Raw genomic sequence first — 60,948 nt, forward strand, 5'->3', positions numbered from 1 at the left:
TTTTTATCTCCCCATAATCAACTTCATAATAGATTTTCTTATTCTTAAAATACTAGATAATCAAATTTTATACTACTAACTCTTGTTTGGATCAAACTGCTTAAAGAAATAATAGAACTAACAAATTCTAATGAACTCATAACATTTGATAGAAGATTATATTATTGTTTTTACCGATGTAATAATGTATATTTTGATATAGTATCATTATCTCTTATCATAATTGTCATACAGTGAAATATATATATATATACATATATATGCCATCTCACAAATGCATAACAGAATGCACAATATTTGAGTATCAAAACTACAAAAGACCTTAAAGAAAACTAAAGAATTGGGGGAAAGGGCTGGACGAGACAGCATAATGGGTATACAAAAGACTTTTTGCCTGAAATTCTGAGGTCCTAGGTTCAACCCTTGGCACCACCATAAGTCAGAGCTGAAAAGATATAGTCATTATGCCTAAAACTTTCTCTATTTCTATCATTAAGTAAATAAATAAAACATGGCAAAAATAAAGTGAAATAAAAAATATACACACTCCTTGAGAATCCAACTAAAAAAACTTGCACAGATGAAAGAGGTAACTAACCACTGAGCAAGGTAAGCTCACAGTCAGATCTTTAGGCAGAACAAATAAAGGCCTCCAGGTTTCTTCTAAGGAAAAAAAAAGTGTATCACAGTGTAGGCTTTCTCCTTACTAAGTCTGTTCAAAACCAGCTAATAGTTATATGCAGATAATCACCAATTTCTCCATTTCCCCAACAATAGATAATAGAGAATTAAATAACTGAATTATGTTTTTCACTAATTTATGAGAAAACAGAGATTTCAGAACATCCACTCCATGGTGGGTGTACTGTGTCAGGGACGTAATTCTTGAACTAATAAATAAGCTAAACCACCTTCCCAGCCACTAACATACAATAGTAACAGAACAAGGTTAATAAATGGGTTGGCAGCACTTTATATATGCTTCAAACGTTCAGCTCAAAGATTCTAGATATAACCATTTTATTTTATTTTTACATTTTTTTATTACCATCATGGTCATCATAGTGATACTATGAATCCATCTGTCTCTGAAACCACTTTCTTTCTCCTTTTCCTCTTTCATAATATTTTTCCATTTTTTTCCTTTTTACCTTACCTTCTCTTTTTTTTCTTCTATTTTATCAGCTAAGACAGAGGGAAATTTGGAGGAGGGGGGAGACAAAGAGGGAGAGAAAAAAATAAATATTTTTATATCTGCTTCACTGCTCATGAAGCATCCATCTACCTAGCAAGTGAGGAGTGGGGACTCAAACCTGGGTCCTTGAGTAAGGTAATATGTTTGCTCACCCCATGCACCACCACCAGACCCCAGGTGTATTTTATTAGTCTCACAGTTTAACTCCTCAGGGGAAGCAACATAAACTTTCTGAGATCCTCAATATATCTCTCCAGAAAAAAGGAACAAGTACAATCACTTCATACCAGTAATTGAAATAGGAACTTCACAGAGATTGATCAACGTGACACAACTATATTATCATTGTTAGGATTTTGTTACTTTAAAGTCTAAACTTTAACCAGCTTTTCATGCTTTGGTACCTTTATGTTGAGGACATACAGATATCTGCATGTGAGAAGGTATTTTTGTCACTGACATTCTCAGTAGTCATTATTTATTTTAAATAGGAATCAAGAGCATTGACCTACTTAAAAACAGATTCCACTCTGAACATTGTTGTAGTTATAAAGTGATTTCTTAATAACACTGGGGGTACAGACATGAATAATCGAACAGAAATTTAAATGATTACTGTCGATTTAGATTCAACTTGCCCATCATCATAAATGACTAAAAAATGACTAAATGTTAGTGACATTTTTTTTCTGTATACAGTCCTACATATACTACCTTAAAAATCCACAGATCAATCTAGTTCCAATCAATTCTGGTATACAGTGATTAGTATTTGATTAGTCACTATCTTGAAATTGTAGTCTTGTTCTGATTTACTCCAATCAAAATAGGTTTTTGTAGTTCATATCTACTATACTTTTGTTAGCAAACTTTATCAACTGGCTGCTTTACATTAATGATGTGGTTTGTTTGAAGATAATATTTGACACCAAAGTTTTCTCATGGTGTTCTTCATCTCTGCATTTCTCAGTGTGTAGATTAAGGGGTTGAACATAGGTGCAACAATGGTATAAAATATTGCAAATATTTTATCCTCAGGGAAAGTGGTAGGAGGTCTAAGGTAGATAAAGATTACAGGTCCAAAAAATAAGAAGACCACCGTGATATGAGACCAACAGGTAGAGAGAGCTTTACGTCTCCCCTTAGCTGACTGATTCCTTAAAGTGAATAATATAATCCCATAGGACAGAAATAAGACAACAAAGGTAACCAAGGACATCATACCCGAAAAGGCTATCACAAGGAAGCCCGTGAGGTAGGTATCAGTACAGGCAACTTTCAACAAAGGGAAGATATCACAGAAATAGTGATCAATTTCATTCAGTCCACAGAAGGGCAAAATGACTGCCATAGAAAAGAGAGGGAAAGCATGGATAGCCGCACCGATCCAGGCTGCAATGACTAGGAGGTTGCATCTTGTCCTGTTCATGATGAGCATGTAGTGAAGAGGTTTGCAGATGGCCACATAGCGATCATAGGCCATGGCGGTCAGGATGAAGGTCTCAACACCTCCAAAGAAGTGCATGGCGAAGACTTGTAACATGCAGCCACTGTAGGATATGGTCTTTATTTCCACCAGCAGGTCAGCAATAAGTTTGGGTGTCACAGTGGAGGTATAGCAAATATCCATGGAGGACAAGTGGATCAGGAAATAGTACATGGGTTGATGAAAAAGGTTGCTGCATAGGATGGAAATTAGAATGAGAAGATTTCCTACTAACAGGGCAACATAACAAAATAAGAAGAGGACAAAGCAAAAGATTTGTATGTTCTGGTCAAAAGAAAGTCCTAGGAGAATAAATTCCGAAAGGTTTCCCTGTCTTTCCATTTTGGTTTAGAAAATGGCGACTATTGTGTACAAAGGAATTAAGAACCTGAAAGAGATGAAGCATAAATTCCATGAAAGAAATGAACAGTAAGATTATGATTCTATGTAATTTACTAACATAAATTGGGTAAGCTTTTGGTGAATTACAACGGATTTATTCAATTACAGTACTTTTTGTTATATCTTTTAGTTTGAAAATCTAAACAGGGCAGGGGAGATAACATAAAGATTATATAAAGCAGATTCTCATGTCTTAGGCTCCAAGATCCCAGGTTCAGTCCCCACTAAAGCCTGAGCTGAACGGTGCTCTGGTAAAAATAAATAAAATGAATTTTAAAAATCTAAATAAATAGAATAAATTTATATTTTACTGTCAGCCTAATTATTTTTAAAATATTGTATTATTCTTATGGATATTACCTAGATAACAAAGAAGTGATCTAATATAATTTTTTGTGTATCATTCAATTCTTGTACTTTATGTTTCACCTACTTTCTTTCCTTTTGGATGATTGATCAAATAGCCTATATTAATGAAAAATAAAGACTGAATTGAATTATGTGTATTCAATTCTAGTTTGAACCACATAGCTTTAATTTATAGAGCTATTTGATTAAATATTGTTATACAGTCATGTTAAATCTAGGGAATTACTTAAATAAAAAAAGAAGAGAATGAGTGAAAACTATATGTCAAGAGAAACAATATCAATAAGTGACTGCAATGGCAAACGCTAGAAGAAGAAGTGACTGCAGTTGTATTCATTGATTGAGTATATATAGTCCATATGATTAAACGAAAATGTATATTACTGTTTCTGTTGACAACAGGCAAATAAGTGACTAGTTTTCTAACTTGTAATTGTCCACATGTCATCATGTTTACTATAAGTTTTAGGTTTCACATCAGTCATAAGGAGTTAATGTCAATGAAAGGAAATGATGTACAAAGTAAATTGAAGAGAATTTGTGATCTTAGTACTCAATGATTTTTCTAACAATAACAAGTAAAATATGTATTTTGCATCTTCTATATTTAATGTTTAAGTTCACAACAAAAATTAGTTAATAAAAGAGAAAACACTTAAGCACTTCCAGCAGCTATTTTGACCCATGATGAATAATTTTTGTCTGACCCTGGTAAGCTTGGAAAGATTAGTAGTTCTACTTATTTTAGATTTAAAAGTATAGTCCTATCTGGAGCCCAGAAAATTTTTTATTATTATTTATTTTTATTTTTTATTTATTTTTGTTTTTTTTAATTTTTTAAAAATATTTATTTATTTTCCCTTTTGTTGCCCTTGTTGTTTAACATTGTTGTGGTTATTGATGTCATCATTGTTGTTGGCTAGGACAGAGAGAAATGGAGAGAGGAGGGGAAGACAGAGAGGGGGAGAGAAAGATAGACACCTGCAGACCTGCTTCACCGCCTGTGAAGCGACTCCCCTGCAGGTGGGGAGCCGGGGTTCCAACAGAAATCCTTATGCCGGTTCTTGGTTTTGCGCCAGATGCGCTTAACCCGCTGCAATACCGCCCGACTCCTGCCCAGAAACTTTAAAAAATATATTTATTCCCTTTCGTTGCCCTTGCTGTTTTATTGTTATTGATGTCATCATCGTTGGATAGGACCGAGAGAAATGGAGAAAGGAGGGGAAGACAGAGGTGGAGAAAAAGGTAGAACTTTCAGACTTGCTTCACCACTTGTGAAGTGACTCTCCTGCAGATGGGGAGCCAGGGGCTGGAACCAGGATCCTTACTCTGGTCCCTGAGCTTTGTACCATGTGCACTTAACCCACTGCTACTGCCTGACTCCCAAGACTTATTTTAAAAACAAAATGGTTTGTTACAAAAATTATTTAGAATTTGTTAAGTCTAGTGGCTCACAAATTTAAAACTATGTTATTTAGGGTTTTTTTTAGAAATTTTAGATGTCAACTAGTTGGTGACTGTGGTATTTAAAATGTTGCATATTTCACAACATTGATTCTATTTTATATTTTATATTCTATTTCATAATTATATTATGATTCAATCATATTCAAATACAAATATTTCATTTGTTCATGCTTTGCTTCCATTAACATTAAACATAAACTGTGAACTGAGAGAGAAATTGAGAGGGGAAGAAGAGTTAGAGGAGAGAGACAGAGAGACACCTGCAGCTCTCCACCACTCATGAAGCTTTCTCCCTGCAGGTGGAGACAAGGGGCTTGAAACTATGTTCTTGTGTACTATATGTTTGCACTTAACCACCTGGCCCCTACACTAAAAACTATTTTAAATAACAAAGCAATTATTATTATCAGTCACAGTGTCCTGAAGGGTAGCAAGAAAACAGCTATTTTAATCCTCACACTAACAGAAAAGATTATTAAAGATGATGGTTACTAGACATAACATTTCTCTAGTATTTATATATGCAGATATTGAATAATCTGACCATGTATTCTAGAATTATCTGATTCTAAAAAAGTGGACTAAATTTCCTTCAGTTTTACAAAAATTTATCAAGGCTTTGGTTTCTTTTCTGTTTAAAAAATATTTTTTAATTTATTTATTAATGAGAGGAATAGGAGGAAAGAGAGAGAGAGAGAACACCAAACAACACTCTGGAACATGTGCTGACTGGGGTCTAGCTCATGTTTGAAAGTCTAGTGCTTTATCCATTACATCACCTCCTAGGCCACCTTTTGTCAAATTTCTAGATCAGTACTGATGTTTGGTCTACAAGATCTTAAACCACATCCTGTATTATAACAGAGCATGTTAGAAGATTAATATTCTTAAGAGACGGCCAGAGAAATAGTGCAATATTATACAAAATACTCATGCTGAATGGTGTGCTGTTTTTTTCTCACTCTCACTTAATAAAATAAATGAAGGATGGGGGTAGATAGCATAATGGCTATGCAAAGAGAGTTTTCATGTCTAAGGCTCCGAAGCCCCAGGTTCAATCCCCCGCACCACCATAAGCCAGAGCTGAGCAGTGCTCTGGTGTTTCTCTCTGTGCCTTTCTCTCTCTGCAACTCTCTCAAAAATAAAAATACAAAAAAAATAAAATAAATAAATTATTGAAATATATCCTTAGTAGAAGTAAACGGGATAGAAAGGAGAATTATAGTCTTAGAACAATGTAGTGATATACAGGGACCCTATGTAAATTAAAATCACAAAGAATAAGGAATTGAGTAACTATTTCACATGTTAAGACAAGGGAGACCTGTTAAGGTGTAGAAAAATAATGTATGAAATTTAAACTGGCTGTTTAATCTCAGTAAGTCTCCTTTCTCCTCTTACATACAACTACTGTGATACGTAATTCAGAAGATTAATAGGGAAAGCATGGTATAAGATGAAATATCCTGTAATAACAATTATTTTCCTTTTGAGTGAATTCTTTAATCACTACATAAATAGCCATGAACATATATTCAACCCGGTCCAATGCAACAGTAAACCTTATAACAAATCAGATCAGATAAACATCAATTTCAGCCTGCTGCTAGTGAAAATCTGCTGGCTTAATGTTAGATGGTTATGCAAAGGTGCTTCGGAACTCAGTATTTGATGTTTTTGGGCTACTGAAACATAATCATTTTTTATTTTTTGATAGTAATGAATAAAAAATGTATTAGCAGGTCAGGTTATACTGTCAAGTTAAGAATATTAATGTGTATTTAAATAAATGTCTTTATCTTATCACCCAAATTTCTCTTAGTCTCAGAAAATATGCCCTGCTCTATAAACTTACCTTAGTGAACTCAGATGAAATCAGTCTGTGTAAGACGACCGGTGTTTTTAAATACTGGAAATTCTTCATTTGTGTAGGAGTTCAAGCTTTCTGAAAATCAATAAATACATATCAGTTTGGGATAGGACAGTACTCCTAATTTGACAACTCTATGAAACTTTTATTAAACTCTATTAATTGTAATTAGAATTTCACTTTAAAGTGATTCACAAAAAACAATGTATGCTAAAGCTTATTTATACTAGTCAAATTATCATAAGCTGTAAGAAAACATAGAGGCAAGATTGAAAATATATAGGTTAAATACAGTGGGGGGAGTGGTGTCACACACATATCACCATGCTCAACAACCTGAGTTCAAGTCCCCTGCTCCCCATCTGTAGGGGGAAACAGTCCAGTGGTGATGATACAGGGTTACAGGAGTCTATCTTTCTCTCTACCTCCCCTCCCATCTTAATTTCTCTCTGTCCTGTCAAGTAAAATAGAAGAAAGGAAAAAAGAAAGAAAGAAAGAAAGAAAGAAAGAAAGAAAGAAAGAAAGAAAGAGAGAATAAATAGCCACTGGAAGCAGTGGTCTGGTATCTAGTAGTGCTGCTGGCATAAACCTCAGCAATAACCCTGGCAGCAATTAAAAATAAATAAATAAATAAATAAGAGAAAAAAATACAATGACCATTAGTATGCTATATAACCCGAGAGCCATGCTAAACCAAGGAGACACAGGCACTTCACTAACCATCAAGCTTTGAATGCTCAATTCAGTTTTCAACCGCATCAGGAAAACTCCATCTTCATAGACTGAGTCTGCATGTTTGCCTCCAGTACCTAACAGAAACTACATGCACCAAATCAGAAGATTACAAAGCAATAATTCTAGCATATCCAAATCATCTCACTGAAAAGCATTTTGGAAATTTCAACCTGCAATATCCTTCTGCAGGTTTAGGAGGAAAAGAGACATTAAACATCATTAAATTTGTCAGCTATGCAAGGGAAACTGTCACTGGGAAGCAAGGTAGAATTTTGAAAGCCTATTTAACATCTCAATACACATTCCACCTCAGTCATTTAGATCAAAGGGTCTTCTAACTATGTAAAAGCTAACACAAGTATTTAGGTCCTTGTATAAAAGTACTTAGCCTATGCCTGAAGGAAAATTGATTCAGAGTATAAACTTAAGTAGAAACACCAAAGTTAATAGGTCTTTGTGTAAATACCTCTGGGGGTAAGTTTAGCTTCAACATTCAAACATCCAGCTGTTGCTAAACTATTGCCCAGGTAATGTGCTTCTTGCCCCTGGGTATTTACACCTTTGCATTGGTTTACCTCAGGCATCAGTCCCATGGAAATCAAAAGTCTAGTAAGAAGGAACAGTTCCAAAAACTGCTCTGAGCTCACCCAGCTTTCTGAAGAAAATGATATTGTCTGTTTCAGGAAAAATGCATAGAATTGGAGGTGCTCATATTTAGTGAAGGAAGTAAGAAAGTGAAAGAAAATTGCTCATATGTGCTCATAGGGAATTGAAACACACAAACTTGCAAAACAAACAAAAGTGACCAAATTGTCTTAAACAGCTATGGTGGTTGCCTCTTACTGGGTTGAGGGTCACAGACTTTTCTAGGAACTGTACCCCTGAAATCATATAATCTTGTAAACCATTACTAAATCAGTAATAAAAAATAAATTAAACCTCTGTGGATATATATTTGCTGTTACAAAGAAGTCATCTGAGATCTGCCTATCCTAGTTTTGTTGTTTTCTTTATAAACAGTATATTTCTATTTATTTATTTATTTATCTATTTTAAAAAGGAGACATTAACAAAACCATAGGATAAGAGGGGTGCAACTCCACACAATTTCCATCACCAGATCTCTATATCCCATCCCCTCCCCTGATATTCTCTATCCCTCTGGGAGTATGGACCCAAGGTCATTGTGGGATGCCGAAGGTGGAAGGTCTGGCTTCTGTAATTGCTTCCCTGCTGAACATGGGCATTGACTGGTCAATCCATACTCCCAGTCTGCCTCTCTCTTTCCCTAGTAGGGTGGGGCTCTGGAAAAGCTGAGCTCCAGGACACATTGGTGGGGTCCTCTATCCAGGCAAGTCTGGTCGGCATCCTGCTGGCATCTGGAACCTGGTGGCTGAAAAGAGAGTTAACATACAAAACCAAATTGTTGAACAATTATGGACCTAAAGGCTGGAATAGTGCAGATGAAGTGAAGTGTTGGGGGGTACTCACTACAGACTATTGTGTACTTTTGCTTTCAGGTATATATTTTGCCCTAGTTTATGGATACATGTGAACATATGCTCTATCTCAGGGGACCTGGTGTATATCTAGGTTTGGGACTTTGTTAGGAAGTGAACCACCTGGAATGGAATCAAAGAATACTATGAAACAAAAGGTCTCACCCGAGTGATGAAGCTGAAGGGTTGTCATTCCACACGTGAAGTCTCTGGACACAGTCTGAAGTGAAGCAAGCTGAGGTGGCACTCGTGTTGATTAGGTTACAATTGGCGGGTGCAATATTATTTGATATGAATTGAGAAAATCATGCAGGAAATTGCACCCCACCCTAAGGTTTCAGGACTGGGGGAAATATAGGCTCTGTAGTGGAAATGTCAGGTTTCTGCTGTCTTAGGGTTCAAGAAGACAATAGATAGTTATTGTTATCATCACATTTTTTGGTAATTGGGTTAACTTTGAAAAGTCCCTTTGTTAGGATTTGTTGTACAATACCCAACATCTTGTATATAGTTGTGCCACCAAGTGCTTCTGTTCTCCCTGGTCTTTCAAGAGACTCAGCTTTCAAGAGACTCAGTTTTTCAAAGACTCAGCCTATGTAATAAAAAGACTCAGTCTGTGTTTTAAAAAGTTCGAGACATACAATCAATTTTTCCCCTCTCATATTAATTAAATAGTGATTTATATGACTACCATTTAATAGGAGTGTACACCATTCCCACCACCAAAAGACTGTGTCCCCACCCACCCCACCCCCCGGAAGCCAAATGTCCACCCTCCCCCTCACCACAGGGTTTTTACTTTGGTGTCCTACTCTCAATTTAGTCAGATCCTGCTTTTAGTTTCCCTTTCTGTTCTTCTTTCTCAACTTCTGTTGATGAATGTGATCATCCCATACTCATCTTTATCTTTCTGACTTAGCTCACTTAACATAATTCCTTCTAGCTCCATTCAAGATTGGTCAGAGAAGGTGGGTTCATTGTTTTTAATAGCTCCGTAGTATTCCATTGTGTATATATACCACAGCTTTCTCAGCCACTCATCTGTTGTTGGGCACCTGGGTTGCTTCCAGGTTTTAGCTATTATGAATTGTGCTGCTATGAACATAGGTGTACACATATCTTTTCGGTTGGGTGTTATGGAGTCCTTGGGGTATAACCCCAGGAGAAGAATTACTGGGTCATATGGAAGGTCCATGTCTAGCCTTGTGAGAGTTTTCCAGACTGCTCCCCACAGAGGCTAGACCAATTTACATTCCTATCTGTATCTCTATAACAAAACTATTTTAGATTTTAACATTATAAAATTTGTGAAGGCTCAGATATTTTCTAACACATGAGTCATTTCGCTTTTAAACAGCTATACATTTCTTATTTTAAACAATTTTCTTTTAGTATTCTTTTAATAACAGGTTTACCTTATTTATCTGAATATTTTCTTCTAGTTTTATTTTTATTGAGTCTACTTTTCTTTGTTACATAATTGCCTTCTTATAAATAATATGTGTGTTTGAGTTTGTGTGTATGTGTGTGTGTATGTGTGTTCCTAATCATATTAGTGTATTTTTTTTTCCTTATTTCTCTTCATTGGCATGCTCTCATGGTTTCTCAAACTTATCTACCACTACTTATTTGTTGTGTGCTTTAATTCTATAGCATGCTAGTACTATTATTTGAACTTTGCTGTATTAATTTTTTGTTTCTTCCTCTAGTTCCCTCTAATAGTCCATCTTAATTTATACCTCATATTTTATAAAGTTCATATTTCTGTAATTTAATTTAAAAACATGCAGAGTAATAGAATAATGCTTTATTAAATATTTATTTATATATAAAATTAATATAACTATATATGTATATAATATACATTTGTATAGAAACACAGAAACTCAGTGGAGGCTGGAGGAGCGAAATATCCTGAAAATAAATTAGTGAAACATAACTGTTGTACTTTGCCGAATTTCAAGACTTATTATAGAATTTCATGTATCAGTGTTGTGTGGCATTGGCATAAGTACAATTTTCAAGATCAAGGAGAGGGAGGGATGTGATGATGGTGTTCTGGGATCCTGAGGCATAATAATGGGAAAGGACTTACATTAGGAGAGTGGGTGTCTTATAGACACTTACCATAGGGTATGAAAGATCATATCTGTGTGTCAAGAACTATATCACAAATAATTAATCCACAATATAGTGGGAAAAGAGAAAAATAGAGCACAAGTACAAGGGTTCCAGCCCGGTTCCGTACATGCAGGCAGTCAGCTTCATGTGCAATGAAGCTGTCTCCAGGTTTCTATATATAACCCTGGTTGCAATGAAGAAGAAGGAGGAGGAGGAGGAGGAGGAGGAGGAGGAGGAGGAGGAGGAGGAGAAGAAGGAGAAGAAAGTGGAGGAGGAAGAGGAGAAGAAGGAGAAAAAGAAGAGGAAGAGGAAGTAGAAGAAGGTGAAGAAGGAGGAGGAGAGAAAAAAATAATAGAATATCAAACAACAGAATTAAATATAAGCTTATTACAAGTCAAGATGATTAAATGATGGAAAATAATATTTTCAAAAATGTACTGAATAAATTGAATTCATATGAAATAAAAAATGATATAGCCATTATACTTAAACAAAGAATGAGCTCAAAATAATTAAAGAGGTCTACATGTTAAAGATAAATTAATACAGATTCTCTTCATAAATATTTTTGGCCTTAGGATATAGTAACAAATTTAACTTATTAGGTACAATTTATAAATAAAAATCATAAGAAAAATGGAATTTATTAAAATCAAATCCACTCATCAGACTGTCCAATTTTTATATTTATTTATTTATATGAAAGAGAGAAACAATATCAGTCAAGCATATACAATGAGAGAAATCAAACTCAAGACCACATTGTTTCAAGTCCTGTATTCTGTTACCATGCCATCTCTAAGGTTTATATACCATTTTCAGTCATGAAATGGTAGTAGATGGGGCCGGGTGGTGGTGCACCTGGTTGAGCAACATGTTACAGTGCTAAAGGACCTGGGTTCGAGCCCCTGGCCCCTTCTGCAGCTGGAAAGCTTTTCGAGTGGTGAAGCAGGGCTGCAGGTGTCTCTCTCCTCCTTCCCTCTCGATTTCTGGCTGTTTCTATCCAATAAATAAAGATAATAAAAAAAGAAAAGTTAGTAGACTAGAAATATATATAAATATCTATATATATTTGATATTTACCTGTATTATAAGGAGTACTTGTGAGTTAGTAAAAAGATAAAAATCTCTGATTTTAAACTGTGCAAAGTAATTGTCCATAAATCTTCAAAAAAGAAGGTATATACATAACCAATAAAAACATGAAAAAAATTCTCCACCTCCATCAGGTAGTGTTAATTAAAAATTACAAAAATATGCCTTAACAGACCTAGAGTCAAATAATGATGCAAAGTGACAGGAATACAGATTAACTGAACTGCTTTTTTTTTGTGTTTGGGCTTTCTCTTCTTTTCTCTCTTTCTTCCTTTTTTTCTTTCTTTCCTTCTTTCTTTTTTTATTTCTTTCTTCCTTTCTTTTTTGTCATCACTGGGTCTTCACTGCTCCAAATCTGATTTTACAGATAAAAAGAAACAAAGACAGAACCAGAGCCAGAGGAGTGAATGAAAGACACTGCAATGCTGAAGCTTGCTCCCAATGCAGAAGGTGTTGGATGTAAATCTGGATCCTGCGCATGGCAAATTAAGCAACATCCCTGCCCCCTTGCCTAATCTTCTTCCCATTTTTAATATGCCCTGGTGTTGCATACTGAATAGACCATAAGAAATAATAAATAAACAGGCTTTTATGTGGGGGGCCAGCCCTAGCAGGTTATTAGGGTAACCTGAAAGATAAGGTGCGTCAGTGCGGAATGAGGAAGAATGAGAGACGAGTGAGTTGATGCTGAATCAAGCTCAAGCAGACATCTCTGTCATACTCAAGCAGAACTTTATTTTTATAGTCTCATAAGGCTTAGATCATTCAAACAAAAATCACCAAGGCTTTTATTATTAAAACAAAAATCACCAAGTAAGAACAGCACAGGTAGGGAACACCTCCTGCTTTGTGGAACATTCACATTCCAGGGGCACTTTTCTCCCTAGAAACCACATCCCAGTTTCTATGTCTTTTGTTATTCCTGTCCCTGTGTGCTAGGCAGATGTCCTGTTGATTAAGATTGATATTCTACCTGTATGTTTATGGCATTCTTTTGCCCCTGTGCATCAGAATCCATGGTTCATAGAATGTTCAAGCTTGTTATATTTCTAGGGGCCTTAAACAAAGCAGCCCATTTTTCATAAAATCTATTCCATTGTTTGATCAAGGAGTTTTGTTTTGTTCTGTTCCTTACTGAGAAGGCACCGAAGTGGTGCTAACCTGGCCAGCGTCTCCATAAAGTTAAGTTCTCTAGCTGGAGCCTATCTTTCTTGAATGCTCACTATGTGACCTAGGTTCTCGTGTACTATTCCTGCATAAGGAAGTGGAAGCATAGTGGTGGTTGGTAGATTAAAAGGCCCATTGTATCTAGGCAGGTACCATAACTTTCCCTTTATTAATTATGCTATGTAAGGTGTCCCCTCCACTGCGGGAACCACCAATCTTTCTCTGTATTTTAGGGGGAATACTAAAGTAAGTGATGTAGATAAAGGGGAAAACTATTTTTTCTTATTGGAGCCTCCTAAAAAATTCTGGGTTACTGATATTGCTTGTTTCATTATGATCAATCTTACAGAGTGCAGTGCAAGCTTTGTCACTACTTTTTTTTATTGGTCAGGCTCTGAGCCTGGCCATAGGTAAATATTATTAAGACCACACTGAGCTTAATCCCAAGCCCTATACATGGCAAAAGGCCAGATGGTTTCAGTTTGGCCTGGAGAGTCCAGTGCTAAACTCCCTATGAAGCTGGTTACTGTCAAGCAGCTTGCACGGCAACACCTGCACCACTTTTAGAGCATCTTAGCTGAATGTAAGTAAAAGTTTTAGTAGTCAAGTACTTTTAAGTAGTGTCATTGTATGCCCTCACTGATCTAGCTCTTAAAGTATCAGCATTTGGTTCCCTGCCACACATGTTAACAAGGAAACTGTTCTCTTGTGATATGAATTCACAGAGAAAAACACCATAAGTTCCCATAATGAACTCATTTTCCTTAAAATTCACAAGACATTCAGTTTTCTTAACAACTCAGATTCACATAAAATAACATGTGTAGGCTTCAAGTGAGAATACAGTTCACATCTCAAAAAATGGGTGTTTGTCCAGAATACTCACTTCTTCATTGCCAGGAGCCATTTCTCTGCTTGATAGAAGCTAATCCTTGAAACAACAGAAGCCCTTGAGATAAGTTTCTAATTCCCGTAGGAAGGATGTTTGCCAGAAACTAAGTGACATACCATATAGTTATAGTGACATACCATATAGTTATAGTTTAACAAAAATAGTTGCAAGGGACCCTCCAGCATCTCTGCCTCCCCTTTCCCCCTAAGTTCCCCCTTCCCCAAAGCCTTAAAATGCCTGTGAACACAATAAAAGTTTGCAGCTTGATCAGAAACTTGTCTTGCTGTCGTTCTTTCATGTCTCTTGTCCCTGTCATTCTAGGTCTTTTAGGTTCCTATCCCCTGTTCACCACCCTGCTGGTCGGGGCATTCTGGCACCAGGACGTGGGGCGAAGAAGCCTTCTGGACCTAGGAACTCCACTGATCGAGGGGGATAGGCCTACCCGAATTCACTGAGTCACCGCGGCCAAGAGGTAACGCAAAGACTCGCAGAAATTGCCACGGAAATACCCGACCGTGAGTCGCATCTGGAGGAGAGTGTCACAGCAGCTGAGGTAAGCAAAACCATGGGACATGAATTTAGTAAACAAGATTTATTCATTAAAGGACTCAAGGAGTCACTCAAGACATGAGGAACTAGGATTAAAAAGAATTAAAAAAGTTTTTAGAGTATATTGGAAATATTTGCCCCTCCTTCCCCCAGGAAGGCACTATAGATGAGAAACATTGGAGAATTGGTGACTGTCTTAATGATCACTATCAGTCTTTTGGTCCTGAACGTGTACCTGTTTGTGCCTTTTGTTACTGGAATTTAATTAATGATATCTTAAAAATTTATAATAACCACCCTGATATTAAAAACCTTATTACAGAGGGTGAAAAGGTCCTCCAGCAACTTTCACATCCGCCGTCCAGGACAAAGACCCCATCCCCATGCCCTTCTGTGATTATTGATCTTGATCCCCCAGTACCCAGTCAAAATAAAAGCCTCCCAGCACCTGATGAAAGTAAAAGCCCTGTCCCCCTCCCTATAGGTCCCACCACACTTACTAAAGTTCCCTCCATTGACCCTCCTATTGCTAATTCACAGGAGAATGAAACCCAGCATTCTTTCCCCCTGCCTCTATCCAGTTTTACAAAAACCACCCCTCTACTGAAGCACTTCCCGTGGAGGATGAGGCTTTGCTAGAAAAAGAGGCTGCCAAATACCACAATCCTGATTGGTGTCCTCCTCCCTTTAATTCCCCTCCCAACACTTATGCCCCTGCTCTCCAGCCTGACCCTCTCCTTGACAATCCTTCTGTCAGGCGGGCACACTCAGGAGCCCTTACAGGAATTTCCACCCTCCGCAAGGTCCTTGCTGACCGGAAAGAGCAGCTTCAATTAATGAAAGAAATAGCTGCAGTTACAGAAGAACTTACATTTTAGCCTCACCAAAAAACCTAAACCCAATCCCTAAAACTAAAACTAAACCATCCAAATCAAAACCGGTTTTGGCTTTCCCTGTTACTCAGAGCCAGGCTCAAACTGGCTAACCCTAACCTCTATGCTCTTCCTTGTCCAGACTGCCTCCCTACACCACCGCCCCTCCATTTTGTACTCTGGTCCTTGACTTGGCCAATAATACTGATTAGACCACCAAGGCTAAAACTCAACTAGCACAAAAAACAGCTTCCCTTAGACAATTAGTAGAAAAAAAACGAGAACATTAGTTAAAGAACTGTGGGCTCTTGATTTGGCATTATCTTAAAACTAGCCAGCAAAAAAAAGATCCAGCTTTTTTCCCTCTACTCTCAGAAAGTGTTAAACCAGTTCTGAGTGAGATCTTATCTGGCTAGCAAGCTATTTAGAGAAAGAATGAAATCAATCAAACAAGACGTTCTCTTTAACTTAAAAGATATTAATCAGAGAACCAGTACACATTTTCATAGAAATTTAATGATTTGTTTCTTTAAAACTGTAAAATGTACCTTAGCCCAAAAAAAAAAAAATTTCAAAGACCTTTCTCTGCACGTGGTAAACTGAGCCCTCACAGCCAATAACTGCACAGAGCTCCTGCTCCACAGATTGGCAAAGACTTCAGTCAATCATTCTTAGCCACAAACGCCCCTCCTGGGTGGCTGTGAGTTAGAAATCCGAAAGCTGCTTTTCAAAGGGAAAATTTTTCTTTTCACCAAGAATGTCTGTTTTAAGTCTGTCTGCTAACCTTGATTTCATTAAGGTGTGTTAACCCCTAAGTAACTAAAGGTTGTTTTAAGTTTTAAATAAGATTTAGTTAAGCTAAATGTGGTTTTAAAGATCCCGACTCATAGAGTTGGCACACCTTTACCAAAGTAAAATATAGGACAGTTTTGTCCTTCTGATAACTAATATCAGCATCAATTCATTAGTTAAAAGATTTTCTGAGATATCTAGACATGGTAGAATGCCTCTACAGTCTCTCTCACTCTTGTGAGAATTGTAAATATTACTAGAACCCCAATACCAACTGCCACTGTTTGTTAACTTGTTAATTCCATGTTTGAACTGGCTTTCTAATAACCCAGTCAGTGTAGAGCAGTGGCCTTGCCAAGAAAAAAAGGGTTAAATGTGCTATTCCTGGCCTGATAAAAAATTTTTCATTTGACAGATGTGATTCAACAAAATTATTTAGTGTAAAATGGTCATCTAAAAAAAATGTTAACAGTAAAAATTAAGGTTTATCTTAGCTTTTTAAGTTACCTATCCAAATCAAAGTGAAGGATCAATTAAGTTGTGTACCCACTCTTGTTCATAGCTGCCCTAAGGGTGTGATAGCTTTGTGATAAACAAAGATCCTAGCAAACAAAGTTTAACATTTTACTTAAAATTGTTTAAGACTGGCTTGGGTTAGTAAAAGATAACACAATGGTTATGTTAATTATTTACATGCCAGAGGCTTTTGCTCTGGTTTTCCTCTTTATATCCTTCTGCTTTTAAAAATTATCTGGTTTGTTTTAAGACACTGCCAGAGGTTTATTCTTGATAAATTAAGGTAATACATTGTGCTTCTGGTCTGATAGATTTGTTTTGGCAAATCCTGATTTAACAAAATTAGTATTTTGAACATTTAAGCTATGAGGTTTTATTTTAGCCTTTTAAGTTGCCATATTAGAGTTCTAAGGAACAAAATCTATTAAGAGTTTTATATCTATGCTTACTCATGATAGCCTTGTGATGAGTAAAGATCTTAGTAAACTAAAGGTATAATAGTGTGCTTAAACTGTCTAATCAGTTTAAAAATAATGCTAAAAAATGGTAAACATTTTATCATGTCAACACATTAGGTATTGACTTTCTATAACATATTGGTATATTCTAATAAAGAGCCTTCTAAAATCATATGAAAGAACTCAAGCCAATTCTAACCATTAGATCATCAATTAAGTTGGTACAAGTTCTCTCCCTAAGTAAATAATTATAGGTACATCTGCACATGAAGAACTGACTGCTCATATGGTAAGATTTAAAACTAAACATTTTTAATTTTTTATTTATGGGTGTGTGATGACTCCTAGAGTCACTCATATCCTAAAAATTTTTCTCATTTTTTTACAAGCCTCTTAAAAATTGTAACACTTGACCTGCCATAGTGAGATCACTTTACTGGCTCCTGCATTGTTTAATTAAGATCCTGATATTCAGACTTTTAAGATTAATCTCCATTGATAAAAGCCAATGCTCTCTGACAGATTGATGTAATTCACCTGCCCATGTTTAATAAACAAAAACATTTTTTTTCTCAGTTGATATTTTTTCCAAATTTATGTGGGCTACAGCTCAAACAAGAAAAACTAAAATCCTTAAGGTTAATTAATAAAAAAAGAAGGGAAATTCACCCCCCAGTATTCAGTTGGCTAAAGTGTCAATGAAGTAACATACTAAACCTTCTTAATATTTACAAAAATTCGAATTGTCCATTTATTGTATCTCATTGACAAAGCCACCCACTTTTCCAGTCACAGAGACATATTCTTTTTCTCTTTTTCAACACTGGATGTCCATGTTTGTTTTCCTTTTATTATGGTGGATGACATTATTGCTCTTGCAAAATCCACAGAGTCCCTGTTGGCAAGTCCTTACCACAAAGGACACCATGGCAGTATATACTCTAGCTAACTGCACCAGCCTATCCAAGTCTTCTCTTTCTGCTGACCTACCACTGCTGACTTCATCTTTGCATGTTTATTGACTGCACACTTTTCTCAAAATATTCCTTATGTTCAAGGAACCTCACCTAATGTGTATGCACCTCCTCTGTGTTTTGGTACAACACAATCCTATATTTTCATGTCAATTCTTCTCTACCTGGTCCTTGCCTCCTAGTTTTGCTTGTTCCACAGCTGACCCTCTATGAAGAAGAAAAATTTCACCTCCAGAAGACCAGACGTGCTGTGTTTCTTCCCCTGGACATAACATCCACTGACTGCTTCCCTTAGACTTGCTGGTGGCACGCTAGGACACTCTATATATTCCTCCCATGAATTTTCTGACAAATTGCAACAGGTTATAGACTCCACCACAAATAGTCTTGAGTCACTACAGAGCCCCTTATGAGACCCTTGATTAGTCTTTTGTTAATGATTACCTTAAGACCCTTTATTTTTAATAAGATTACTGATTTTATAAAATGGCAGATTGACTCCTTGGCATCAAAACCTTTGCAAATACATTATCACAGACTTTATTTGGCTAATAGGGGCCTGGCTGAACCTGAGGATGACAGACCTTCTTTTCGGATGGCATAAAACTCAGAATTATGCATCAAGACATCCAACCTTGGCAGGGCAAGTACACCAGTAAGGGGTGCAAGGCAAGGCACTGCAGGGGGAGGACCCTATAGTCTGCCTCTGAGTCCCCCATGAAGCAAACCTGATATGCATGGAGGTTGGTGTCAGCAACAAAAATTGTTTCCCTAGAAATCGTGGCTCTGCCTCCCCTCCCCAAAAAGACACTGAGAGCCTTATAAGATGTGGGAAGATTGGTTTTGCACTCACCCCGCGGGAGGAATCGGGTCAATACTTCTCCCCTTTGGTCTCTGGTTATGCCCACCAAACCTGCTGTTAAGGTCTCTGCTCCTCACCCCCGATTTCCTGCCTCAAGTTAAATTATAACGAAGGGAGGATATGCCAGGAGCCGTTTCTCTGCTTGATAGAAGCTAATCCTTGAAACAACAGAAGCCCTTGAGATAAGTTTCTAATTCCCGTAGGAAGGATGTTTGCCAGAAACTAAGTGACATACCATATAGTTATAGTGACATACCATATAGTTATAGTTTAACAAAAATAGTTGCAAGGGACCCTCCAGCGTCTCTGCCTCCCCTTTCCCCCTACGTTCCCCCTTCCCCAAAGCCTTAAAATGCCTGTGAACACAATAAAATTTTGCAGCTTGATCAGAAACTTGTCTTGCTGTCGTTCTTTCGTGTCTCTTGTCCCTGTCATTCCAGGTCTTTTAGGTACCTAGCCCCTGTTCACCGTTCTGCTGGTCAGGGCACTTCATGAGAAAGTTTTTCTCATAAAGGATATAATTAATCCCTGGGAGAGAAAAAAGCAGCAATGACACAAGGTTGTTAACTTTTATAAGTATCTCTTTAAAAGGCTATTAGTGCAAGATATAAATGAGTTTTCTGGATCACATTTCCAGAGGAAGATTCATCTCAGGTGAAAGACACATCTGAATGCATTTCTACCATACTCTCTGCTCCTTTCTGATGGAAGCACAGTCACTTGTATACAATAATTTATTGGACTATAATTCTGTTTATAAGTATCAGTTTGATAGTTCTTTGAACAGTCCCTTCTCAAGTATAACACCATCATTTACTTTGAATGTTAGGCATCATAAGAGAAGGTCAGTTTGGAATTGACATTGATTCAGAACACAGCCAAGTATCTTTGAGATCATCAAGATTTTAAGGTAAGTTTTTCTTATCAAAGGTAGCTAGCTGATATATATATATATATATATATATATATAGTGATTATTATATCTCAGTACATTCATAGTCTTATCTTCTTTTTCTAACTGGTTGTTGTGTGCCATCTAATATTTTATGTTAGGCATTGAATTATTGGTTCACAAAAGCTCTTATGGTTATACTTTTTATTGATTTATTTATTCCCTTTTGTTGCCCTTATTGTTTCTTTTTATTGTTGTGGTTACTATTGTTGTTGTTTTTAGATAGGACAGAGAGAAATGGAAAGAGGGGGGAAGACAGAGGGGGAGAGAAAGATAGACACCTGCAGACCTGCTTCACTACCTGTGAAGCAATTCCCCTGCAGGTGGGGAGCCAGGGGATTGAACCAGGATCCTTCCGCTGGTCCTTGTGCTTTATGCCACCTGTGCTTAACCCACTGCACTACCGCTAGAGTCTTATGGCTATACTTTTAAAGACAAAATCTGACACAAAGGTAATTTGAGCAACTGACAAGAAGTGATCATTTTTTCTCTTTCAAAAAATAAAAACCTCATGAAAATTCATGGATCAGTTGAATACAGACTTTTAATTTTATTTGAATGGATTTTTTCATACTCTCAAAGTTGTATTGTTATATTTTTTCAGGTGATGCTATTAATCATAGTAAAAAATGGAACATAGGAACAATGTGACAGAGTTTATTCTATTGGGGCTCACAGAAAATCCAAAGATGCAGATAGTTATATTTACTGTTTTCTTTGTCATCTACATCACCACTCTGGTGGGAAATCTGATCATTGTGGTCACCATTATCTCCAGCCCATTACTGAGATCCCCCATGTATTTCTTTCTGGTCTATCTCTCCTTTATTGATGCCTGCTACTCTTCTGTCAATACTCCTAAACTGATCGTAGATTCACTCTATGAAAAGAAGACTATCCTGTTCAATGGATGCATGACACAGGTCTTTGGGGAACATTTCTTCGGAGGTGCGGAGGTCATCCTGCTCACTGTGATGGCCTATGACCGCTATGTGGCCATCTGCAAGCCCTTGCACTATGTGACAATTATGAACAGACAAACTTGTGCCTTACTAATGGGAGTATCATGGGTGGGAGGTTTTCTTCACGGAATCATCCAGATCTTCTTCATCTTCAGACTACCCTACTGTGGTCCTAATGTTATAGATCACTTCATGTGTGACCTGAATCCTTTACTCAATCTTGCTTGCATGGACACCCACACCCTAGGGCTTTTTGTTGCTGCCAACAGTGGATTTATTTGCGTGTTAAACTTTACCCTCTTGATAATCTCTTATGTGGTCATTCTCTGTTCCTTAAGGACCAAAAGTTTAGAGGCTAGGCGCAAAGCCCTCTCCACCTGTGTCTCCCACATCACTGTGATTGTCTTGTTTTTTGTGCCCTGCATATTTGTGTACATGAGACCTGCAGTTACTCTACCACTTGATAAAGCAGTTGCTGTGTTCTACACTATGATAACTCCTATGTTAAATCCTTTAATCTATACTTTGAGAAATGCCCAGATAAAAACTGCTATTAGAAAATTGTTTAGTAGGAAAGTGACTTCAAGTGACTAAAGAACTTGCCTTGATCTCAATATGACACAATTGAAGAAAGTATCAAAAAGGTATCTTGGATGTCTCAGTCTTCCCACTTACAGAAGAAGGAAAAATGAGTAACTTCTGTGATAAAGAGTATTCATTGATTGGAGTAAACTAGATTCAAGAAAATGAGAAAGATCTATCAGAAGAGCAAATCAGTTTATATTCTTGAAAAATGCTAATAAAATATGACTTAGTTTTACTTTTCCATCACATAGGGGATTCATAGATTTTCTAATTAAAATGTAAGCATAAAGTATATTGATATTACATTCAAACCTTATAACAACCCAGAGACAGGGACTACAATTGCCACATATTACAGGTGAATAAACTGATGAAATGGAAAGCAGGAACTGTAACCAAAGTCCAGTTGAAATTATGAACTATGCTTTAAATATCTGTGTCATTTCCAGATGATGACAGAATGGTAAAAATAAAAGTCTTATACTAATGATCATTTATCAAACCAGAGACTTGTCAATAGCCTAAGATATAGATTGATGGGTTCATTATAACTAAGGTCTAATAAATTTTCATTAATACATATTTTTAGTTATCATGTTTGATAGCAGCACATTACCTGCAATATTTTTGCCCCTAAGTGCACTGATGATATAAAAGCAGTGGGCCACTGAACTCCTGGAGAGTAAATTACAAGAAGTCCAGCATATATTCCTAATTTTCATGCAGGTTCTAGAACCACTTTATGTTACACATGCAACCACCATAGACTGCTAAACCATTAGGAGTGTCATGGCTCAAGTAAAAAGTCATCTTAGTATCAGTCAGTAGTCCAGTTGGCTAGGCAGTTATCCTCCATAAAACACTTGTGTACCTGCCAAATAGCTTTTTCAAGGCAGCAAAACATTTGCTTTATACTAGTAGTAAATAAGTCAAGATTAATGACTTTAATAAAATATTGAGAAAATAAGTGATACTGGAAAGACAGACTTGTTTTATACCTTCATCTAATTCTGACTTAGGAAAGCCACAATGTTGTTTTTGAAACCTGTTCAAGTTGAAGAAAAAGAAATTAAGATCTATCATATGAGGGAGCAGATAGCAGCCTTGATATTCTCCCTGAAGTCTTCTACTAGATTATCAATGCAACTGTGTGTGTGTGTGTGTGTGTGTGTGTGTGTGTGTGTGTGTGTGTGTGTGTGTATTACTACTATTGTATTATAAAGCAAACTTTGTGCTGCCTTGGTAAGTACAGAAATGTATTATGGAGCATGTCTCTTTATGGGGCCAGACAGTGGCACAACTGGGTAAACACACATATTACTAAACTCAGAGACTCAGGTTTGAACCTTGGCTCCCCACCTACAGGGGGTCTGCTTCACAAGCAATGAAGTAGGTCTGTAGGTATATCTTCCTCTCCCTGTCCTCTAAAAAAAAATTGAAAAAAAAAGGCCTCTGTGAGTGGTGGATTCATATTGACTATAACCAGTTCCAGCAATAACCCTGGTGACAGTAAAACAATAATAATAATGAATGTTTTAAATGAGACTATGACTGCATGGTAAACTGTAATTATTGCTTGATATTAAGAAGTAGCAATAGGTGGAGGTGTAATTTGAAAGGAAGAGGAGGAAGAACCATAGGAAGAAACGTATATATAAATCTAGACAGTTATAGAAATAGTAGTCAACCTATTTCTATGACCTTGGGAGAAAAACTGCAGTTTCTAGTGGAGGAAATGGAGACACAGAACTCTAGTGGTGGGAATGGCAGGAATTTATACCCCTGTTTTCTCATAATTTTGTAAATCAATATTAAATCAAAATTAATTTTTTTAAGAAAAAAAGAAATCATGAATGGGCAAGGTCCCAACTCCAAAAACAAAAAAAAGAGATTGCAACTAACTAAATATAAGAGTATTCCTGTCTGGGATCCTATAGCAAGAAACTAGTGTTTGTTTGTTTGTTTGTTTGTTTTTAGCTAGAGCCCTGCTCAGCTCTGACTTATGGTGATGTGGAGAATGAACCTGGGGTGTTGAAGCCAAGCATGAAAGTCTTTTTGCATAATCATTATAAATTACATTAGTAGAACAACTGGCAAAATAAAGTGATGTCTGTAAATTAAAAAAAAAGTCAGTTTACATACGTGATTTGTTGTTGTTTGGCTGGTTTTTGCAGAGCATTGCTCAGCCCTGATTTATGGTGGTGTGGTGAATAGGACCTGGGGCTTTGGAACTTCAGGCATAAAACTCTATTGCATAAACATTATGTTATCTTCTCTGTCCAGACAAAATTTTTTTAAACATGTGTCTATTTATACACAAGATACTCTCAGGAAAAATAAATCCAACTATTCCTTTCTTATTTTTAAAAAAAAAATCAATAAATAACTGTTTTAATGCAAGAATTTCATCAGACACATTGTTAGTTGCTAGGACCTCAGTAGTAAATGAATGAATATACTAGGGTCCTTCCTTCACAAAAGTTAGAACAAATGAAAGGCTCATAGAAGAGAAAGGCAGTTGTGGCCCAGGAGGTGGATAAAACTTTGAACTCTCAAGCATGAAGTTCTGAGTCAAATCCTGGTGGGACATGTACCAGAATAATATCTGGTTCTTTCACTCTCTAATCCTTTCTCATGAATAAATAAATAAAATCTTTTAAAAAAGAGAGAGGAAAGCAATTGACAGTACACTATTATGCATGACAACATAAAAAAAAAAGCACAAGTTATTGTGGGAACTATGCTTTTGGAAACACACACACAAACAGTGGAGACTAAAAAACATTATATATATATTCATATTCACAGTAAGAGTTAATGTTGAATATAGCACAGAAACCACTGAAAAATCTTTTAGTTTGTGTGTGATACAATGTCTGTTGTCAAGAAATTGTGAGTGTGTGGTTGAGCTTGGCAGGGCTTGACTTGAGGGGACATCCTTCCTGTCAGTCTCTCTCTCTCTACTGAGAGGTAGAGCAGGGAGGGACAAAAAACCCCCAAGGTTTGCCTCATTTTATCGGACTCCCTGACTCAGAAAGCACCCTGCATTCCTGATACTATGGCCTGCTCCATTATTATCTACATCATCATTGTTTGCCTGAAAGATCCCCACCCATTCCATTCCTTTGATCTATCTTCTTTCTACCCTCAAGACCCCCCCTGCCTGCAGGATATTATTAACCCTATCAGTTAAAACCCTCACAACAGTTGCTAAGGAAGTTCCTATCTTTCCCAGCCCCTTTTGCCTTTCTCCACTCCTTTCCTAACCATTTTGTTTCTGACTTGCCACTTCCGGGTCCTATTCTTAAAAAGTCTTGACTCTCTGATCAATAAAGAATCAAATTTCCTCACCACCACAAGTTCTGTTCCTGGGCCATCTCTCCCACATCACTGAGTGAGTAGCAGCCTAGGCTGGCTCCAGTCGAGATCTCTCCAACCCACAGAGTACGCGCCTGAGAAGAGGCACCCCCATGCTATCCCGGCAGTCTGTTTTAGAATGAGGCCTGAATACAGTGTGTGAAATGGATTGATGGGGACAGTAGGAGCACAGTCCCAGTTTATAGTGATGATCTGAGTGTTGAAAGATGGAGGTTTGAATTCTGGTGCTACCCATGAGGGAACAAAACATAATAGGTATGGTTGCATCCAGCTGATGTGACCTTCACCAGACAGGACAGGGCTCCCAGGTCCTTTATCACTGTGTAGCAAGGCTTCAAACTGCTCAAAAGCCTTGTCATTTTTCTGACAATTACACCTGAGGAAGCTAAAGGTTTTTCACCTGGTTAATATTTTTTTATCTTCTCAAGTCTCATCAGTGATTAGTCATGACCTATACTAAGAGAACGAAAAAAAAAAATCTCTTGCTTGCCTCAGGTTGGAGCCTGTGCTAAACTACAATGTGTTCAATACTGGAATTCCCATGGTTCCTGGCTGAAGTACAACTTTAAATGAAACTGTACCTTTCTGTCCCTTCCCATAGTCAGGGTCCATCAGTCCCTCTTCACCATGAATCATTTTAATAAAAATCTTCACTCCTCACACTAAAACTGGTGTCCAAATATAGACAGGTCAAATATTTTTTTTTTCCCTCCAGGGTTATCACTGGGGCTTGGTGCCTGCACTATGAATCCACTGCTCCTGAAGGCCATTTTTTTCAGTTTTGTTGCCCTTGTTATTATTGTTGTTGGATAGGACAGAGAGAAATTGAGAGAGGAGGGGAACACAGAGAAGGAGAGAGAAAGATAGACACCTACAGACCTGCTTCCCTGCCCGTGAAGTGTCTAGCCCCTGCAGGTGGGGAGCTAGAGGTTGCAACCTGGATCCTTATGCCAGTTCTTATTCTTATGAATAAGAACCCGGTGCCCTCCCACCCAGTCCCCTAAACAATATTTAAAAGCTATAAGCAAAATTCATTGATTAGAATAAAGATAAGAGAGAACAGATTAATGGGTGAAATCCAGGTACTAGCTAAATTCAATAGATGTTTGGGGCAAATGAAAAAAAAAGAGAGAGAGAGAGAAATATAGACAGAAAAGAGAAGCCTTATTTGTCAATGAAGATCCCTTTCCATGAAAGAGAATTCTTTCCCTCAGTATGAAGGATCAAATTCCATGTGCTAAGGAAACTATAAAGGTCTATCCTGAGGCAATTGCCATAATAATAATGTTGATTAACTCTGTCAATCATTCCTCCAAAGCCTTTGCTTATATATCTAGAATATACAATTAGACTGAAATTTCATGTTAGGTTCCTGCAGGCGAGCAACAAATCGGCATTCATATGGGAATGTAATGCCCTCCAATATATGTTACATTTCCACTGTGTTATAAGGGAGTTGTGACACATGAGTTATTTCCAGTTGTGAACATTTCATTGTTACTCTGCTTGGCAATTATATATACAATAAAATGAACGTGCAAGTGCAAATGTGTTTTTGAACTATGTTTTTTTTTTTTTTTTGTCTTTTGAGATAAATTCCCAGAAACACAATAGATGGCTTAATGGGATTTATAGATTTCAATTATTTATTTTTTGAGAACTTTCCATGTGTTATTTATAATGGCTATACCAATTTACTTCTCCAGCAATAGTGTATAAGTGACCCCTTTGGGGAACCTGTTAGGCTTCTGTGGCAGTAGAGTGTTACAGTTACGAGGTGTAAAATAAGTTCTTCCCAGCAACTCTCCATCCCAGGCATCACTGCAACAGACCACTTGATCCCACGCTTCACTCTGTATTTGATCATCTGGTATTCATCCTTCTCCTTCTGGCTGATCTCACTTAACACAATTCCTTCAAGTTCCACCCAGGATGAGGCAAAGGAAATGACTTCATTATTTTTTAATAGTAATGGAATATTGGTTTACAAAATTACAGGATAATAGCAGTACAACAATTTCACACAATTCATACCATTGCCTTAATTGAAAACTACAGTGGTTCTCCAAAGATATGGTTGACTCTTATATTATTTATATAATGATATGTTTATCTATATATCTATATTTTTCTCCTTTTTTATGGTTCTGCCTTCTCTTCTAAGTTATACTTATTACTATTTTCTTTCTTTTTCTTAAATCTTTTAAAATTATTTATTTTTTTAAATTTATTCCCTTTTGTTGTACTTGTTGTTTTATTGTTGTAGTTAGTATTGTTGTTGTTATTGATGTCATTGTTGCTGGATAGGACAGAGAGAAATGAAGAGAGGAGGGGAGACAGAGACAGGGGAGAGAAAGAAACCTGCAGAGCCGCTTCACCACCTGTGAAGCAACTCCTGGGTAGGTGGGTACTATTTTCAAATGTCTTTCCTTTTTTTCATTATCTGGTGGAATGGTTTTAGAGCTCTCTAGTGATCTTCCTCTAACATTTCTCCCACTCTAGGATTATAGACCAAAATTCTTTCTGGGGTGAAGAAGATGGGAGTTCTGGCTTCTATAATTACTACTCCAGTAGATATAGACATTTACAGGACTATTTGTAGCCTCAGCCTGATTCTATATTTTTCTAGTGGGGTAGGGTTTTACAGAGATGAGGTTCTGGGACACACTGATAAAGCTGTCTGTCCAGGGAGTTCAGGATGAGGTTACAGTAGCATGTGCAACTTGTGTCTGAAAGGCAGTAAGATATGAATTGGGACAACATGTTTAACAAACAGGAACCTTAAAGTAGGATTAGAGCAGGTGATAATAGGGAACTTAGGGTGGAAAGGACCTAGGAAACCTAGAGATAGACTAGGAATATTGTCTGAGAAGATGTAGTCAGAGTTGAGAATAGAACTAGAAAACTGGATTAAGGTAAAGAGTAATTCCTACACTTGAATAGAATATATAAATACAATTAACTGTTTACCACATCAATCTGACCCAGGGCCCATGTATACTCACATTTAGCATAGGAGACTGTATAACCGCTGAATTCCTGTCAGTCTGAGCTTGCAGTCCATGGTCACAGCTGGAAACATTCTAGGCTGCACTCATTTCAAGACCAGCCCTCAGTAAGTGGATGCCTAGTAGGGTGTCCCAACCTTTCTTCAGAACTTGCCCTCACCATAGAGAAGCAATCCAGCTTTCTAGCTTAGTTCTAAACTCTGACAGCATCTTCCCAGATAATATTTTTAGTCAACCTGCATGTTACCTATCAGGTTCAGGCAAAAATTATTTAAGTCATGGGCCCCTTGAAACAACTAAAATACACTTTCTAGCTTCTTCCCACTCAAAGACACCTAATTTTATCTGCTCTAGTCCTACTTTGTGTTGGTATGTTTCTAAAACCCCTTCTGTTTCATTGGTTTAATCCCCCCTGCTTAACACTGTATTCTATTTATATAAACCCCCGTCCCTGTTTCAGGCGCCATTAGGCCTGGCTAGCTTAGCAGGCGGGAGACAGATGACCAGGGACTCATGCCTGAGCTGGGCAGCAGTATCTCTTTATTCATGCAGAACGTAGCACAGTCTAAGCCAAGCTAAACTAAACTAAACTAATCACAATCCTGTCCTTATATATATACTTTCCAAGTAGGGTGTAAACAGGATTGTGAGGTAGAGAGGGTGGGGTGAAAAGAGATTGGTGAAATACAGGGTGTGACAAGGAGAGGGGGCGGAGCAAAAATACATCGTGAACCAGTGGGGATTAAACCAATGCCCTGCAGGCAGGGCGATGCTTAGTTAACAGTGGTTATGTAAATAGAATACAGTGTTAAGCAGCGGGGATTAAACCAATGAAACAGAAGGGGTTTTAGAAGCATACCAACAACTTTGCATCTGTGTTTATTAAATAATTTGTCCTGCTTTATATTCTACTGCCTTTCAACAATCAAGTTGCAGATGATACCATAACACTAATCCTGGGTAGATTACATCATCAATGTGTCCTGAAGTCTCACCTCTCCAGACCCCACTAGGGAAAGATAAAAACAGGCTGCATTCATTTCAAGACCACTTTTCCCTGAATAGCAGAGTATGTTGATCCAGCCTCTCTTCAGAGAGTGGGGCAGTTTCTACCATTGTTGTTCTACACTGTTGGAAAAGTCGTGATTACTCTTTTTTTAAATATTTATTTATTGGATAGAGACAGCCAGAAATCAAGTGAGTTATAGAAAGGGACACACACACACACACACACACACACACACACACACACACACACACTTGCAGTACTATTTCACCACTCGCAAAGCTTTCCTCCTGCAGGTGGGGACCGGGGGCTGGAACCTGGGTCCTTGTGCATTGTAATACGTGCACTCAACCAGGTGCACCACCACCCAGCCCCAAGTGACTACTCATTTTTTAAGGAACTTTAGTATTACACTGAATAGGCATGAATCCCAAAGACATAGTAAATCTGGAGATCCTGTCTGCTCTCCTAACTTTTGGATATGTAGGAGCATAAAGTAAAGAAGGCAAGAAGGCAAGTATACTTTTAACTGACTGGCATTAACTTTATTACCTTGCAGATGGTACTGTCAAACCACTGATTGTGAGTTTCCAGAAAAAGTTTATATTGATAAGGAAACAAATCTTCAATGATATAAGACCACAGAGAAATTATATTCATAGATCCCTATTCTGGAGTCATTAGACTTTGCAATTCACACGACGTTCAATTTATTTACCAGCACAGGTTCACATAGAGAGACTCTTGTATATTTAGCTTTCAGGTAAGAATACAATTCCCATCCCAGAAATGGGTGTGTGCCCAGAATATCCACTTCTAAGACAAAACCTTTCCATTCAAGTAGATAATTAATCCCTAGGAGAGGGAAGGGCAGCAATAAAGTAAAGTTCTTGACCTTGATGAAAATCTCTTTAAGTGTCCAATCAGTGCACAGTCAGATGATACTTTACTGGTTATATCTTCAGATCAAATTCATCCCAGGTGAAATAAGACATTTGAGTGTATTTCCTACATACTTTCTGAGTCTTGACTGTGGAACCACAGTCATCTGTAGAATATTTATTATCCAAAGATTCACCTTATAAATTAAAGTCCCAGATGTTTTGTGAAAAAAAAAATCCTGAAGTTTTGATCTAAAAGGAAAGCTTTAGAAATATTTAAAAAAAACTATTAACCACCATCAATCTGACAGTAAACTCTTTGAATAGTCTCTTCTAGGTGTGATATATCTTTTGATTTGAATGTTACAGAAAACTGAGGATTTCTTTTTCAGGCTGAGAATGTTTCTGAACACATCATAGCATGGCTGAGATCCTTTAAGACTCAGGTAAGTTTTTAAAATAGTGAAATGCTCAAAAATTGCTATTTTACATACCTAGTGATTGTTGTGTCTTCGTATCCTAGTTCTTCTTAGGATACAAAGGTTATAGTTTCCTCATATTTCAGAAACATCAGTTCATGACACACAAGATACAAAAAGATGTTTACTAAAGTTAATTAAGTATCCCTTTCTTTACTTCTTATACCTTTCTACCCATATTCTTAATTTCCAGCCCTTGTTTCTCCATTTTCTAGTGGACAAAAGTAGAATCCCAAATTCTGTTTTGATAACTTTTTTTTTAACTGAGATAATGTTGGTTTACAAGACTGTTTATGTTTTAGGGGAACAATTTATAACCTTTTTTTCCTTTTTTAATATTTATTTATTTATTTGTTTGTTTCTTTATTTACTTATTCCCTTTTGTTGCCCTTGCTGTTTTATTGTTATTGTTAGTATTGATGTCATTGTTGCTGGATAGGACAGAGAGAAATGGAGAGAGGAGGGGAAGACAGAGAGGGGGAGAGAAAGACACCTGCAGACCCGCTTCACTGCTTGTGAAGTGACTCCCCTGTAGGTGGGGAGCCATGGGCTCGAACAAGGATCCTTAACCGGGTCCCTGCGATTTGCACTACTTGTGCTTAACCCCCTGCTCTACCGCCTGACTCCCACCTTTTTTTTTTTTTTTTTTGGCTCTAGGGTTATCGTTGGGGTTGGTGCCTGCACTAGGAATCTACTGGTCCTGGAGGCCATTTTTTTCCATTTTATTGCCCTTGTTGTTGCCGCTTGTTGTAGTTGTTATTGTTGTCATAGCTGTTGTTGTTGGATAGGACAGAGAGAAATGGAGAGAGGAGGGGAAGACAGAGAGCAGAAGAGACAGACACCTGCAGATCTGCTTCACCACTTGTGAAGTGACCCCCTGTGGGTGGGGAGCTGGGGGCTGGAATCCGGATCCTTACACCAGCCTTTGTGCTTTATCACGGCTCTTAACCCGCTGCACTACCGCTCAGCTCCCCAATTTATACCTCTTCAATATGCAGCAGCATACTCTGTCCACCACTAATGTGTGAATATTCCTCTACTACAGACATAAAAACTTTTATATTCATATTCAGCTTCACTTTTTGACTTAAACATCACTATGTGTGCAATCTGCTACTTTATTTTAAGCATTTATGAATCTCAGACATTATGGGCACACGTGATCTCCTAATATCAAATCTTAAAACTGTGTTCTGCCTACATGCTTAAGAGCAATTTCAAACCAGAGACAATTTAAGTAGTCTCTAAGTACTTTTAATCTGAATTGCCCTTACTTAATAAAAGAATATATATATATATATAATGAATCAATGGAATATAAGCAGTTAGTACTTCCTTGTAGTGAACAAGGCTATAACTTTTATGTTGTATTAATAATAAATATGATATTTTTTCAGGTAATGCTATTAACTATAATAAGAAACACATGGAGAATAGGAACAACGTGACAGAGTTTGTTTTACTGGGACTGACAGAAAATCCAAAGATGCAGATAGTTATATTTGCTGTGTTCTTTGTCATCTACATCACCACTCTGGTGGGAAATCTGATCATTGTGGTCACCATCATTGCCAGCCCATTATTGGGGTCCCCCATGTATTTCTTTCTGGTCTATCTCTCCTTTATTGATGCCTGCTATTCTTCTGTCAATACTCCTAAACTGATCGTAGATTCACTCTATGAAAAGAAGACTATCCTGTTCAATGGATGCATGACACAAGTTTTTGGGGAACATTTCTTCGGAGGCGCTGAGGTCATCCTGCTCACTGTGATGGCCTATGACCGCTATGTGGCCATCTGCAAGCCTTTACACTATACAACGATCATGAACAGGCAGATGTGTGGCTTACTAGTGGGAGTGTCATGGATGGGAGGTTTTCTTCACGGAATCATCCAGATCTTCTTCATCTTCAGACTACCCTTCTGTGGTCCTAATGTCATAGATCACTTCATGTGTGACCTGAATCCTTTGCTCAATCTTGCTTGCATGGACACCCACACCCTAGGGCTTTTTGTTGCTGCCAACAGTGGATTTCTCTGTGCCTTAAACTTCCTCCTCTTGATGGTTTCCTATGTGGTCATTCTATGCTCTTTAAGAACCAAAAGCTTAGAGGCCAGGCACAAAGCCCTCTCCACCTGTATTTCCCACATTACTGTGGTGGTACTATTCTTTGTGCCTTGCATATTTGTGTACATGAGACCTGCCGTTACTTTACCCATGGATAAAGCCGTGGCTGTCTTCTACACTATGATAACTCCTATGTTAAATCCTTTAATCTATACATTGAGAAATGCCCAGATGAAGAATGCTATTGGAAAATTGTTTAATATTAAAGTTATTTCAAATGAATAAAGGATGTACCTTGCTCTCAACATTATTCAAATTAAAAAAAATCTCAAAAGGAATTTTTGCATGATTTCAAAAATAACAATTATGGAACAATGAAAACAGAGCACATTGCAACTATGAACAATAATTTCCTTTCCAATAAGAGTGAGAATAGCTTCAAAAAATCAAGAATATCTAACTTAATATTAAACTTGGTTCATTTGAAAAATCAAAACAAATTTGAATTTAGTTTTACCTTTTTATTCATGTATGTTTTTACCTTCTAATAAAAAATTTAGAGGGTTGGATTGTGATGTGCAAATGTTATGCTTGTACAAACTACTGTATTTTACTGTTGACTGTAAAATAAAGAAACTTAAAAAATAATAAACATGAAATAATAAAACTTGTTGGTATTAAGCAATAATGTCAAAAGAAGTAGAGACTAATGTACCTACATATTAAAAGTGAGGAACACAGAATGGAGACACTGTAATTCCCCCACCACCACCTTTCTAAGGTATATGTCTCTCTATTTCAGAACCAATGCCTTTCCAAAACAGTACTGATATCTCCAGGGCTAGTTCTTTTCCAGATGGATGGCCAGAGCTGTCACTTTGAGGGACCTGGAGTCTCTGCTGATGAGATCATATCACATGGTTTAGTCTTCTCTTCACAGAGATTAAGATTCATTGGAAGACTCCTAGAACAGTACAGAATAAAACAGAATGGCAAAGAACAGTGGACTGTGATAAATGAAAGCATAGAAAAAGCACAGGTTACTATGAAAACATATCTGAAGGAAAATAGAACAAAGACTTAAAAAGCAAGGCACAGGAACTGGAGCCACAAAATGGAGAAGAGCAGGAAGGGTTTCACAAGTGTGTTAAAACTTAATTAACACTCTATACATGACAGGCAATATTGAATTTCCCCTTTATCTTGTGAATGATGCTATTAGGTACTGATTTTAGAATGCTGACTCTAAGCTTCAATATGGTCATTGAATAAGTGGATGAGGACAAGACCAACAGCAGCAGAACAGTAGATGCTTATTGTGATCATAAGTGTGTGAATGGATCAAAGTCTGAGTTCTGGTGATACAATGGAGGGTACAGAATGTGTAGGACATGGCTTCATCCGGGCCAGTGCACCCAGGTCTCCTATTGTAGAGAAGATGCAAAACAACTGAGAGCCTCTTTTATAGGTGATTTCATGTGGGTGAAGGAAAGCTTTCTCACCTGGTTGTTGATAACTAAGATTCCAAGTCTCACCTGTGATCAGTGGTGAGCCTTCTAGAGATTGGGGGTGGGCGGGGGGCATAGACTGAGCCCTTACCAAAAGATAGAACCTGTCCTGTGGTATAATACATGCAAGAGCGGACCTCTCATTTTCCGGGCACAAGTCAGAGTTTTGCTGTGACTACCCTGTTTACTCTCCTACCATAATCAGATTCTCTCAGCCCTTTTCATTACAAATCGCTTTCATAAATCTCTCCATCTTACAGTTCAATCTAGGGAGGCAACAGCAGCATGGGGATATAGAAAGAAAGAGGGAAATCTTTAGAGGTTATAAGCAAAGGCATTTTGGGGACAAAGATTAGAGCAAATAGAGGGGCAGATGAGACTAGATTTTGACAAGTTCATTGGTGTTTGGGGAAAATGAGAAGATGGAACTGGGAAAGGAAGGTGCTTTGTCAGTGAAGATGCCTCTCGACCTCTGGTAGGTGGATTCTCTTAGCCTGAAGGATAACCCTGCATAGGCTGGGGAACTGAAGAAGTTTACCCTAGCTCATTTGCCATAGTAGAAGGGATGATTATCTTCATGACCATTCCTCTACCACCTTTGCCAGAAAGGATCTTTCTCTTTATTTATTTATTATTGGATAGTGACAGAGACATTGAGAGGGGAGGAGGAGGTAGAGAGGGAAAGAGGCAGAGAGACACCTGGAGCCCTGCTTCCCCACTCATGAAGCTTTCCACCTGCAGGTGGGGACCAGGAGCCAGAATCTGGGTCATTGCACACTGTAATGTAAGTGCTTAACCAGATGCACCACAGTCTGCCCCCACTTTTACTACTACATTCACAACTATACTGAAATTTTAGCAGGCTCCAAAAGCAAGAAACAAATTGTCACTCATATGGAGATGCAAAGCACTTGAACAAAATCTCACACTTTTTAAATTTATATACTAATTCAGCATCTATGAACTTTTTCAAGGTAAAAAATTAAGGTATGAAATAGCAATTGAAGGAGCATACAATGGATTTATTCAACTTTATTAAAATAGGCTCACTAAGCAGAAGTTTAACATTTAATTGCATTAAAATTGCAACTCTAAGAGTTAGAAAACAGTTCTAATTATTAAAACAAATAGACAAAATATGGTCCATGAGCATACCCCATGTCATGTATGAGAAATACTAGGCATATTATAATTTAATGAAAAAGGGGAGAAAAGTACAAAAACACAGGTAAAAATGTTGGATTTATTATTTTTATTTTAATATTTATTTATTTTCCTTTTTGTTGCCCTTGTTGTTTTTATTGTTGTTGTTATTGTTAGATAAGACAGGGAGAAATAGAGAGAAGGGTAAGACAGAGAGGGGGAGAGAAAGATAGACACTTGCAGACCTGCTTCACCGCCTATGAAGTGACTCCCCTGCAGGTGGGGAGCCGGGGGCTTGAACTGGGATCCTTACGCCGGTCCTTGTGCTTTGTGCCATGTGCACTTAACCACTGCACTATTGCCTGACTCCCAAAATACTGGATTTATAATGTTGATTTTTCAATAAAGTTCTATTTGACTATCTCTGGTAGTTGTCAGAACTCATAGCTTTCACCCTGACAGTAAGAAATATACATTTTTGTTGTTTTTAGCACTGGGCCTTCACCACTCTGGGATAACTTTTTCAGACAGACAGACAGACAGACAGACAGACACACACACACACACACACACACACACACACACAGAGAGAGAGAGAGAGAGAGAGAGAGAGAGACCACAGCATAGAAGCTTTCTTCAATGCAGCAGTGCAGTGGGAGGCTGGACTCAATGCAACATACATTCCAAGTGGTCTATTTTGCTGGCCAAACAAATAGTTTTTGTGTGAGACACAACATCCTTAGAGTTCTGTGACTTATTTTTGCTATGTTGAAAACGTAACAGAGAACTATGATCACTGCCCGGAGAACTAAAAGATATGTGTACACCTATGTTCATAGCAGCAGAATTCATAATAGCTAAAACCTAGAAGCAAACCAGGTGCCCAACAACAGCTGAGTGGCTGAGAAAGCTGTGGTATATTTACACAATGGGCTGCTATGCAGCTGTTAAGAACAATGAACCCATCTTCTCTGACTCATCTTGGACTGGGCTAGAATGAATTATGTTAAGTGAGAAGTCAGAAAGACAAAGATGAGTATGGAATGATCCCACTCATAAACAGAAGTTGAGAAAAACAGAAAGGGAAACTCAAAGCAGAATCTGACTGAGTTTGAGTAGGGTACCAAAGTAAAAAACACTGGGTGGAGGGTGAGGGTGGATGTTCAGCTTCACTGGGGGTGGGGGGAGAACTTTGGTGTCAATATACCCTCCAGGTTAACTAAAATTCTCACAAATAACTATTTAATATGAGAAGGGGAAAAATGGATCGGATGTCTCAAACTTTTTCATGAGTAAACCATAGCTTGAAGTATCTTCAGTCTAAGCACTTAAAACCTCATATTGGTAATCATAAAAGTTGCAAAGGTGTTGGATGCAAGGTTATTATACCTCTCATTTTTAATCTTAGTATTAAACTTAGTATTGCACTGAGTAAACCTGATGCCAGAGGAAATAATAATAATAATAATTCTGAAGTGTCTACTTGCATAACCTTCAGATAAGTCTGAGCAAAATCTATATAGTAGGTAAGCATACTTTTAAAAGTTTTGTGTTTAAATGATTGTCATGAATTTCACTTTCCTGCTGTTGTTCTCAAACCATCAGTTCTGGACTCAGAAAAGAGTTCATAGATAAGCAAATAGAACGTCTATAATAGGAATCCACAAAGAAGCTATATAATAGGTCCCATACCGGAATAATTGTACTTTTCAATTCACAAGAAATTCAGTTTTCTTATTAGTCCACACTCATACGGAGACACTCTTGTGTATTTAGTCTTTAGGTGAGAATGCAATCCTTCATTCAAAAATGAGTGTATATCCTTTCCATTCATGTAGATAATTAATTCCTAGGAGAGAAAAGTGCATCAATAAAATAAGATTCTTGACCTTTATGATAACCTCTTTAAGTGTTCATTCACTGGAAGATGAAATGCATTTTGTGAACCACATCTCCTGAGCAAGATTCATTCCAGGTAATATGACACATTGAAATGTGGTTCCTACAATTTTTCTGCCTTATAGTATGTTGAAACTTTATGGAAGATATCAAACCTGCAAAGTATTAAAACCTGTTTGTTAATAAGAATGGATTTAGTTATGGACTCTTTGAATAATTTCTTCTCAATTATGACATATATTTCTCTTAGAAAGCTACTCAACACAGAAGTCAGTTTGAACAGTCTGAATACATCCAGGCATCATTGAGATAATCTATAACTCTAAGGTAATTAAAATATTTATTCATTTTGGATATACAGAAAAATTGATAGAAAAAAGGGAGCAAGAGAGGATGATAACGAAATCTGCAGCATTGCTACACTGCTTGTGAAACAGCCTGGCCCCACACACATAGGTAGAGACCAGGGGCTTGAACTCTGGTCCCTGAGTATAGTAATGTGTACAATCTACTGGATGTACCACCCCCCTGACCCTTGATTCTAAGGTAATTACAAATATTTTTATTTATCAAAGGTTATTTCCAATGGGTAGCGACTATTATGTATCAGTATCTTGTTTCTTTTATGAAAACTGCTTCTTTTCACACTCACTTCATTCAGGCCATACTGAGATATTTACTAAAGTCAGTCCACAATGTCTCATTCCTCAAGTTTCTTTTACCTTTCCCTCATATAGTCAATTTAGTCCATGTTTCTCAATTACCTTGATAAAAGAAAAAAAATCCTGACTTTATCGATAGCATTTATCTTCTGAATTTATGTAATGTCTTACAGACAGTGTATGATTTAGGGGAACAACTTCACACCTCTTCAAACTGCATTAGTTCACCTTGCTTACCACCACACTGAATATTCCTGTAAGGTATGTGTTGGTAGGCCTTATATTCATATTCTACTTCACTTTCTTATTTATCTTTCCCCCTGTGTGCAATCTACTCTATACTAGACATTCAAAGTCACAGATGTTATGGATAAACAAGTGGTCTCCTACCTAGCAGATTGCTAAATTTTCTTCTGTCTATATTCCTTTTAGAGGAGAATATTTAACTATTAAATGTTTAAATCACAAGAAATATACGGCTCAAAGTAACATATCGGTAATCATACAACATCAAAATATAAAACAATACCAGGTAAGACTAAAAAAGAAAGATAGACAAATACACAGTGTTTGCAGAAGATTTGTAACCTGCTTCTTTTTTAATAACAGATAGACTATTTCATAGAATATTTGTAAAGTTTTCATAGATCTGGCAGACCAGAGGAAACACAGTAGTAGAATGTAGAACTCACATGTGCCCACTTCCAAGTTAAACGAAAGATTTATTTATGTATTTAATGAAGAAGGAAGAGAGAGACTGAGAGAACTGAAGCATCATTCTGTCTCTAAAGAGAAGTTTCAACTAGCTGGCAACTTAGCTAAACTCTAAGAACTCAGTTTTCATTTCCTCCTCAAAACATAAGTAAAATCTGATTAACATGGCATGAATTAATATCATATATATATCATACTTATTGAAATAGAGTAGTTTAATAAATTCATTATCACCTCAATTATTAAGGAACGTTTTATTTTTTCAGTCAATAAAAGAAAGCATAAAATGAAATACACAGTGAATAGGAACAACGTGACAGAGTTTGTGCTGTTGGGACTGACAGAGAATCCCCAAATACAGAAACTCCTTTTTGTAGTGTTTTTTGTTATCTACTTCATTACTTTAGTAGGAAATTTGCTTATCATGGTCACCATCCTTGCAAGCTCCTTATTGGGCATTCCTATGTACTATTTCCTGGCCAATTTGTCTTTCATCGATACCTGTTATTCCTCTGTTGACACTCCTAAACTGCTTGCAGACTCATTCCGTGAAATGAAGACCATTCCCTTCAATGAGTGCATCATCCAGATCTTAGGGGAACATTTCTTCGGAGGTGCTGAGGTCATCCTGCTCACTGTGATGGCCTATGACCGCTATGTGGCCATCTGCAAGCCCTTGCACTATATGACGATCATGAACAGGCAGATGTGTGGCTTACTAGTGGGAGTGTCATGGATGGGAGGCTTTCTTCACGGAATCATCCAGATCTTCTTCATCTTCAGGCTACCCTTCTGTGGTCCTAATGTCATAGATCACTTCATGTGTGATCTGAATCCTTTGCTCAATCTTGTCTGCATGGATACCAGCACCCTAGGGCTTTTTGTTGCTGCCAACAGTGGATTTATCTGTGTGCTTAACTTTGTCCTCTTGATGGCCTCCTATGTGGTCATTCTGCGTTCCTTAAGAACCAAAAGCTTAGAGGCGAGACGCAAAGCCCTCTCCACCTGTATCTCCCACATCACCGTGGTGGTCTTATTCTTTGCACCCTGCATATTTGTGTACATGAGACCTGCAGTTACTTTATCCATGGATAAAGCAGTTGCTGTGTTCTACATTGTGATAACTCCTATGTTAAATCCTTTAATCTACACCTTGAGAAATACCCAGATGAAGAATGCTATTAGAAAATTGTTTACTAGGAAATTTATTTTAAATGAATAATGAATATACCTTCATCTTAATGTGGTTAAACTGAGGAAAATGTCAAAAGGACATTTTCAGTGATGTCAGGAAACTACATTTATTGAACTAAGTAAAAAAAAAAAAAAATATATATATATATATATATATATATATATATATATATATATAACTGCTATGAATACAATTCTTCATTGGCTGGAGTAAGAACAAATATGAGAAAATGAGAATATAAAACCCAGGATGGAACATTGTACACTTGTAAAATTCTAATAAACTGGGATTTAGTTTTACTTTCCTCATTCACATATGTGTATTCAAAGACTTTAGTTCTAGTAAAAATATAAGCATGGAATATTATAATATATGTTGTTAAACATAATTTCCAAAGAGAATCTATAGCTATTTATATGATGCAAGTGAGAATCTAACAGAATGGAGATATTTTAAAAGAGATATATCGATAAAATATTAACATTCTGATTTAATTCCCATACCATGCTCTAAAGATCTAGGTCATTGCCAGATGATGTCAGGAAGGTAAAAGAATTATATTACTAATTTGGGAACAGATACTTTGCAGAAAATGCTAGACAGATATAGATGCATTAGTTCTTTATCTGTGACTGGATTCTAGTAAGTATCCATTAATAGAATCTCCTATGTTGCTTATTATTTTAGATGGGAAGACTTCTTAGTAACATTTTCGTGTCTAGGAAATATAATGCTATAAAAACAATGGACTACTTAATATCTGGAGAATAAGAAAAAAGTACACCATGTTTCCAAATGTTCTTTTAAATCTTGGAAGCTTTTTTTTTTTTTTTACAATACACATATCACTGTCTTAGGCTTCTATAGCTTTAGGAGAAGTTATGACTCAAATAAAAATAACTTTATCAAAAAAAAACTTCTTTTTTAAGTACTACTGTACTGCATAAATACTACTGGCTTTCTTATTAGTTTTATAAAACTGTATAGTTCTTCCTGTATAAGTAGTTCATGATGAATAAAAATATAATGAAATGTTCCTATGGTTTTGTTAATGTCTTCTTTCTTAAATAAATAATAAATAAATAAATAAATAAAAATATAATGAAATATAAATAAGTTCAATAAAGTCATGAAAATACAAAGGGAAATCAGTGCCCGAGATACAAATTTGAGGTCTAATTCTATGGTTCAGTAAATTCTACTTTTAAAAGTGAATTTTTTTTTTACCTATGCAGTGTATTTTAAGAAAAAATTATTTTTAAAAGCAAAAAAAGTCTTGAAAATATAAGAATACAAGTCATTTTGAAGGTAACTAATTATTTTCTGACTTTAATGGAATCATACTCAGGAACATAGTAGGTAGAGCTCATAGAAAGCCACAATTCTGGCTTAACTCAAACTGAGGTTGAAGGGAAAAAAATGTGATTAGAATTAGGAGCATTTGTTGCTGCTGTCCTTTTTGATGTATGCCATTCTTACAGGAGTGAGGTGGTATCTTAGTGTTGTCTTAATTTGCATTTCTCTGGCAATCAGTGACCTAGAGCAGTTCTTCATGTGTTTGTTAGCCTTTTGGATCTCCTCTGAGGTGAATGTTTTGTTCATATCCTCTGCCCATTTTTGGATGGGGTCATTTGCTTTTTTGGTGCTAAGTTTGCTGAGCTCTTTATATATTCTGGTGATTAGTTTCTTGTCTGATGTCTGGCATGTGAAGATCGTCTCTCATTCTGTGAGGGGTCTCTTTGTTTGTTTAATAGTTTCTTTGGATGTGCAGAAGCTTTTCAATTTGATGTAGTCCCATTGGTTTGTTTCTGCTTTAGTCTTCCTTGCAATTGGGTTTGATTCATCAAAGATGTCCTTGAGGTGTATGTGGCAAAGTGTTTTACCAATGTTTTCCTCTAAGTATTTGATTGTTTCTGGTCTGACATCCAGGTCTTTGATACATTTGAGGTTGATTTTTGCTTCTGGTGAGACAAAGTGGTTCAATTTCATTCTTCTGCATGTTACAATCCAGTTTTCCCAGCATGATTTATTGAAGAGAGCCTCCTTCTTCCATTTAATCCTTTGGCCCCCCTTATCAAAGATTAGATGTCCATAGGTGTGGGGATTTATTTGTGGGCTTTCAATTCTGTTCCACTGGTCTGTGTGCCTATTTTGGTTCCAGTACCATGCTGTTTTGATGATGATGGCTTTATAATATAGTTTAAGGTCTGGGAGTGTGATGCCTCCATTTCTGTTTCTTTTCCTCAAGATAGTTTTGGCAATTCTAGGTGTTTTCAGGTTCCAGATAAATGATTATAGTGTTTGTTCTATTCTCTTAAAGAAGCTTGGTTGAACTTCAATGAGTATTGCATTAAATTTATATATGGCTCTGGGGAGAATATTCATTTTGATTATATTTATTCTTCCAATCCATGAGCATGGGATATCTTTCCATTTCTTGATATCAGTTTCTATTTCCTTGAGTAGAGACTCATAGTTTTCAGTATACAAGTCTTTCACTTCTTTGGTCAACTTTATTCCTAGGTATTTGAGTGGTTTTGCTGAAACAGTAAATGGGAGTGATTTCTGGATGTCTTCTTCTTCAGATTTAGTGTTTGCATAAAGAAATGCCACTGATTTTTGTACATTGATTTTGTACCCTGATACCTTGCTATATTGCCTAATAACTTCCAGTAGTTTTCTGCTGGATTCTTTAGGTTTTTTCTATGTATACTATCATATCATTGCAGCACAATTCATAATAGTTAAAACCTGGAAGCAACCCAGGTGCCCAACAACACATGAGTGGCTGAGAAAGCTGGGGTATATATACACAATGGAATACTATGCAGCTATCAAGAACAGTAAACCCACCTTCTCTGACCCATCTTGGACAGATCTAGAAGGAATTATGTTAAGTGAGCTAAGTCAGAAAGATAAAGATGAGTATGGGATGATCCCACTCATCAATAGAAGTTGAGTAAGAAGATCTGAAAGGGAAACTAAAAGCAGGACCTGACCAAATTGTAAGTAGGGCACCAAAGTAAAAACTCTGTGGTGAGGGGTAGACATGCAGATTCCTGGGCCAGTGGGGGGTGGGAGTGGGTGGGAGGGATGGGTCACAGTCTTTTGGTGGTGGGAATGGTGTTTATGTAAACTCCTAGTAAAATGTAGTCATATAAATCACTAGTTATTTAATACGAGAGGGGGAAAATTAATTGTATGTCTCGAAGTTTTTCAAAACACAAACTGAATCTTTACTCAGTATATGCAGTGTAACTGATATGCAGACTCTCTCAAAAGCCTAGACCAAGTAGATCAGAAGCAACCAATAGCACAGCTATATACAAGATATTGGGTACTGTACAGCAAACCCCAACAAAAGGACTTTTCAAAGTTAACCCAATTACCAAATAATGTGATGATAACATTAGCTATCGATTGTCTTTTTGAACCCTAAGACAGCAGGAACCTCCCATCTCCACTATAGAGCCTCTACTTCCCCCAGTCCTGGAACCCTTGGATAGGGCCCACTTTTCCGTATGCCTCTCCCAATCCATATCAAATAATATTGCATCTGCCAATCACAACCTAATCAACGCAACGATTGCCACCTCAACATGCTTCACTTCAGACTGTGTCCAGAGACTTCACGTGTGGAATGACAACCCTTCAGCTTCATTACTCGGGTGAGACCTTTCCTTTCATAGTACACTCTAATTCCATCTCAGGTGGTTCACTTTCTAACAAAGTCCCAAAACCTAGATATACACCAGTTTCTGTGAGAGAGAGCATACATGTTCATAAGTATCCATAAACTACTGCAAAATATATACCTGAAAGCAGAAGTACACTAGAGTTTGCAGTGAGTATCCCCCTAACACTTCCTCTCCACTATTCCAAGCTTTGGGTCCATGATTGCTCAACAATTTGTTTGGCTTTGTATGTTAACTCTCTTTTCAGTCACCAGGTTCCAGATGTCATCAGGATGCCGGCCAGCCTTCCCTGGACTGATGACCCCACCAATGTGTCCTGGAGTGCAGCTTCCCCAGAGACACACCCTACTAGGGAAAGAGAGAAGCAGACTGGGAGAATGGACCGACCAGTCAACGCCCATGTTCAGTGTGGAAGCAAGTACAGAAGCCAGACCTTCCACCTTCTACAACCCACAATGACCCTGGGTCCATGCTCCCAGAGGGCTAGAGAATGGGAAAGCTATCAGGGGAGGGGGCGTGATATGGAGATTGGGTGGTGGGAAGTATGTGGAGTTGTACCCCTCCTACCCTATGGTTTTGTTAATTAATCCTTTCTTAAATAAAAAAAAAAGAATTAGGAGCAAATAATAACAGTGTGATTTCCCCTACGTGTTTTTACTATCTTACTAGTGCAAGTTTGTCCTAAAAATGAATTATTTTATAGACACAGAAAATTCAATATAAATATTTTTCAATCATTCCTTTTATTCTTCTATTTATAAACAAAAAAGTTCCAAACCATGCTGAGTTTTTCCTATCTGAATGCCAGAATTTTATTGAGATAAATATTTTCAGTATGCTTAAATTATATTTTCTTTCATTTATCTATATATATTTTTTCCTTGTGTTAGTATTTCCACATTTGCAGAATCTAATTCCTTGGTACTATTTTTATTGTCTTCCTATACCTATATATTGTTATGTATTGAATCATATCAATATACATTTTTATATTTAGCCCTATTCTTTGGCATTCTTCTATAGTCTTATTTCTTTACTGTGTTTAACTTTTTTCTGTGTGTGTCTTTGATTCTTTAGTGTTACTATGCTACTACAAACTGCATTGATTGGTTTGTTTTTTCACTCAGTTACCTTTTTTTAATTCTTTTTTATAATTTAAGAAAAGAGATATTTACAAAACCATAGGATAAAAGGGGTACAGTTCCACACAATTCCCACCACCCGATCTCCATATCCCATCCCCTTCCCTGATAGCTTTCCCATTCTCTATCCCTCTGGGAGTATGGACCCAGGGTCGTTGTGGATTTCAGAAGATGGAAGGTCTGGCTTCTGTAATTGCTTCTCTGCTGAACATGGGCATTGACTGGTCAGTCCATACTACCAGTCTGCCTCTCTCTTTCCCTAGTAGGGTGGGTCTCTGGGGAATCAGAGCTCCAGGACACATTGGTGGGGTCGTCAGTCCAGGAAAGTCTGGTCAGCATCATGCTGGCATCCGGAACCTGGTGACTGATAAGCGAGTTAACATACAAAGCCAAACCAATTGTTGAAGAACCATGGACCTTAAGACTGGAATAGTGCAGATAAAGTGTTGGGGTGTATAGTTACCTTTTTTATCTTAAAATATAATTTTATTGTAAAATCATTATAATCACAATCTGGAATCATTTGCCTCATACGTAAAATTTACCCAACGTTGAGAAACATAGATAAAAATGTCCTCGCATGTTGTAGAACTCAGTAAATACTTTTTAATAGGTTGAATCCTCTACTCCCCACTTCTTGACAATTGCTTCTCTAAATAAGACATATGTTGTTTTTAATTCACCAATCTTAACAACAAAAAGACTAACATCATCAAAGAATGGAGAGAAGATATCAGAAGAATCTTCTTCAAAGAATGGACCCAAATGGTCAACAAACATGACAAAATGCTCAAAGTCACTGATGACCGGGGAAATGCAAAGAAAAGCAGCAGTGAGATACCCCTTTACACCTGTGAGAAGGCCACACATTAGAAAAGACAGAAACACCAACTATTGGACAGACTCTGGTGGGAAAGGAGCTTCCTACATTGCTCATGAGAATGTAAGTTGGTTCATCCCCTATGGAAAACTGGCTGAGTTTCATCAGAACTCTAGCAATGGACTTACCGTATGACCTAGAAATTCATTTCCTATGGATTTATGTAGGGAAAACAAAGACACCTATCCAAAAAGACCTATTCACACCAATATGCATAGCAGCATCATTTGTAATAGCTCAAACTTGGAAGTGACCTAGATGCCAGCTACAGGTGAATTCTAAGGAAATTTGGTACATATGTACAATGGAGTACTATGCAGCTATTAAAATAATGAGGTCATCTCCTTTACAATGTTGTAATCAGAACTTGAAGACATTATGCAAGCAAGACAAACCAGGATGAGAAAAAGAGAAAGACCAATACCAAATGATCTCACTTATAGGTGGAACTAGAGAACAAAGAACAGTAATGCAAAACAAGAGGTAAAACTTGGACAGGGTATTACGCCAAAGCAAAGGATTCTGGGAAACTAGGGAAAGCAACAGGATGAAGGGGTTGGGTTCCTGTTGGATCTCTTAGACACCAACCAAGGGGAGATAAGAAGTTGTGCTTATATGTCAAAGATTATATTGTAAATCATTAACCCCCACCCCAATGAAAATGTTATTTTATCTTTTCAATTCCATGGGTGGAACATATATGTATTTAAATCATAAGTCTACCATTATTGAAGTAGGTGTGATTCCCCAAATTTATATTCAATTAATATAGTAGGCAATGACATTGAAATATCTCAAGTCTGTAATTTTATTAATTATCTGAACTCACCCATCAAAAGGCACAGAGTAGGAATATGAACCAAGAAGTATGAACTCTTCTTCCATAAAAAAGTAACAGGACCCAGCCATATGCTGTCTACAGAAGACCCACTTGATCCAACACAATAAAAAATAGACTAAAAACTACATATCATCTATCACCAATCTCTCTCTATTATCTATCTATCATCTATATCTGTATATTTATGTATCTATGTAATATGTATATCTTTACATACCTCTATCAATCTCTTTATGTGTTTTGTGGGGCACCAGCCCAGAAAAATATTCGTGATGATATTACACACTTGTGCTAACTTTTTCATTTGCTATTTATTTCAGTTGATGAGGCAGAGAGACCCCAAACTTCAATATCTGTGATTTGTGGTCTTATATAGGTTTTCAGTGTAAAATGTCTGATAGTTACAACATTTAAAAATAGTTCACATGATAGCACAATTAATTTTGACATTATGAGTCAAATATCTAATCTCATAAAAAATTTCCATTTATTCCTTTATTTTTTTATTTTTTGGATAGAGGCAGCCATAAATCAAGAGAGGAGGGAGGTGATAGAGAAGGAGAGAGAGAAACAGAACAGAGAGAAACATGCTGCCTTGCTTCACCTCTTTTCCCCTTGTAGGTGGGGACTAGAGACTCAGATCCTTTCTCGTTGTGACATGTGCACACAACCAGATGTGCTACCACCCAGTTCTGAGAAAAAACAATTAGAAAGCAAGACTTGGTTATTATATGAGCATTGTTTATTTGATTTTTACATCATAAAATTTCATATAAACATATTTAATAGACCACCATTTTTTCATAATTAAATGTAAAACTGAAGATGAACTCCCTTAATTACTTGTCTCATGTCTATTAATTAGAAGGAAACAGATGCTTTAGGGAACTATTTTCCCCAGGCTTGTATCATTCATGTTTAAATATTCCTCTAGGGAAAGTAAAAGAGAAACATTCACTTGTCAAACTCTTAGGCAAGAGGGGATTTCACAAAATTTGTGATGATTCTGAGGCAATTTTATTTTGCACTGTAGTGTTCAGATGGGATTATATACCCCTTTGTCAGTTTGACTATATATAACTGAAGATATTCAGAGAGAATAAGTAGAAGTACTTTCGAAATGCTCATATGTATAAAGGAAGCCCAAACCATTTTAGGAAGAAAATGGCTCAGCTGAAGAAACTAATGTCAATATAATTTCTTACTAAATATGATGCCATTTAAATTGGAGCCTAGCATAGTTGCACTTCATACTAGGAGAAAATGAATCTGATTGATGTCACAATGAAAAGGGCCTTCTGGAAGGAAAGAAAGTTTTCTAGAAGCACTTTAGAATCTCAACTAAGAAGCTTGAAATGAAAGAATGCAAATGCTAGAAGAAGAAGTTCCTGATAGAAAAGACCACTTCTAGGTAAGGACTGTTGGTAGATGAGATATAAGAGATGAATATGTAAAATAAAGCCTGTTGGGTTTTTCAGTACATTAGCATGTGTATAATGATTTTGCTGTGTATTATGATTTGCCATAAGATCCATGCTTCCCTTCTCAATAGTAACTGAATATAGGCCAGGGCCAAATGCAGAATTTACATGCCTGGTGACGTGGGTTCCTTTCCTTTGTTCTTATGTCAGAGCCAAACAGATCTCTGATCTCTTTCTCTCTTTTTAATTCCTTTCATCAAAAAATGGTCTTTGCAAAAGAATAACTTCAAACACTATACCGTATTGCCTCAGGAAATTAACAATTCTTCGGTTTACTCAACAAATAGTATTTTCTAAACACCTATTTTTTTCTAGATGCTTGAATTCAGTGATGAACATTACATATTATTTCCTTCAACCTGTTCATTCAAAAAAGCTTCCCATTATTGTGTCTATAATTCTAATTTATAAATGGATGACAGTGAAATAGACAGTTTCTAATATAGGAAACTGAGTCCCTAACCTTCTTCTTCTTCTAGCGTTTGCCCTTCTTCCGTAGCCAGTCAACAGCGTCAGGTTGAGCCTGATGTCTGCTTGTTGCTGGCTTTGAAAGTGACTGGGATCCATGTGGATTCAGTTGGCTAGGAAGGATCGTCAGTTTCCCCAATGAATGGGTACTCACGGGATGCACCACAAGAAGGTCGATCCAGTGCATCCCAGACCAAGTTATCATACCAGCTTGCTGGAAGGATTTGGACAGAGCATACTGAGAATTTTTCCAGATAGTGTGAGAAACTTCAGCTAAACATAGTGTAGACTTGTGTGGGTAAATAACACTGAGTTCCAGAGCTGCCTTTAGAATTTTGATATGGACTACTTGAAACTCATAAACCTTAATCTTGTTCTGTGAATTTCATTGTCCCTTCTGTCTATATTGAAATCTAGTTGTTATGGGCTAGTGATAATTGTGAATCTGCGAATTACAGACTGACCTTTATATTGAGGTTATTACACTTTAAGTCTAATAAAATATGATTGTAATATCTCTTCAAATTTGATCACAAGCAAGAACTTCTAAGGAAAGTCATTCTCCGACTGAGGCCAAGAATACACCCTGAGGCTGTACATTTTATGCTATTTTTGTACTCTCCTAAAGACACTTAGTTTAGGTGAGAGAGTCTGCTACGCCATTTTTTCCATTAATAAAATACTACCTTTGATATGAAAAGGTCTGAACTCTAACTCCAACATACTTAGAAAAAAAAAAAAAAGACAAACCACTGCATACATATCTGCTTCATTTTTGTTAGTGACGCTTAAGGTGCTATTCTTGACTCATCTCACTCTTCTAGGCACTAAATGTGTGTCCTATCTTTTACAAGTATGGAAGGGGGACAATACTTATCTTTGATACTGCCAATGAGATTATGTTGTTGTGGGTGGAGTTACTAAACTTACATTAGATACAGTTGCAAAATTACCTATGTTGAAAGTAAAGTAAATAAGCTCAGTGAATAAGGTTAGTAAAGTAAGTCTTATGATAGACTTCCCTGACTGACTGGAGCGTTCACTGTTGAAATTCTTTCCCCTCTCTTTTTCCTGTTGGTGTAGGTGTGTACCTAGATTTCATTAGACATACATGTTTCAACAATAATTTCATGCATCTTCAGAGGATTGACTGGAAGATATTTTACAACTGGAATACCAAATTCAGAAATATGAGAAGACTAGCAAACCATGTATCGATTCCCTTGATATATGAGACATGTTCTAAAAGGCTCTGATGGAGAATGAAGACATTCATATGAAGGGGCTATCCACAGAGAGCATCTTTTCTAAGACTAAGTTGATACTGACTTGGATAACTGACTTACTTTTTAGCACTTTCATATTTCATTACATCCATCAGTGTTCAGGTAAAAATAAATATGATAATCTAAATTTTATTAAAAATATAGGTGAGTGAATATGCACTGGTAAGCGGTACAACTGAGAAAAAAAATATGATTTCCAAACACGCACACACACCCTTTTTTCATTTTTCAGATTGACTATTTCTAATCTGATCTTTCTCTGATGAACTGAAACAATGAAGCAAAATAACAGTGTCAATGAGTTCATACTTCTAGGTTTGACACAGGATCCCACGAAACAGCAAATGGTGTTTATAATCATCTTCATTTTCTATGTGGGGACTGCAGTGGGAAATTTGCTTATTATTGTGACCATAAAGTGTAGCCAGACACTTGGGAGCCCCATGTACTTCTTCTTATTTTATTTGTCTCTTGCTGATTCCTGCTTTTCAACTTCCATTGCTCCAAGATTATTTGTGGATGCTCTAGCTACAAAAAAGGTCATATCTTACAATGAGTGTATGACTCAGGTCTTTGCATTACACTTATTTGGTGCCATGGAGATCTTTGTCCTAGTCCTCATGGCTGTTGATCGCTATGTGGCCATCTGTAAGCCTTTGCGTTATCCTACTATAATGAGTCAGCAGGTCTGCAACGTTCTGATCATTCTTTCCTGGATAGGGTCTTTTATACATTCCACAACCCAGATTATTTTGGTTTTGAGATTGCCTTTCTGTGGCCCCAATTTAATTGATCATTATTGCTGTGATTTGCAGCCTTTGCTGAAACTTGCATGCATGGACACTTACGTGATCAATCTTCTTTTTGTGTCTAACAGTGGAGCCCTTTGTACTAGTGGCTTTGTAATTCTAATGACCTCTTACACAGTCATTTTGCATTCACTGAGAAAGCACAATGCAGAAGCTAGGAGAAAAGCTCTCTCCACCTGCACTTCCCACATCATTGTAGTCATCTTATTCTTTGGTCCTTGTATATTCATATACACACGTCCACCAACTACTCTCCCTATAGACAAGATGGTGGCAGTATTTTACACTATTGGAACACCCTTTCTCAACCCACTTATCTATACACTGAGAAATGCAGAGGTGAAAAATGCCATAAAAAAGTTATGGCATACTAAAATCACTGAAGAAAGCAAAAGATAAATTAGAGACTTCAGTTGTTTACTTAATAAATGATGAACTGATAGGATATTTTATATACTCAAATTCTTCCCAAATATCTGAATGAACTTGTTTACCTTACTTATTATGTAACATTAAGACATTAAGAGTCAAGACAATAGTTTGTATGATATCACCAATAAATTCTTATTGGGTAAAAACTAGCTACTATGGATTTTTATTTTGCATGGGGTGCAGCAGAAACTATTGAGAATATTGGATAACATAATTTAACACTAAGCTTTGTACATTTGGGAAACTCTCACTAACTAGTTCTACGTCTTGTTCTGTCTGTGAATATAGATTCACAGGCATACTTTTAAATAAAATATGTGTAACAAAAGATTGTGTTGTATTAAGCAAAAATATATCTAAGAAACCAAAGTTGTAAACATTGCAATTATTCCTACTTTACCAGGGTGAAAATATTCATGGGGATAAGTGGTGCTGGAACATTGCATTCCACATTTTCATGCCAATCTTTTCATTCTTTTATGTCAAAGAGAAAAGACACCACAGTTCATTTGGCAGTCCCCATGTCTTTCTTACTATTTTAGTTGACTTTTAGTGATTTCTGCTTTTCAATTTCTATTGTCCCAAGATTTCTTGTGTCTTCTCTCTCTTAAAAAAGACTCCAATCTGACTTCCCTGGGCAGGGGAACTTCATCAGTGGAGTCCTGGGACCACACCTCCCCCAAAGCCCTACCCCACTGGGGAAAACTAGGAACAGGCTGGGTCTATTGGAGGTATGGATAAATCTGTCAATGTCCATGTCCAGCAGAGAAGCAATTACGGAAGTCAGACCTTCCATCTTCTGCTCCCCATAGAGATCCTGGTCCATACTTCCAGAGGGATCCTGGGTCCATATTCCCAGAGGAATAACGAACAGGGAAGCCAGTAAGAGAGGGGATTGGATATGGAGCTCTAGGGGTGGGCATAGTGTGGAAATGTACCCCTCTTATCCTATAGTCTCGTCAATATTTTGTCATTATCTTGTCAATAATATTCCACTTTATCAATAAAAATTTTTAAAAAAATTAGGGAAGCTTCCAATGGAGAAGATGGGATATGGAACTCTGGTGGTGGGGATTGTGTGGACATGTACTCATCTTATCCCACAATCTTATGGATCATTATTAAATCACTAATAAAAAGTGTACTGTACAATAAATGCTTGACACAAATTTTTGCTCTACATTTACTTAGCTGCATGGAGATCTTTGTCCTCATTCTCATGATAATTGATCATGATGGTACAAGCAGTAAGGCTTTGCATTATTTTCTTACTGTGAGCTGCTGTCAGCTCTATATTATCTTAATTCTTTTGGCCTGGATAGGAACATCATACATACTACTGCTCAGATTAATATGTCCTTGAGATTACCATCAGGTGGGCCCAATTTTATTGAACCTTGCTATGATATGATGATATGCAGCCTTTGCTGAAGCTTGCATGTCCGGACATTTACACAATCAACTTGTTTTTCATGACTAACAGTATATTTTCTCCTGTAGTTTAATGGTGCCGATGATTCCATATATTGTTATTTTGCATTCAGTGCAAAACCACAGTGCAGAAGCAAGCAAAAAACTCTATCTTCCTGTACTACGCACATCACTGTGGTCCTTTTATACCTTGTTCCTTATGCATGTCCTCCTGTCACAATCTCAGTCGATAAGTTGGTAGAATTATTTTACACTATGGGGACACCCTTTCCCAACTCACTCATCCATACACTGAAGGATGCAGAAGTAAAAAAAAAAAATTCTATTAAGGAGTTTTGGTTTATAAAAAATATCTCAGAAAAATCAAGATGGATTTTTCTCCTTGATTGAGAACTTACCAAATCGTGGCATTTCACTCAATTCTGTAGCTATGAGTTATGTTGTCGCATCTCATGACTCTCATATTCTATATAGTTAAATGCACTAACTTGCAATACTATTTTTAATGTAACTTGGCTTCAGTTTGAGGAATGGCAAAAGGGGCACTTTTGATAAATATATCTATGAATTTTTACAGTGTAATGAAAACTGCTAGGAGCATCAGTCTTGCCTGAGTATAGTAGAAAGATTGCAGATATGATAAAAAAAACTAACTCTGGATCACACCTTGAATATTTGAAAAATTATAGCAAATTTCTTGCAAATTTTACCTGCTTCATGTATTTTTTTACTTTTTATTTCCTTTATGCATATGAAATAATAATAATAATATGTGTTCATCAAAAAATCTCTATAACTGTGCAAATAAGTTATCAGTATAATTGTTATTGTGTTGCAAGAGGATAATTAACACAATGAGAAAGTAATCAGGCAGATACATTGATATAACAAGTACCTAATTTTTATTTATTTATTTATTTATTTATCTATTTATTATTGAATAGAGACAGGGAGAAAGATATAGAGAGAAAGAGGCAGAGAGACACCTGCAACCTTGTTCACCATTAGTGAAGCTTTCCCCCTGCAGGTGGGGACCAGAGGCTTAAACCCAGGTCCTTGTACACTGTAATGTGTGTACATAAAAAGGTATACCATTGCCTGGCCCCAAAAGTACCTAACTTCTTAGACTACTTATTAAAAAGTATGTTGGGGACCAGTTGTGACACACCTTGCAGACTGCACACATTACAGTGTCCAGAGACCCATGTTCAAGCTTCCAGCCCACAGCCTGGCTTCATGAGCAGTGAAACAATGTTGGTAGTCTCTCTCTCTCTCTTTCTCTCTTTTTCTCTCTCTCTCTTTCACCTTTCCATATAGATAAATCCAATAAAATGTAGAACAAATAAGTAGGCCATAATTAAAGGATTTTTTTTCAAATATTCTACCAGATCAGAGTAAAAGGTATATTACTGATAGAACCAGAAAATATTTTAACTCCTGCTTAAGTTTGATAATGAGAAACAATAGGATTTTCTGCCTTTAGCAGGCCAGCCAATAAGGGGCCATAGTGGTGACACCAAGGAGGTGACTATAACTTAATTTGGGTTAAGAATTAGAGTAGGGGAAAAAAAACACTTTTTTCTTCCTTTTAATTTTCAAGCATACATCCTCCCCCCCCCCCCATAAGCAGTCCCTGGGGACCAGCTCATAGCAGGATACCCCATACCACCAAACAGGGTGTTTTTTTTTTTTTTTTAATTCACTGATACACATTTGGGAAGTTCCTTGCACTGCTCTTTAATTAAAACTCTTTTTCTTATCTTCTCCCTTTTCTCTCTCTTGTCTCTCTCTCTCTCTCTCTTTTTTTTTTAAATCTTGTCATACACTTCCTTCTTCTTTGCCTTTCTGAATTTGTGAATTATTTGGGGGAAGAAATCTGACTCAGAGTGGATTCTCTATGTGTGCATCTCTGCTCTAGTTCCCTTTCTCCTCTTGTTACCCCTAGAATATACAGTGGATAGTAGATTTGCATAACTGCCTATTCTTGCTATCCTCTCTTTCTCTTCTCTTTCTTCACTGGGATTTGGTTACTATTTTTTCACGGACTGGAGAAATTGTTTGGCTAACTGGTAACGATTAAACTACTTCAATACTTACTTCAGTTGCTACTGTAATTCCGGAGGCTGGTGAGTGCAATTGTCATAAAGGTATTTAGTACAGTGTTACTTGTACTCAAGACACAACAACTAAGGAACAACAGAGCATAAAAAAATAGAAACACAAAAAAGGGGTAGATTAAAAACAAATAAAACTGCTACTCCAATGAATGAAGACAAGAGCCCAGAAGAAACTACAAATCAGCCAGAAGTAAACATAGATAAGAAAAGTATGCAAGCAATAATAAACTTATTAATCACAGAAATGAAAACAACATTGGAGGAAAGGAATAGCAGTATTAGGGAAACAACAGTTGAGACCCCCAAGGAAAATACTGATTATCTTGAGGCAATTAGAGAACTGAAAGCTGAAATAGCTGTAATGAAGAAAGAAGCTGAGGCAAGGGAAAGCAGACTAACAGAAGCAGAAAACAGAATTAGTCAGACAGAGGATGAGTTAGAGAAAACTAAGAAAGAGGTGAAAGAGCTTAAAAAGAGATTGAGAGACTCTGAAAACAACAACAGAGACATATGGGATGATCTCAAAAGAAGTAACATTCGTATAATTGGCCTGCCAGAGGAAGAAAGATAGGAAGGGGAAGCAAACATTCTAAAGGAAATAATAGAAGAAAACTTCACAGACCTGAATAACAGAAAAGATATCAAGGTTCAAGAGGCCCAGAGAGTACCAAACAGAATAAACCCAGACCTGAAGACACCAAGACACATCATAGTCACAATGAGAAGAAGTAAGGATAAAGAAAGGATCGTAAAGGCTGCAAGAGAGAAACAAAAAGTCACATACAAGGGAAAACCCATAAGATTATCTGCAGACTTCTCCACTCAAACTCTAAAAGCCAGAAGGGAGTGGCAAGATATCTATCAAGCCCTGAATGAAAAAGGGTTTCAACCAAGGATAATATATCCTGCTAGACTTTCATTCAAGCTAGATGGAGGGATCAAAACCTTCTTAGACAAACAACAGTTAAAGGAGGCAACCATCACCAAGCCGGCACTGAAAGAGGTACTAAAAGACATCTTATAAACAAGAACATCACTATAATACTTGCAATACATCAGAGTAAACAAATTTTTTTTAGAATAATGGCACTACAATACATTAAATCCATAATATCAATAAATGTCAATGGCTTAAACTCACCCATCAAAGGCACAGGGTGGGGGGATGGATCAGAAAACATAACCCAACCATATGCTGCTTGCAAGAATCCGAGCTGTCACAACAAGATAAACACAGACTTAAAGTGAAAGGATGGAAAACTATCATACAGGCTAACGGTCCACAAAAAAGGGCAGGAACAGCCATTCTCATCTCAGAAACGATAGATTTTAAATTAAATAAAGTAATAAAAGATAGGCAAGGACATTACATAATGATTAGAGGAGCAATCAGCCAAGAAGACTTAACAATTATTAACATCTATGCACCCAATGAGGGACCATCTAAATACATTAAGCACCTACTGAAAGAATTTCAAAAATACATCAATAGTAATACAATAATAGTGGGAGACTTCAATACCCCACTCTCACACTTAGACAGATCAACAAAGCAGAGAACCAATAAAGATACAAGAGAATTGAATGAAGAGATTGACAGACTAAACCTCTTGGACATTTTCAGACTCCTCCACCCCAAAAAACTGGAATATAACTACTATTCAAATCCATATAACACATACTCAAGGATAGACCACATGTTAGGCCACAAAGACAGCATCAATAAATTCAAGAGCATTGAAATCATCCCAAGTATCTTCTCAGACCACAGTGGAGTAAAACTAACATTTAACAACAAACGGAAAATTATTAAAAGACAGAATTTGGAAACTAAACAACATGCTCCTTAAAAACCACTGGGTCAGAGACTCACTCAAACAGGAAATTCAAATGTTCCTGGAAACTAATGAAAATGAAGACACAACCTATCAAAATATTTGGGACACAGCTAAAGCAGTACTGAGAGGGAAAGTTATAGCCATACAATCACATATTAAACACCAAGAAGAAGTCCAAATGAATGACCTTACTGCACACCTCAAGGACTTAGAGGGAGAGGAACAAAGGAAACCGAAATCAACCAGAAGGACAGAAATCACTAAAGTTAGAGCAGAAATAAACAACATCGAAAATAAAAGAACCATACAAAAGATCAATGAAGCCAAATGTTGGTTCTTTGAAAGATTAAACAAAATTAACAAACCCCTAGCCAGACTCACCAAACAAAAAAGAGAGAAGACTCAAATTAATAGAATTGTAAACGATGTAGGAGATATCACAACTGACACCACAGAAATCCAGAGAATCCTGCGAAATTTCTATAAAGAACTATACGCCACCAAGCTAGAGAATCTGGAAGAAATGGAACAATTCCTAGAAACCTATGCACTTCCAAAACTGAACCAAGAAGAACTACAAAATCTAAATGCACCAATCACAGACAAAGAAATTGAAACCATTATTAAGAATCTCTCCAACAACAAAAGTCCTGGACCAGATGGCTTCACAAACGAATTCTACAAAACTTTCAGGAAACAGTTAATACCCATACTTCTTAAGCTATTCCATAAGATTGAAGAAACAGGAATACTCCCTTCACATTTTATGAAGCCAACATCACCCTGATACCAAATGCTGATAGGGACAGAACAAAAAAGGAAAACTACAGACCAATATCTCTGATGAATATAGATGCCAAAATATTAAACAAGATCTTGGCCAACCGGATACAGCAACACATCAAAAAGATTGTTCATCATGACCAAGTGGGATTCATCCCAGGAATGCAAGGCTGGTTCAACCTCCATAAGTCAATCAATGTCATTCACCACATCAATAAAAGCAAAGCCAAAAACCACATGATTATCTCAATAGATGCAGGGAAAGCCTTTGACAAAATCCAACACCCATTCATGCTCAAAACTCTACAAAAAATGGGAATAGATGGGAAATTCCTCAAGATAGTGGAGTCTATATAGAGCAAACCTACAGCCAACATCATACTCAACGGACAGAAGCTGAAAGCATTGCCCCTCAGATCGGGGACTAGACAGGGCTGTCCACTGTCACCGTTAGTCTTCAACATAGTATTGGAAGTTCTTGCCATAGCAATCAGGCAAGAGAAAGAAATCAAAGGGATACAGATTGGAAGGGAAGAAGTCAAGCTCTGACTATTTGCAGATGATATGATAGTGTACATAGAAAGACCTAAAGAATCCAGTAGAAAATTACTGGAAGTTATTAGGCAATATAGCAAGGTATCAGGCTACAAAATCAATGTACAAAAATCAGTGGCATTTCTTTATGCAAACACTAAATCTGAAGAAGAAGACATCCAGAAATCACTCCCATTTACTGTTTCAGCAAAATCAATCAAATACCTAGGAATAAAGTTGACCAAAGAAGTGAAAGACTTGTATACTGAAAACTATGAGTCGCTACTCAAGGAGATAGAAACTGATACCAAGAAATGGAAAGATATCCCATGCTCATGGATTGGAAGAATAAATATCATCAAAATGAATATTCTCCCCAGAGCCATATACAAATTTAATGCAATACCCATCAAAGTTCCACCAAGCTTCTTTAAGAGAATAGAACAAACACTACAATCATTTATCTGGAACCTGAAAACACCTAGAATTGCCAAAACCATCTTAAGGAAAAGAAACAGAAATGGAGGCATCACACTCCCAGACCTTAAACTATATTATAAAGCCATCATCATCAAAACAGCATGGTACTGGAACAAAAATAGGCACACAGACCAGTGGAACAGAATTGAAAGCCCAGAAGTAAATCCCAACACCTATGGGCATCTAATCTTTGATAAGGGGGCCCAAAGGATTAAATGGAAAAAGGAGGCTCTCTTCAATAAATGGTGCTGGGAAAACTGGGTTGAAACATGCAGAAGAATGAAATTGAACCACTTTATCTCACCAGAAACAAAAATCAACTCCAAGTGGATCAAAGACCTAGATGTCAGACCAGAAACAATCAAATACTTAGAGGAAAACATTGGTAAAACACTTTGCCACATACACCTCAAGGACATCTTTGATGAATCAAACCCAATTGCAAGGAAGACTAAAGCAGAAACAAACCAATGGGACTACATCAAATTGAAAAGCTTCTGCACATCCAAAGAAACTATTAAACAAACAGAGAGACCCCTCACAGAATGGGAGAAAATCTTCACATGCCAGACATCAGACAAGAAACTAATCACCAAAATATATAAAGAGCTCAGCAAACTTAGCCGCAAAAAAGCAAATGACCCCATCCAAAAATGGGCGGAGGAAATGAACAAAACATTCACCTCAGAGGAGATCCAAAAGGCTAACAAACATATGAAAAACTGCTCTAGGTCACTGATTGTCAGAGAAATGCAAATTAAGACAACACTAAGATACCACCTCACTCCTGTAAGAATGGCATACATCAAAAAGGATAGCAGCAACAAATGCTGGAGAGGTTGTGGGGACAGAGGAACCCTTTTACATTGCTGGTGGGAATGTAAACCGGTACAGCCTCTGTGGAGAGCAGTCTGGAAAACTCTCAGAAGGCTAGACATGGACCTTCCATATGATCCAGTAATTCCTCTCCTGGGGTTATACCCCAAGGACTCCATAACACCCAATCAAAAAGAGGTGTGTACTCCTATGTTCATAGCAGCACAATTCATAATAGCTAAAACCTGGAAGCAACCCAGGTGCCCAATAACAGATGAGTGGCTGAGAAAGCTGGGGTATATATACACAATGGATACTATGCAGCTATCAAAAACAATGAACCCACCTTCTCTGACCCATCTTGGACAGAGCTAGAAGGAATTATGTTAAGTGAACTAAGTCAGAAAGATAAAGATGAGTATGAGATGATGCCACTCATCAACAGAAGCTGACTAAGAAGATCTGAAAGGGAAACTAAAAAGCAGGACCTGATCAAATTGTAAGTAGGGCACCAAAGTAAAAACCCAGTGGTGAGGGGTAGACATGCAGCTTCCTGGGCCAGTGGGGGGTGGGAGTGGGCGGGAGGCATGGGTCACAGTCCTTTGGTGGTGGGAATGGTGTTTATGTACACTCCTAGCAAAATGTAGACATATAAACCACTAGTTAATTAATATGAGAGGGGGGAAATCAATTGTATGTCTCAAAGTTTCTCAAAAGACAAACTGAATCTTTTTAATATATAGGCTATGTATTTGATATGCGGACTCTCTCAAAAGCCTAGACCAAGTAGATTAGAAGCATCCAATAGCACAGCTATATACAGGATACTGGATACTGTACAGCAAACCATAACAAAGGGATCTTTCAAAGTTAACCCAATTAACAAATAATGTGATGATAATATTAACTATCGTTAGTCTTTTTGAACCCTAAGATAGCAGGAACCTCACATCTACACTATAGAGCCCCTACTTCCCCCAGTCCTGGAACCCTTGGATAGGGCCCACTTTCCCGTATGCATCTCCCAATCCAAACCAAATAATATTGCATCCGCCGACCACAGCCTAACCAACGCAACGATTGCCACCTCAACATGCTTCACCTCAGACTGTATCCAGAGACTTCACGTGTGGAATGACAACCCCTCAGCTTCATTACTCGGGTGAGACCTTTCCTTTTATAGTACACTCTAATTTCATCTCAGGTTGTTCACTTTCTAACAAAGTCCCATAACCTAGATATACACCAGTTTCTATGAGAGAGAACTTATGTGCACACGTATCCATAAACTACTGCAAAATATATACCTGAAAGCAGAAGTACACTAGAGTTTGCAGTGAGTACCTCCCTAACACTTCCTCTCCACTATTCCAAGCTTGGCATCCATGATTGCTCAACAAATTGTTTGGCTTCATATGTTGACTCTCACCAGGTTCCAGATGCCACCAGGATGCTGGCCAGGCTTCCCTGGATTGAAGACCCCACCAATGTGTCCTGGAGCTCAGCTTCCCCAGAGACACACCTTACTAGGGAAAGAGAGAGGCAGACTGGGAGTATGGACCGACCAGTCAACGCCCATGTTCAGCGGGGAAGCAATTACAGAAGCCAGACCTTCTACCTTCTGCAACCCTCAATGACCCTGGGTCCATGCTCCCAGGGGGCTAGAGAATGGGAAAGCTATCATGGGAGGGTGTGGGTTATGGAGATTGGGTGGTGGGAATTGTGTGGAGTTGTACCCCTCCTACCTTATGTTTTTGTTCATTAATCCTTTCTTAAATAAAAAATAAAAAATAAATAAAGGTATGACTTAATCTGCCCCAATTGAATTGGAAACACACATTAGATAGAATATTATTGAGTACAGGGGTATTTAAAATGAGAAAATGCACATGGGATTAGCAAAAAAATGGAGCAGGGCAGGATCATAATATTTCGCTTTTATTACTTAATTTTCAGTCTTCCAGAATTAAAAAAAATTTACAAAATAGATGTGAATTATATACAAGCTGATTCAGAAAGCTTGGGAGGTGTTATATCAGAAGAAATAGGGGCTGGTGGTGGCACATCTGGTTAAATGCACTTATTACAGTGTGCAAGGATCAGACCCATTGTCCCCACCTGCAGGAGTGTCTCTCTGTCTCTTTCACTTTCTAT

General features: G+C 37.2%; 5 protein-coding genes and 1 pseudogene across 5 annotated transcripts; 5 read left to right on the forward strand and 1 right to left on the reverse strand.

Annotated features, from left to right (window-relative positions):
• Nucleotides 1-2,087: 2,087 nt before the first annotated feature.
• LOC103116537 (olfactory receptor 4P4-like) lies at nt 2,088-3,023 on the reverse strand. The gene has a single exon (XM_007526435.1). It carries the CDS (start codon nt 3,021-3,023, stop codon nt 2,088-2,090), a length of 936 nt encoding a protein of 311 aa, XP_007526497.1.
• A 17,879-nt stretch (nt 3,024-20,902) lies between these two features.
• Nucleotides 20,903-21,829, forward strand: LOC103116480 (olfactory receptor 4C46-like). The gene has a single exon (XM_007526377.2). The coding sequence runs from the start codon at nt 20,903-20,905 to the stop codon at nt 21,827-21,829; it is 927 nt and encodes a 308-aa protein (XP_007526439.2).
• A 10,154-nt stretch (nt 21,830-31,983) lies between these two features.
• On the forward strand, nt 31,984-32,925 carry LOC103116481 (olfactory receptor 4C46-like). The gene has a single exon (XM_007526378.2). The coding sequence runs from the start codon at nt 31,999-32,001 to the stop codon at nt 32,923-32,925; it is 927 nt and encodes a 308-aa protein (XP_007526440.1). The 5' UTR covers nt 31,984-31,998.
• Nucleotides 32,926-38,852: 5,927 nt separating this feature from the next.
• Nucleotides 38,853-39,788, forward strand: LOC103116538 (olfactory receptor 4C46-like). The gene has a single exon (XM_007526436.1). It carries the CDS (start codon nt 38,853-38,855, stop codon nt 39,786-39,788), a length of 936 nt encoding a protein of 311 aa, XP_007526498.1.
• A 10,041-nt stretch (nt 39,789-49,829) lies between these two features.
• LOC103116539 (olfactory receptor 4C11-like) lies at nt 49,830-50,762 on the forward strand. Its single transcript, XM_007526437.1, has one exon. It carries the CDS (start codon nt 49,830-49,832, stop codon nt 50,760-50,762), a length of 933 nt encoding a protein of 310 aa, XP_007526499.1.
• Nucleotides 50,763-50,843: 81 nt separating this feature from the next.
• Nucleotides 50,844-52,616, forward strand: LOC132533694 (olfactory receptor 4C11-like; annotated as a pseudogene).
• The last annotated feature ends 8,332 nt before the right edge of the window (nt 52,617-60,948 follow it).

Source organism: Erinaceus europaeus, chromosome 17 (assembly GCF_950295315.1).
Source record: "Erinaceus europaeus chromosome 17, mEriEur2.1, whole genome shotgun sequence".
Classification (NCBI taxonomy): Eukaryota; Metazoa; Chordata; class Mammalia; order Eulipotyphla; family Erinaceidae; genus Erinaceus; species Erinaceus europaeus.

Bases quoted from the DNA above. Each gene is read 5' to 3' on its own strand.
- LOC103116480 (XM_007526377.2), top strand. From the start codon at position 20,903: ATGGAACATAGGAACAATGTGACAGAGTTTATTCTATTGGGGCTCACA.
- LOC103116538 (XM_007526436.1), top strand. From the start codon at position 38,853: ATGAAATACACAGTGAATAGGAACAACGTGACAGAGTTTGTGCTGTTG.
- LOC103116539 (XM_007526437.1), top strand. From the start codon at position 49,830: ATGAAGCAAAATAACAGTGTCAATGAGTTCATACTTCTAGGTTTGACA.
- LOC103116537 (XM_007526435.1), bottom strand. From the start codon at position 3,023: ATGGAAAGACAGGGAAACCTTTCGGAATTTATTCTCCTAGGACTTTCT.
- LOC103116481 (XM_007526378.2), top strand. From the start codon at position 31,999: ATGGAGAATAGGAACAACGTGACAGAGTTTGTTTTACTGGGACTGACA.